This window comes from Tripterygium wilfordii, chromosome 9 (genome assembly GCF_013401445.1).
Source record: "Tripterygium wilfordii isolate XIE 37 chromosome 9, ASM1340144v1, whole genome shotgun sequence".
Taxonomy (NCBI): domain Eukaryota; kingdom Viridiplantae; phylum Streptophyta; class Magnoliopsida; order Celastrales; family Celastraceae; genus Tripterygium; species Tripterygium wilfordii.
Genome location: NC_052240.1, coordinates 9,094,902 through 9,166,990, shown reverse-complemented (window position 1 = coordinate 9,166,990; position 72,089 = coordinate 9,094,902). Strand labels below are relative to the sequence as shown.

The 72,089-nt window shown below is 38.3% G+C and overlaps 1 non-coding gene across 1 annotated transcript; it reads right to left on the bottom strand.

Moving 5' to 3' along the window:
* Positions 1-47,856: 47,856 nt before the first annotated feature.
* Positions 47,857-47,962, bottom strand: LOC120006743. Its single transcript, XR_005470086.1, has one exon. It is a non-coding gene; the product is annotated as a small nucleolar RNA R71 (small nucleolar RNA).
* Positions 47,963-72,089: the final 24,127 nt, after the last annotated feature.

The window sequence follows — 72,089 nt, the reverse complement described above, 5'->3', positions numbered from 1 at the left end:
TCAATAAAACTAGGGCATCGAAGTAACAAACCATAAGCTCCTTTTCTGAAGAGTTCACCCTCGATTATTACATAGCTCTGTGCCATCACTTTGACCTTTCTGGCCGCTAGATCATTGGGATATGTCAGATGGTTAATGATATCTCTCCTCCGATCTTCCATCTGATCATCAAGAGCTAGGCATTCAACTGCCATGCCTCTTTCTCTGATAGATGGATGAGATCGTCTTTCCACCGTTGGCCTTATGATTTTGTTCTCGTGGAATGTACTTCAACTCCACCTCCTAGAAATCATCAAGCAATTGCAAGGCTGTACTGTAGTATGGCGCCAACGTAAAACTAGCACATTTGTATTCTCCAACCAGTCGTTTTAGCACCAATTGAGAATCTCCAACCACCAAAATATTTTTGGCTTTTAGTTCAAGCAAAATCTCCAAGCCAATAATCAGTGCTTCATATTCTGCCTGGTTGTTAGTACAATCAAAATCCAAATTAAAAGCTAAGGTGGTTTTTGTACCTCTTGGTGATTGAGTGACTACCCCAGCTCCAACAACCATCTCTGTGCTAGACCCATTGAATTTTAGCACCTATTCACCTTCATCTTCAAAGATTGGTGTAGTGTGCGCATCTATCAAGCCTTGTAAGGTCTCAGGAATTTCCAGACATGGGTGATCAGCAAGGAAATCAGCAAGTGCTTGCCCTTTGACTGCCTGTTGTGGTCTCCATTTGAGGTTGAATTCTGTCAAGGCCAATGACCATCGACCTATCCTTCCTGTTAGCAATGGCTTGGTCAGCATGTGCTTGATCAAATCCATTTATGAGATCACGTACACCTTAGTTTGATGCAAGTAATTCCTCAACTTGGTACATGTAAAATATAATGTAAGGCAGAGCTTCTCCACCACAGAATATCATCCTTCAGTAGCTGTCAGCAATATACTCAAGTAGTAGACTGCTCTATCTCTTCCAACATCATCATCTTGGGCCAATAAGCACCCAATGGAATCATCAGTAGCTGATATATACAACTTCAATGGTTTATGCCTAGTGGGTGGCATGAGAATTGGAGGTTTGCTTAGGTAGGCCTTGATGGTTTGAAAGGCCTCTTCGTGTTTTGACTCCCATTTGAATGCCTCCTCCTTCTTTAACTTCAACAATTCTGAGAATACCTTGGTCTTACCTGCAAGATTAGAAATAAATCTTCTAAGGTAATTTACCTGACCAAGGAAACTTTGGAGCTGTTGTTTGTTCTTCGGTGGTTGAGCTTGACATATAGCTTTGGCTTTATTTTGGTCAACCTCCATGCCTCTTTGATGGACCAAAAACCCCAGGAAGTTTCCAGCTTTAACTCCAAATGAAAATTTCAAAGGATTGAGCTTTAGTTGGTACTGCCTCATCCTTTCAAATGCAAGTTTGAGATCGGCCACATGGTCATTGGCCTTGACTGCCTTGACAATGATATCATCAATATAAACTTCCAGTTTCCTGCCTATCATGTCATGGAAGATAGCATTCATTGCCCGTTGGTAGATTGCTCTTGCATTTTTTAGGCCAAAGGGCATCATTACCCATTCATAGGTACCCAATGCTCCTGGACATCTAAACGCCATTTTTGAAACATCTTCTTCTGCAATAAATATCTGGTTGTATCCAGAATAACCATCCATCATAGATAGTAGCTCAAGTTGAGACACACTATCTATCAACATATCAGCCATTGATATAACATACACATCTTTAGGTGTAGCAGTGTTTAAATCACGAAAATCGACACAGATATGAATTTTGTCATTTTTTTTAACTACAGGTACAATATTAGATAACCATTCAGCATACCTAGTTGGCCGTATGAAACAGGCCTTAACCAACTTCTGTATTTCTTCTTTGACACGCAACTCCACTTCTGAATACATTCTTCTAGATGGTTGCTGGTATGGTTTGTATCCTAGCTTGATAGGCAGTCTGTGTTCTACCACCTTTCTATTCAATCCTGGCATTTCCTGGTAATCCCAAGCAAAACAATCACTAAACTCGTGAAGTAAAGCTATTAGTTTTACCTTAATAGATGGATCCAAGGTAGAACTTATGTAGGTAACTTTGGACTCTTCTTGCCCCCCCAAGTTCACTTCTTCCAAAGGATCTTGGGTTTCGGCCTTCAAATCATCTAATTTGGCCGGTGCTATTTGCAAATCATTCCAATTCAACTCCTCTTTTTTATTATTCGTGGCTAAACAGCCATCATCTTCTATTATCATCTCTTTTTCACTAATTTCTTCTGTTACAATTCTATCAATAGCAGCTTGTACTACAATCTTATTTATTGCAACCGCCACTATCTTCTCTTCTTCCTTCGACCACATCATAGGACTTCTTCAATGATTGGTTCTGACCTCCTCGGCCTATAAGGAACAATGACCGTTGGTTGCAATAATTGTCTTGCAATTTCCTACATCTCTTCTTTCTTGGTTTCGAATTGGATTGGTCCACATTGAGCATGGTAATAGCGAGCTTCCACTTGGTCTGATGTAGTCTTGAATGGCTGGTTGTCTGCCCAAATGATTTCTACATCATTTCCTCTCCAGCACACCAAGAGCTGATGTAGTGAAGATGGAATGCACCAATTGGAATGAATCCAATCTCTTCCCAATAAAGCTTGGTATTTGGCCTGACTGTCAATGACAAAGATGGTTGTCATGGAAGATTTTTTCCCGACAGTCAGCTCCATTGGTAGTATACCAACTGCCTTAGTAACTTCACCTGTAAAACCTGTCATAGTCACGTCAGTTGGAATTAAATCATCTTCTTTCTTACCCAGCAGCCTGAGAACTGATCATGGAATGGTATTGACTGCAGAACCGTTGTCCACCAAGACCCTGTCAATCGGTTTGCCATTCATCTGTGCTCTGACATACAGTGTCTTGATGTGCTGTGACATTTGGATTGAAGGTTTCTCCAAGATAACCCTTTTGGGGGTCTCTTCATCCACTATCTGCACTGTCACTGAACTGAAAGGTTGATCGCCCTTCCCTAGCCAATCAAGCTTTGGCATTTGATTTTCCTTTATATGCTTCTTAGCCTGCCAAGTAGCTGGCAAAACTAAAGTAGTAGTAGAACATTCATATGGTACCTGAATTGCTCCCACCATGAATTCCTTTGCAGGTGGTTGATCCTTTTTCACTTGGTGGTTGTCCTCTTGCTTCTTTTCTTTGCGAACCCATGTCCAGTTTCTACGTTGAACCACTGGAGGCTTGTAATAACTCCTCATAGATGCAGCATACTACCTCTGCTTTCTCCTCAACTGAGTTCTGGTTAGAGGTGCTGGAAACTTCTTATGTTTCACCAACTACCATCTGTTGGTAATGGTGCTAGCTGGTGGTTGCACATAGCGTGGTTTCCATCCCTTCTTCTCCTTGTGGACCTGAGAATTTTGAGAATTATGAGCTTTTGGTTCCCATACCTGAGATTTTTCCTCCAATTTCCTTTTAAGCTCCAGGTAGTCACGAAGATGTACATCAATTGCATGCATTGTGGTTGCCACCGGAGAAAATGAATCTTCATCTATCAGCATTGACTCCTTGTCAGGGAATCGCAGGACACCCTTGTTTATTTTCTCTTGAATCATGTTCTTCAGAGTCCAACAGTTATTGGTGGTATGAGACCATAGGTCATGGTATTTGCAATACTCCTTCCCTTTCATATCCTCCTGAGATGGTATTTTGTGTCCAGTTGGAAATGTAACAAACTTTTCCTGCCATAAAAAATAAAAAATCTCCTCCGTTTTGGTCACATCAAAAGTATAATTGATGTTACCACCCATGGGCTGCCTCTTTACTGGCTCAGTTGCCTTCGGTTTGGATAATGCAAGGCAAACCCACACTTTCTTTTCTGAAGTCACTTCCGCAGCAACCATCTTCATCTCCTGGTAGTAAGTTCTCATAGAAGATTTCTTTCTCCTACTTTCTTCTTTCAACAATTCTTCATATTTTGCTACCTTTGCTGCCATTTCATAAAAGTCATAAAATTCCATACCCTAGAACTTTTTGCGCAATTAAATGTCTAATCCTCGCTGGGCCATTTTGACAAATTCTGACTCAGGCAGATAGATGCGGCATCTATTTCTCAGCCTTTTAAAACGAGCAATATAAGCATCGGTGGTTTTTCCTGCCTTCTGCACAAATCTGGATAATTCAACCACAGACACCTCTGGTTCAGCTCTAAAGAACTAAGTATGAAATGACCGTTCCATCTCCCACCATGTGTTGATGGAATTTCTTGGTAATGTGGAATACCAAGTAAAAGCAGCTCCTGTCAAAGAGTTTGGAAATAATCTGAGACGAAGGTTGTCAAAGTTGTCATAGTTTGCCAATTCGCCACATTGCATAGTGAAACGACCAATATGCTCCACGGTGGACATCCCTTCTTTTCCAGAGAATAAAGTGAAATCAGGTACTCTAAATCCTCTTGGGTAAGGATTCTCCCTCTCCACAACAGCTGGATAAGGTTTGTGATACTCTGGCCAACCAACTTGTCTATGGCCGTGGCCATATAAATCTTGAACTAACTGTTTGAGAGTCTCCAGATCAACAGGTGGTGTTTGTGATGGAATAATAGGTTGAACCCTACGAGCAGTACCCACCCCTGAAGCAACGTTGCCTCTTGGTCCAGCAGGTTTAGTGGTTGCATAGGCAGTTGGATTATTCATAGGATTAGTATTCCCATATGCAACAGGCCTAAAATTCTGACCATTACAAGATGGAGAGCGCATTGGAGGAGGAGTGTACTTGCTGTAACCACCATCAGCCTGGTAGTTTGCTCATTTCTGTGATGGGAATTGCCCCCCCCCCCCATAGTCATATCTTCAAATTTCTGCTCCAACTTTCGCTTAACCTACTTCATGGCATCTTCAATTGTTTGGTTAGAACGTACCTCCAGATTTTTGATAGTTTTGACCAAATGTTCAAACAAAATGGCAGCTTCATCAGATAGGCCAGCTGGTCGTTCAATGAGCTCTGGCTTTTCTTCAGTGCTACAATCGTTGGCAGCCTCTTCCATCTTAGCCAGTAGGTTTTCCTCCTGCAGATTCTCCCCAGTGATTGGTTCTTTTCCTGACAAACTAGTGCGCGAAGCCATGGTAATTTTCAGATGCTTCTTCTCCAGTCCCACCGGGTGTGCCAAAAAAGGTTGTTGTCACCAAAAAGTGACCCAAGGTGATGATGATTTGCAGCTGTGCCAATGCTCATAGTTTCCTACACTAATTTGAATAAAATGCACCAAATGTAAATAAGACATCTATCTAGACAATTGAACGAACTATCTTGGGACCCCAATAGTTCTAGGTTCCCCAACTCCACTGAAGTGCGCTTTGTTGAGATTGAAACGAAGAAACATAAATAGACACCAAGAACAATTTACACAACGATGGTTGGCATTGAAACTTGACAAGAAATAAATACAAGAGAATTTGGAATGAATGACATAATACTTGCTTGAAATTGACACGAATTTGGAAATGTAATTGAAATGCTAAGATGCTAGGAAGCTTGAAAGTGCCTTTAGGCTTGAGTTTTTGTTGTCTGTTTGACTGGTTGTGTGTGTCTCGATCTCTGTCTGTCTACCATCTTTTATACCTTCTGCTTTGCACGAAATCCTCCTCCATAAACCATGATCCTACTGTAGTTATCCTTGATTTACTCCATGTTCTGTAAGTTGGAAGTTACTGCCATCTTTTCACAACAATTTTCCTCATTTCTCTCATGTGCTGCCACCTGGACCACCTTGTGGTAACTGCCACAACTTCCTACTCTTTTCATGGACCACTCTCAGCACAACTACACCTGGGTAGTTACTCACCAACTGGGCTTCATTTTCTTCCCAATATAATGGGCTCATGGGCTGTGATAAAACATGATGGACTATATGGGCTGCACCTTGGGCCTTATACATGGACTAGGCTTATTAGGCCCAACATATTTTGGTGCCAACAATTGCCCCCCCAGCTTGAATTTCAACTGTTCAAAGTTGGATGTCGAGCTGATTTTTCTGCCTTTCTTCAAATCCTTCTCATATCAATTACTACCAAATAAAATATATTTAAAATTTAAACTCTTCTCTTACTTCATTTAGTTTGAGTTGATGCTTCTTAATCCCTTACTCCTGCACGCCTCTTTACCTCCTGATTCGTTTGAGAAATCCCTAGCTTTCTCCTTTCTTCTTCTCTAAACAATGGCTTCTTTCCTTCCAAATACTGCTCCTATTGGCCCCCACCTTTCCCCCGAAAAACTGACAAGCTTTTTCATCACCTTCTCGTGAAGAACTCCGTGCCAATCATGCAAAAGGGAATTCTGTGTTCTACACAAGTTAAGGGACTTTGTCCTCCATAGTGGCAGAGTTTGGGCCCAAATTTGCACGTTTAAGGGGTTTACGAGACACTTTTATGTTATTTCATATATTTTTGATGTTTCCTTATTTAATTTAGTTTCCTTTGTTTGTTTTTCTAAGGGTTTTAAGACTTCTTTTCTAGTATAAATACTCCTTTAAGTTGTAATTGGAGACACGCTTGAATTTTATTAATAATAGTTCCAAAGAGATTTGTTTTCAAATTCTCTGAATTTGCTTGTTCACCAAGCTTTCAACGAAGATCGTACCTTTTTCAGTTTCCGTTCTGCGTTAGGTGATTGGGTCATATGCTTTGCATGACTCAAATTAAGGACTTGGTTCTGGTGTTATTCTCGTCATTTGAGATGTCCTTTTTTTTTTCTTTTAATGGAAGTAGATGTCCGTGTATCATGTCCAATTATAGAATTCACAGAGTACCAAATTGTTATAATAATTTTCCCATTTAAGTAAAAAAGAAAAACTGGAACATTCTGAAATAAATTAGTTAACAATCTAGGCATTTTCCTGGATTGTTAGATCGAATACTTTCTGGTATGTGCTAGGGACTTTGTGTTTCTTTCATTCAATGTCATTGCCGATGAAGTGGAACTTCTCTAGTACTTTTTTGATTAGATTGGTTACTCTTATCTTAAATTTTTGGTACAGATCTTTAAAGCTTTGGTATAACTTTCATGATAAGGATGGGATAGAGCCTAGAGGTGAGAAAGGCGGGAGACACAAGAATAACCCCAAAGAATATGTACATAATGCATTGTTCAATAATGAAATTGCTGCTTGGCTTTTCGCATGAATGATGAATTCATCACTTATGACGCTAAAGAATATGTGTAAGCCTTTCATATCATTTTGCATCTAATCATTTTCTGTTTTTTGCTGAAATGCTAAAGCTAAAGGCCTATGTTCATACTTTGCTTTATAAAACTTAAATTATCCTTATAGCTTCTATGAGCTATTGTTATGAGAAAGTCATCACTATCAGTGACTGAAATGGAGTTGTACAAGTCTGCATGGTAAATTTGTGTTTAGCTCAGAAAAATTGGACAATGCCATACAATATACATTAAATCTAGTGATGGATTAGTTGAGTCAAATGAATTTTGTGTGTGAATATTTCTAGATCAATAAGAGAAATTTGGGAAGTAATGCATTTATATGTAAGTATTACTTGCTTACCAAAACAAGGAAGGGTTATACAATGATTGTGTGAGAATTTGAGGTGAGCATGAGATGAGGAGGAGATGAGAGCGAGGTGAGTTTGGTATAAAATAAGGAGTGAACATGAGTGTAAGAATATTAATAGTAGAATTTCCATATAATTTTTCTTTATTTTTGGAAAATAAAACAATATTTTATAACAAGTATAAAAGAGTTTTTTACACATCAAAACTCATTCTCTCTCGTGGATAATAGCCACAAGGGAGAATAGAGGGTGTAATGAGTTTGAGATTTCACATTCCAAAACTCAACCAAACAAGAGAATATACAAATCTCACCCTCATTCCCCTTTCAAAAACACCAACCAAATACCTTGTAATTGCTTTCCCACTAAGGGAGAGATTGAATGAGGTGAAAACTGAATATTTGGAGTATATGATATTGGGGGCTTACATCCACTAAGCTTGTGTGATCAATATCATGACGCTAGTATATTCCATGGGTTGTTTGGAGCATTGGAAATTGGATACTAAAGGTAGGATACGTAATGTTATAATAAGTAGTTTCGGCCTTCTACAAGGTACGTGGGGATATGGAACATATATGTTGATTTTATCATTGATCTTGTTGTCCACCTTGAATTTTATGAAAGCCATGTATGTTTCGGTTTGCTTGAAGATATTTGTAGTTGGTGCTAGTTAACAATTAATGAGGAGTGGCCGCCTCAGCCTCGGAAATAATGAGAACAATTAATTGTGGCATTTTGAGTTTGGAACTATGAAGTTCGGGTTTAAATCGTATTGTAAATAAAATGAGGAGTGGTCGCCTCAACCTTTCTACTTCGAGGAGCCTTGATGACGATGTCCTCGAAGGAAGTACTAGAAAAAGAAGAACTAGAACCCGAGGAAGAAGTTTCTTGGGAAGAAGACTAAAAAGACATATCAGAAAATATAAATAATCGTCACCTCAGACAGCAAAGTTCACCGATCCAAAATAGAAAGATTTTTGCTTCTCATAAATCTTGCTCGGAGAGAAGTGAACTTTGCTCGGAAGTTGAGAGAAAGGTAAAAGGTAAGAAATGATTGTTTCCTTGAATTTATAGGAGAGTCGATCGGGTCGTGGATCAATGACCAGTAGAGAAGTGTCTCTTTAGTATCTTTCAACCGAGCCTTGGATTTTGAAATCACCTCGATCAAAACATGTATTAACTCACACCATCACCCAGCCAAAGGTGGTTGTTGGGGTTGTGATGATACCAAACATACACTCTAATGGTATATCGATATGTCGAACAAAGATTCTGAGATCATGTGTTCTGAGTTGCCAAACAAGCTCTCCACCGAGCTACCAACCAAGACATAACAGAGGTGCTGAGCAGTGCACACGACACCCAAGGAGCATCATTAGACAACCATCAATCCATAGAAAATCAAAGACACCGATCGTAGTAAACATAATGGGATCGTTCCAGTAAAAATATTTATGAGGCACTTATTAGGTACACGACCATTAATTCAAAACCTTCATCTTGAAAATTATTAGGAAAAGGAAAACAAAAGTAAAACCAGTAAAAACAAAACCTTAATCTTGAAAATTATGAGGAAAAGGAAAACAAAAGTGAAACCAAAACCAAAGCATGACCAATATTTATTAACGTCACTAATGCAACTACCATCATCATCGATGAGAGCTGCCCATTATGGTCAGGCTTGAGATTCCTCAGATGCCTAATAATTAAGGCTTTTAATTGCCTATTGATGTTGGTGCCATACCCGTGTATGGACCTTCAGGCATCTTATTCTTCACATATATGGCAAGCTTCTGACCAACCTTACAATTGCCCCTCCTCCCGGCCTTCATCAGAAATGTACCACCTTTTTTCTAGTGTTGTGAATGTTATTATGTCATTTCCAGTATACAAACCCCCGCTTTCTGGTAGCACTTTACATTCATCAAACCCAATCTCGTTCACTTTGTACACATTGTCAAAACTATCCCTTCCAATCGGATATTGAAAAACTACACAAAAAAAAGAAAAGAAAAGAAAAGAAAAGGAAAACACAAGATTTCAAGTTAAGTTTTTTAGTGAGTTAGTTTCATTTAAATCACTAAAACAACATCTTCTGTTCTTTTTTTTTTGTCAAATTGGTCATAGAATTTTCCAAAACCATGAAATCATTTAATTCCATCAATTGGAATCAATATAGGGTTTCAACGGAATTTGTGAATGACCAATTTGGCACAAAACGTCTTTTTGTGATTCTATTAAGAATTAATTTTTATTTTTTTGTGATATAATTTACCTAGTTTATCTCCAACCCTAAAGTCCTTGTCCTTCGCCCAAGCAAAGTATTCAACCCCTCGTTTCCACCCAGCTGCATCCCCGACAATGAATTCCTTAGCCAAGACGCTTGTTGAAACAATGGCAGTGACGAACCAAAAGACAACAGCAAAAACAAGAGATGAATCCATGAATCTGTTCTCAAAATAGAAAGCTCTTTAATTAATTGGAGTTATTGTTTGTTGATGATTCACTGCAAGGATATCTCGTATTCATTTGTAGGAATTGGAGTGGCAAATAGTGATAAATATAGAATACAAGGACAGCTTTCGCCGAACTAGGGATTCGACCTCTATATAATTTAAATCTGTCTCTTGGGAGAACATGTTCTCAAAGCTTGGAATACATAGTAATTAAAGGTAAACTTACTATGTAATCCAAGATTTGCGCAGCATACAAAGCTATTATTAAATCGGCATTCTGAAAATGTCACTACATGATTATAAAGTGCTAACAAAACTGAAACGACATTTAAGAAAGTGCTATAAAAATGCCACTAAATAAACGGTTGGTAATTAATAACGGTAATTATCAAAATTGCCAGTACGAGATCCATGGAGCGGCTTTTTTATGTGTCTTTGTATACTAAAATGCTGCTATATATTATTTAAAACCAATATTCATCTATTGCCAAAATTTCACTCCTTTTTTTGGGTGGAAGATCCGTCCGCCATCAACTCCCAATTTCCTACAAGCGGGATTTTCAAGGTACAGACCTCTATCACAACTGGGCCGGTGCTATCGATGAATTTTGCAATGAAGTCTGCCAGCACTTGTGCCTTGATTGCCGTTCTAGGGACAAAATGAATATTATACTGTCCCAATTCTATCTCCCATTTGGCACATTCGTCTAACAAATATGCCTTTGTCAAAACTTCTTTTATGTGGATGTGCGGTGATGACTTGGATGGAATGAGTTTGGAAATAATGGTTCAGTTTCCGTGAAGCAATCACTGGGGCATACAACAACTTCTCCAAGGGAGTGCATCTTGTCTGATCAACATCTAGTAGCGTCTTACTAACATAATATACAAACAATTGGGCCTTTTCTTCTTCTATGATTAAAACTGCACTGACCTCTACCTTGAACACAGACAGATAAATCTTCAAATCTTCTCCCGATCATGATGTAGATAGAATAGGTGCGGTCTGAAGGTACTTCTTAAGATCTAAGTAAGATTAGTCACAGCTTGTTAAAAATTAGTGTATGTTACTTCAGAGTCTTTTTAATTAACTTGTATTTCTTTCTTTGTTTACCAAGTCAAATAATTAGTTCCTATGTTTATGGGTAGACTAAGTCAATAATGGAGATCATGGTAGGATTTTCTGCAAGTAGCTGGAGAGATTCTAGGAGGATAACAGAAAATATCATGTAATCTCAACTGATTCATTCAAGCTTCAATAACAGAAAATATTTTCTCCAGCATTTCTTCTCCTAGTTATATAATATACTGCATATTCCTTTCTATTTTATTTTATGGTATCGGAGCAAGGTTGAGGCACGTTAAGATTTTTCATTCTTCTTATAAATCAAACTGTTGTCTAGATTGTAAGAGGAGATTGAAAGTTGTGGAGAGGAAGTTCTTCTGTAGTATGGAGTCAGTCAATGGGGGAAATAGTTCAAGCACACAGTATGGTGTTGAGAAGCTTGTAGGCACAAACTACAAGTACTGGAGAATGTATATGGAGGCTTTTCTTCAAGGTCAAGACTTGTGGGAACTAGTTGCTGGTGATGATGCAGAAATTCCTGCAGGCACTCTAGAAAATGTTGAACCACGGAGGAAATGGAAGATCAAGTGTGGTAAAGCTCTCTTTGCCTTGAGGACATCAATCAGCAAAGAGTTTATTGATCATGTTCGCTATGTTAGTTCACCAAAAGCAGTCTGGGAGATACTTGAGAGGCTATTCTCCAAAAAGAATATAGCAAGGTTACAGCTGTTGGAGAATGAATTGGCAATGATAACACAAGGAGGTATGTCTATTTCTGAATATTTCTTACGCGTTAAAAGCATTTGTGTTGAAATTTCAAAATTAGATCCGGATGAGAAGATCAGTGAAGCAAAATTACGTCTGTCACTCATTCGAGGATTGAAGGAGTACATGCCTTATGTTACCTCCATTCAGGGATGGGAAAAACAACCTTCAGTTGAAGAATTAGAAAATTTGCTTTCCAACCAAGAGGCTTTGGCAAAGCAAATGGCAAAGAACTATGATCCAGATGCTGTTCTCTTGTCAAAAGGAAAGCATAATAAGGAGTATACATCAGCAGAAAACAAGAATGATGAAAGAGGTTCAGAAAAAGCCACCAATGGTAGCTCACTGAATGACAAACATATCAGGGGCTATAGATTTCAAAAAATCAGACATATCAAGAGATACTGTAGAGTGAAGCTTTCTAAAGCAAATGTCGCAAGTGAAAATGATGGAGGCGAACAACTCAAATGGGAGCAGCGTTTTGCTACTGAAGTAGTGAAAGAAAGTAGCTATACTACTCAAAAGTTACTATCTGCTCAAACTAGTGTCAATGAAGAGGAATGGATCATTGAGTCTGGTTGTTCACACCATGTTACTGGAAATGATGCATTGCTTTCAGAGTTGCGACAACACAATGAGGATCGAGTAATAGTTATTGCGGATAATTCAATTTATCAAGTAGTAAAGGAGGGCATTGTGAAGATTGATGGTGCAAACATCAAAAGTGTCAAGTTGAATGATGTCTATCTTGTCCCAGGTTTGATGAAAAATTTAGTTTCAGTTTCTCAAATTACTAATTCTGGGAAGTTTGTGTTATTTGGTCCAAATGATTTGAAAGTGCTTGATAATGTGGGTAAAATAGTAGCTGATGTTGTGCTTGTTGGTGAAAAGAAGGGATCCTTGTTTGTTATGTCAGCACGGGAGGCATATGTAAAGAAGACAAGTCAAACGGATAGTGCAAGTATTTGGCATGCTCATCTTGGTCATGTAGGCTTCAACTGTTGCAGCAAACTTCTTCAAATAAATTGGTGGAAGGTATGCCAACACTACAAAATGTTCATGAAAATGTGATTTGTCAAGGTTGCCAATTTGGTAAATCACATCATCTTCCCTTTAAGAAATCATCAAATCGCAGGACTACTATATTTGAGTTGGTCCATACAGATCTGATGGGACCAACTAAAACACCAAGCTATAGTGGAAAGTGCTATGTCATGGTATTGGTGGATGATAGCTCAAGGTATGTTTGGGTGAAATTCTTGAAAGAAAAGAGTGAAGCATTATCAAAGTTTGTTGAGTTCAACAATGATGTAGAGAAGGAGTTTGGGAAGAAGATCAAATGTTTGTGAAGTGATAATGGAGGTGAATTTATGTCAGATGACTTCTCTCAATATTGCAACAACAATGGAATTTTGAGGCAAATGACATGTCCAAATACTCCTCAACAGAATGGAGTTGCTGAAAGGAAATTAGCTCATCTCACCTCTACAAGTCTCTCATGGATACATGATAAAAGCCTCCCCCGAGAGCTTTGGGCTGAAGCAGTTCAATGTGCATGCCATGTTATAAACCGGTTACCTCCATGGCCAGGTAAAGAAAAATCTCCATTTGAAATTTTATATAATATAAAGCCAAATGTAAATTACTTTTGGGTATTTGGTTCAATCTGTTATGTTCATATACCAAAATCTAACAGAACCAAACTTGACCCAAAAGCAAAGAAGTGTGTGTTTGTTGGCTATGATTCATGTAGGAAAGGGTGGAAGTGTATGGATCCAGAAACAAGGAAGTTCATTACTTCTAGAGATGTTGTGTTCGATGAAGTATCATCTTATTATTTAGCCCAGAAAATTCCTATTCAAGATGATGTTCCTAGAGGTAATCAAGGAAAGGTGGAGCTGTTTCCTGAAGAAAACATGCATGATTCAAACAATGATGAATGTCCAGATCCTAATGTTTCAAATCCTAATGGTGGTGAGCAACAAGCTATAAGAAAGTCTACAAGGGAGAAAAGACAGCCAATTTACCTAAAAGATTATGAGACACAGCTCAATCATTGCACTATTACTTCATTCTTTTTTACTGGAGCATCTGATGAAGAAGAACCAGCAAGTTATAAGGAAGCAAAAGATTGTCCAGAATGGGAAGCAGCTATGAAAGAAGAAATTGAAGCTTTAAACAAAAACCAAACATGGGATTTGGTGTCAAAACCAGAGAATTGAGAGCCTATTTCTTGCAAGTGGATTTATCGATTAAAGAAAAAACCAGATGGGACTGTTGAAAGATATACGCCCAACTTGTTGCACGTGGTTTTTCTCAAAGCTACGGATTGGATTATGAGGAGACGTTCAGCCCGGTTGCAAAAATGGTAACAGTGAGGTCTATTTTTTCTCTTGCTGCTTTTAGAAATTGGAAATTGTGGCAACTTGATGTAAAGAATGCATTCCTTTATGGAGAGCTGGATCATGAAGTATTTATGGAACAACCTGAAGGTTTTATCTCTAAGCAACACCCTCATCATGTTTGCCGGCTAAAGAAGGCATTATATGGCCTTAAACAAGCACCATGCGCTTGGTATGGTAAAGTTGCTCAATACTTTATCTTTTCTAGTTTTAAAGTTTCTGATGCAAATGCTAGTTTGTTCACAAATTAGAATCAAATATGCATTTGATGGTCTTATTGTACGTGGATGATATGATAATTACTGGAAATAATGAAGCTGAGATTTCTCTATTAAGAAATGATTTATCTGTCTGATTTGAGATAAAGAATTTGGGAGAGGTTGGTTACTTTCTTGGTCTGGAAGTTGAAAAATCAGATCATGGATATTTTATTTCTCAAAGAGGATATGCAAAGGAGCTATTGCAACGTTTTGGCATTTGGGAGTCAAAAGAAAAGGCCACTCCAATGGAGCCATATTTCAAGCTGATGAAAGATGAATGGAAGCTGTTAAAAGATGCTAGAAAATTTCGACAACTTGTTGGTAGTTTAATTTACTTAACTACCACAAGGCCTGAATTTGCTTATTCTGTTGGTGTAGTTTCCCAGTTCATGCAATGTCCAAGAAATCCTTATTTAGATGCAGCAAGAAGAATTCTATGTTACATAAAGGGCTCTCTTGATCATAGACTTATGTACAAATGGTGTGAAAATTTTTGTTGAGTGGTTTTACTGATGTAGATTGGGCTGGAGATGCAAATGATCGACATTCAACTTCAGGTTATTGTTTCAGCTCTAGTTCAGCGGTAATCTCCTGGTGTAGCAAGAAGCAATCTGTGGTTGCTTTATCCAGCACTGAAGCTGAATATGTGGCGGCAACAATGGCTGCACATGCTATAGAAAATTGATTATGCTGTGCAGATTAAATGTGACAATGAAAGTGCTATTAAAATTGCATCAAATCCGATTTTCCATGGACGGACAAAGCATATCGAAGTTCGTCATCATTATATTCGAGAGAAGGTGCTGGATCAAGAAATTGAACTGATGGGAGTTTCTACAAATGATCGAGTTGTAGACATAGTTACAAAAGCTTTGGGAAAGCCTAAGTTCGAATATTTCAGAGCTGTTCTTGGGGTCGTTGATCGTAAGCATACACTAAGGGGGGTGTTAAAAATTTGTGTATGTTACGTCAGAGTCCTTTTAATTAACTTGTATTTCTTTCTTTGTTTACCAAGTCAAATAATTAGTTCCTATGTTTATGGGTAGACTAAGTTAATTAGTTCCTATGCTTATGGGTAGACTAAGTCAATAATGGAGATCATGGTAGGATTTTCTGCAAGTGGTTGGAGAGATTCTAGGAGGATAAGTTAGTAGATCATGTCATTATATATCATATAATCTCAACTGATTCATTCAAGCTTCAATAACAGAAAATATTTTCTCCAGCATTTCTTCTCCTAGTTATATAACATACTACATATTCCTTTCTATTTTATTTTACAGCTCCCTTCCCACTCAAACCTCTTCGTGCCTTCCAGCAATTGAAAGAAGTGATGGCACTTATCCAATGACTTGCTTATGAAATTGTTTAGAGTTGTCACCATCATCGTTAACCTTTGGAACTCCTCATTCGTGCTTAGAGGGTTAAGATCTATGATCTCCTTTATTAGGTTGGGATTGGACTCAATACCTCTCTTTCTCACCTAATGCCCTAGGAATTTTTTGGAACTCACCACAAAGGCACATTTGTTTGCATTCCACTTGAGTTTGTATCCTTTCAATATATCAAACACCTCCTGCAAGTCAGAGAGATGGTATTATTCATTGTGAGTTTTTGCCACCATATCATCAATATACACCTCTACCATTTTTTCAATCAGGTCACTGGCAGGTTACTTAACATTTTTCAATCCAAATGGTATTATCTCGTAGCAATAAGTGCCTCCAGGTTATAAACAATGTCTTCTCTTGATCCGCCTCATGCATTAGGATATGGTAGTAGCCTCTATATGCATCCAGGAAGCAAATTTTTTTGACTCCGCAATGTTAAGTCTACGCTGGTCGATCTTCATGAAAGAGAATAAGCCCTTAGAACATGTCCACTTCTGATTTGTAAAGTCCATGTTCAATTTTTCTTTTTCACAACTACCGTGTTTGACAGCCAATCCAGGTATTGCATCTCTCGAATTGCATTTGCATTTAGCAACTTTTCAACCTCCTTGACGACAACCTCGAAGTAGATCAATCAAAGCTGATCTTCTAGCCTTTTGGATAACTAGTTTGAATCGGGGAGACGTGTTTAGCTTATGACTGACAACTCTTGGGTCTACCCCAGGCATCTCACTAGGCACCCATGCAAAAACCTCGAGATATCTTTTGAGAAGGCCTATCATCGATTCCCTCTCAGCTTTGGTTAGGCTAGACCTGATTATCAAGCATCTTGATAGGTCTACAGGGTGTATCTAAACTCTCTCCAACTCTTCCATTGATTTCTTTTTTGGATTAATGTATGGCTCTAGTGCAACTTCTGATTCCCATACTAGAGTGAAAATAGGTGAAGGATGGCCTCTGTTTCCACCAGATGTCACTTTAGTAGTGGGATAGGTTCTTCCTAACATCATGTATCTTTTCGTCATACAGGTACTTCGAGAATTGGTGGTAAGTTGATAGGATTACGCGCGTAGGATGAAGCCATGATCTTTCTAATATAGCATTGTTCATCGATCTCCCTTATACTACGAGGAATTTTAGTCTCTAATAGAGTGTAATACATGACTTTTAGTGAGCTCTCTTGATCCACGAAGACCCGCTTCACAACACAATTTAATATGCTCATTATAATTTTCAGTGCCTCATTATCTTCGACATCAATGTTGTCCATATTCCGATCCATCAATGTTATGTCTATTCCTTTGAGCCTAGGCCTTTTCAGAGTCAAAATCACTATCGAGGTGCTGAAAAGGCGTAAGGCTGCATTATTCATGAATGTTGCATCCCTTTCTCACTCTAAACTAATTACCTTGATAGTATGAATCAAAGGTTTCTCGCCTTGTCTTTGTGTTTCAACAATAGGTCAGTTGCCCCCTTTTTGCTCTTTCTCGTTGCCTTACTTAGTCTGTTATGATTGTGTGAGTTCCACATTCTTGACTAGGCTTTCGAAGTGCTGTTGTAGCTAGACGCATGCTCCAGTCTAATGTCTTTTCTTATGATGAAAATTATGGTATTTACTTTCGTCTTTGTCCCTCATATTTATTATCATTTTTGGGTTTGACGATGTAGGTCTTGATCATTATATGTGTGAATATTATATTGAAAGGCATATTGAACTCGACTGAGTATGTTGCCTTCTGAGGCATTCTGGTATTCCCTCTACTATCTAACCTTTGTTGACTGGGCTATGACTGGACATTGTTATCCGATCTTTTGGGTGAGATCAACCGACTAACCTCGGGGACATCTTCCATCTTGGCATACCACCTCATCCCGTTCTACAAGATTGCTATACTGCCCAGAGCATAGAGAGTCAGGGATTCCTTTGGTCCACTTTCAGTGGGAAGCCCTAGTCGAAATGAGGTGAATGGGCCCTTCTCTAACTGAGCCACGTTCTGAAGCTGTAGTGCTGCGTGAACATCCTAGGCATGGCGTTAGCCCTCCTTAGTCACTATTGGATCGGTAATTAGGCCTCCGAATAATTGTGATCTCATTAGGGTCATTCTCGTTGGTTTCGTTCTCTTCACACACTTGCTTAATGGGTTTCGCCTCCCAATGTGGTCGCCAAATTATGGCGTACTTTCCTTACATTTCTAGGCTCGATGAATAGATGGGCATGTATCTTCAAACTTTCTCAAAGTGAGTGACCCTAAAAGAAGGATTTTTTAGTAGGTCCAATGTCCACCGTGGATGACCATAGATACTATGATGCTCAATTTAGTTTCTTATCTTCTATAGTATACTTTTCAATAATCAAAGATCATTTCGTACTTTTTTTGCTTCATGTTTGTCACAACCCGACCGTCGAAGCATAAGAGGAAGAAGGAAATGACACACAAACATAAACACATTTGATAATCAAGTAGAAAATCGAACATCTCCCCATAAATTAGAGAATGTCATCCTACACATATAAAGAAAATCCCAACATAATATAATTTTCACACTATTATCAAACATCCAAAGATCAATTTAAACCATAGACCCTCGGGGTCCACATCTAACCTCCATAATATTCGACACAAGAGTCCAAATTACCCTGAGCACTCTCCTAGTCATTCAACAAAAATCTAGGAATAAAAATTCATAATACACAATATCCAAATCAATAAAATGACACATCTAATGTCCAAAATAAGTATGACTCATTCTAGCCCAAGCCACGATGATCATGCCCCCTTCTCTTGATCTGGAGTACTTGTATTAGAAGTAGACTCACCTGAAAAGATGAGGGAGGAGGGCATGAGCCGAATGCTTAGTAGGGATGTAAAGAGTATAAATAAAGGCCGAGATTCAAAGAAAAGTAAATGCAATAACATGTCAATGGAAATATGCATCCGATCCACCCCATCGAACCTCCAAACTCACCTCCAACGATCAATCGCCAGGCCATGAGTACATTTCACGGCAAAAAAGCCAATGAGTCACCTTGTCCCATTCTCTAGCATTTACTAACACCAAATTTTTGGATGCATTTAGTAAATACTAGAGAATGTCTACAATAAGGTCAGAAGCATGCCACTAGAGCCAATATCCGGATCCACTAGCAACATGTTCATGTACGTATGGTCAGAACCATTTTACTAGAGCCAATATCCCGATCCACCAGCAACACGTTCACGTTCATATGGAATCACAATTGTAATATCCTGGTCTAATTTTACACTATTCATAGTATCTTCTCGTGGTGGTTGAGGTGGAGGGAACCTCTGTGTTGGTGAACCGGTATTTGAAGGAGTAAAAATTAAATTGTGATAAAATTATAAAAATATTTTTAATAAATGGGGAATTTTAAAGGAAAATTTTTAAAGTAAGAATTACTTAAATCGGATTTAAATTTGATTTGTTATGAATTTTTGAAGTTAATTATTACAATTTAGTTAGGGGCGTTTTTGACAAGTGGGTGTTTTTGGTAAGTCAAAGTTATTATAAAAGAAAACTTAAAATCAAAAAAAAAAATAAAAAAATTCTTACGCAGTTTCTTCTCTTCTTCCTTTTCTCTCTCCCGTACATCTTTGTTACTATTCATTTTCCGAGTCCGACGACGGTGAGCGACACCACCGGTACCAAAAGAAGCGTATTGACGAGACGAGTATAACCCAACTTGAATCACGTCGATCGGAGTTGTGGTTAGGGAGATATCGGAGTTTGAAGTTCCGATTTCCTCGGATTTCTTTTGGTCGATCCGGCCGATTCCGGCAACGGTTTGACGTGTTTCAGGTACCTATGAGTTTATCTCATCGAGTTCTTCAATTTGATATAAGATTTGACAGGTTTGGGTGGTCGGATCGCCGGCGATGGGGTTAAATGGGTTTCCGGCGAGTTGACCGAGTCAGGCCGAGTTGACTCGGTTGACCGGCGAGTTGACTCGGTTGACCGGTGAGTTGACTCGGCTGGGTACTATTTGACCCTATTTGACCCGGTCGGGTACTATTTGACCCGGTTACTGACCCGGTTACTATTTGACTATTGACTTTGACTCGGTTACTATTTATACGTTGACTTTGACCAGTACTATTTGGCCGTTGACCATAGTTGACCGACCGTATTTTTACCGTATTTTCATATATCGTGTTTTTCGGTGTAGACGGTGGTCACGATTGAGATTCGGAGCGGGTTAACTTTTCGAGGTAGGGGTTGCCTGGGACGCGTGCTTGGTTTTAGCACTCTGATTTCCAGGTAGGGGTTTCCATTCTCTTGCATGTGACTTTAGAGTTCCGGTTTTAGGGACTCTGGTGATATTATGGTTTTGTCGGTTTCCAGGGGTGGAAATACGACCTGTTTGCATGTTGATTTATATTCCCTGTTATATATATCATTGTTGGTATGTTTTCTGAGAGTGGGGTGATTGGAGGTGTTGGATGAGGATATGGATGTGGATGTGGATGTGGATTGTGGGCCCATATAGGCGCCCAAATGATCGGATATGGATGTCTGATGGATGATATATATATACATATACAGACCGGATATATACCGGTGGACCGTCTGAGATGGGGTGCATCACAGGGGACGCCCTCTGGTGTAGGCTATGCTATCGGGATACCCGATCCTCATCCAGTTTCGGTGTAGACCTGGATTGAGACACCCTACGGGGATTAGGGTGGGTCCAGGGGTGATGGATTGTTGGAGATTGATGTGGTGATTACAGTGTTGGATAGCCTTATCGGCTACCATTTCACTTGATTGGATTGGTGTATGGATTTCTGGAGACCAGTGTGGGTGGTTCCAGTGTTGCTTGGCCTTATCGGCTATTGTGCTATTTGGTTAACTTACTGATGGATGTATATTTCCTGTATCGCATACTATGCATTTCATTTCTGGGTTTATCAGTATTATTTATGGATATTGGCGTTTCCTCTCTACGCCCTACTGAGCTTTGTGGCTCACCCCTCTTCTTTATCCCCTTTCAGGTGAGTTGGATGTAGGTGATGGCGGTCAGCGGCGGGATGCGTGAGCTGGTGTGTAGCCTTGGGCTGACTCTTTAGTGGGTGTGGGGACTTTTGATATTGTATTTTGTATATATTACTGGGTTTGATATCGGGTAGATATATTTTATCATTCCGCTGATGTATTCATACTCTGGTATTTCAAGTGATTTAGGTGGTGGTATGTATGATATTTTGGGTTCAGTGCTGGGTATTATACATTGTGGGAGCTAGTATGATTATTATTATTACAATTTATTTTATTGAGTTTAATTGTATGAGTTGGGATCAGGTTCGGGGGACGGGGTGTCCCTTGCCGGTCACGTTCCTGTGGTATAGGTACACTTCGGTATACCTTAGGGGAGAGGGGCGTGACAGTTTGGTATCGGAGCTGTGGTTTAAAAACTTACAGTGGTTAGGTTACCTAGGTTATTTTGTTGGCTACACATCATGCGTTTCCCGGCTGACCTGGTGAGTTTTTATTTTGATGTTTCCTGCTTTAGATTTATGTATACATGTGTTATATTTTCCAGATATGGTTGACACACGTAGTACTCGGGTGCGAGGACATGGATCGGGTAGAGGGGAACACGAGGCGGATGAGCCTCAGGGGGTAGATGAGGTGGGTATGCCTGAGTTGGCTCCATTAGAGCGGGGGCGAGGACAGAGAGGTAGGGGTGCGAGACGTGGTAGGGGCGGAAGACGTGGGAGAGGTGGGGGCAGGCGGCGAGTGAATATAGATCCAGTGGATGATATTGGGGAGGATCAGGAGGGATATCTAGCACCACAGGGGGTAGAGGCTGTTGTTACGACTTTACGACAGGAGGTTCGGGATGTTACTGAGTTGGTACGAGCTCTTGGGCAAACTGTTACAGGACTTGTGACACAGATGACTGCTCCAGTTCCAGCTGCATTACAGGCTCCTGTTGAGGTTCCAGAGCAGGTCCTGACTTTGGGTGAGTTACAGGAGGGTATAGGACAGATTGTGGAGGCACAGGTAGCTCCTTTGGCGATTGATACGTCGATCAAAGAGCTAGCCGAGTTACGAAAGACGAATCCTCCGGTATATAGGGGAGTGATAGATCCAGTGGCAGCAGAGGAGTGGGTTCGTCAGTTACGCAGGAAGATGACTTCCTTACGGATTCCTGAGGAGAGGAGGGCTTTATTAGCTGCTGAGTTTTTAGAGGGAGATGCTTTCACTTGGTGGGAGGTGATGACAGTTAGTCGGGGCAGGGAGGGTATGCCGTGGGCAGAGTTTGAGACTGCTTTTCTGGCACAGTATGTACCACAGACAGTGCGTGTTGCTAAAGCTAAGGAGTTTCTCGAGTTGATTCAGTCTCCGGACATGACAGTGACACAGTATCAGGCTCGTTTTGAGGAGTTAGGGCGATATGGGGAGGAGTATATTTGCACAGAGGAAAAGAAGATACTGAGATTTAGGAGAGGGTTGTCGCCAAAGATTTCACCTCATTTGGCGGCTCAGACTATCACCACCTATCGTGAGTGTATTGATAAGGCACTCGGAGTGGAGAGGACTTTAGTGGAGATTAAGGATTACTGGGAGATCCATAAGAGGAAGCTTGAGAGTTCTACATCTGCTACTGGCGAGAGTAGTCAGCATAGACAGAGGACTGAGACTCGGGGGCAGCAGCAGAGTCAGGGACAGGGTTCTCAGAGTCGGAGGCAAGGTTACCGAGGACCCAGGCAGGGACAGCAGGGTCCTAGACAGGTTCAGCAGGGGCAGAGACAGGGTCAGCAGGGGCAGAGATCAGACCAGCAGAGACAGGCTCCGAGACGGGACCAGCAGCCTCAGCATTGCTATGCTTGTGGTCATGTGGGCCACATGAGTTGGAATTGTCCTGTGGCAAACAACCCGTTATGTTTCCAGTGTGGATTGCCAGGACATACCAGGAGAGATTGTCCACAGGGTGGAGGATTTGCATTGCCAGTATTTGGAGGTCAGAGAGCTCCAGCTCCAGCACCGGTTCCGATACAGAGGGGTCCTGTAGGACGGGGTAGGCCACTAGTTCAGCAGCAGAGGCAGCAACAGCAGGTTCAGAGAGGTGGAGTGTATGCACTTAGGCCTGATGTGGTTCCAGCAGAGCGAGATCACTTGGGAGGTAGGTTTCTCTTATTCAGTTCTTGGGCACGTGTTTTGTTTGACACTGGTGCTACGCATTCATTTATTTCTGCATCATTTGCTGAGACATTGGGTTTGGAGATTACGGGAGTGGCGAGGAGATTTATAGTTGATTCACCACTAGGACCAGGCACTGTGATTAGTGGTATCTGTAGAGACTGTGTATTTAGTTTCTCAGACCATGAGTTTAGAGCGGATCTGTTTGTGATGCCATTTACTGATTTTGATGTTATTCTTGGATTGGATTGGTTGACTGAGTATGAGGCGATTATAGAGTGTGCTGAGAGGAGGATTACACTGACCACACCTACGGGGAGGGTTAGATTTCGTGGAACGAGATTTCTTCCGTGTCCACATTTTCTAGATAATCCTCAGTACACCGATTGTGTTATAGCTGGTTTGATTACTTCGGCGTCTAGGGAAGATTCTTCGAACCCTATACCGGTTGTGGAGCATTATATGGATGTTTTTCCCGATGATTTACCGGGGTTGCCACCACAGAGGGAGATTGAATTTGTGATTGAGTTGTACCCGGGTACAGATCCGATTTCTATACCACCGTATAGGATGGCACCAGCAGAGCTGAAGGAGTTGGACACTCAGTTGACAGATTTACAGAAGTTGGGATTTATCAGACCGAGCACTTCACCTTGGGGAGCACCTGTTTTGTTTGTGAAAAAGAAGGATGGTACGATGCGTATGTGTGTGGACTACCGGCAACTGAACAGGGTGACAGTAAAGAACAAATATCCATTGCCGAGGATTAATGATTTGTTTGATCAGTTGAGAGGTAGTCATTATTACTCCAAGATTGATCTCAGATCGGGGTATCATCAGTTGAGGATCAGAGAGGAGGATATTCCAAAGACAGCATTTCGCACACGGTTTGGCCATTATGAGTACTTGGTTATGCCATTTGGGTTAACCAATGCACCTGCAGCGTTTATGGATTTGATGCACAGAGTGTTTAGACCGTATCTGGATCAGTTTGTGATTGTGTTCATTGATGATATATTGGTTTATTCAGCCACTGAGGAGGATCACATTAGACACTTGGAGATGGTGTTGCAGACGCTCAGAGAGCATAGATTGTATGCCAAGCTGAGTAAATGTGAATTTTGGGTGACTCAGGTGAGATTTTTAGGGCATGTGATTTCTCAGGAGGGTATAGCGGTGGATCCAGCGAAAGTAGAGGCAGTGGTGGCATGGAGGAGACCGAAAAATGTAGGAGAGATTCGTAGTTTCCTGGGATTAGCAGGTTACTATCGGCGTTTTATTGAGGGATTCTCGCGGATTGCAGCACCGATGACACAGTTGACTCGGAAGGATACTCCATTTGTGTGGACAGATGTGTGTGAGCAGGCTTTCCAGGAGTTGAAGACTCGACTCACTTCACCTCCAGTGTTAGTGATACCCGACAGGGGTATTGGTTATCAGGTATATTGTGATGCTTCAGGAGTTGGTTTGGGTTGTGTGTTGATGCAGCAGGAGGGAGTGGTTGAGTATGCTTCACGTTTGTTGAAGCCGCACGAGAGGAATTATCCTGTGCATGATTTGGAGTTGGCTGCAGTAGTGTTCGCACTTAAGCAGTGGAGATATTATCTTTATGGAGAGAGGTTTGAGGTATTCTCGGATCACAGGAGTCTTCGGTACTTGTTTACACAGAGAGATTTAAACCAAAGACAACGTAGATGGATGGAGTATCTTGAGGACTTTGATTTTACCTTACAATATCATCCAGGCAAGGCCAATGTGGTGGCTGACGCCTTGAGTAGGAGATTGATTGCAGCTCGATTGGCTATTCAGGAGTTTGGGTTAGTGGATACACTTAGTCAGTATCGACTAGATGTGGGGGAGCGTAGAGATGTACTGAGTTTACAGAGTTTGATTGCTCGTCCAACCCTGGTACAGAGGGTGTTGGATGCACAGTTGGGGGATGCATTATTTGATGACATTGAGGATATGGAGGGATGGGTTAGAGGCACTGATGGTGGAGTCAGATTCAGAGACAGATTAGTGGTTCCAGAGGACACTGAGTTACGCGAGGAGATACTTCAGGAGGCACATTACTCCCGATTTGCGATGCATCCTGGTGCTACTAAGATGTATCGAGATTTACGGAGGCAGTATTGGTGGAGTGGCATGAAGAGAGATGTGGCACAGACTGTGACTCGATGTCTTACCTGTCAGCAGGTAAAGGCAGAGCATCGACGACCTGCTGGATTATTGCAATCGCTTCCATTACCTGAATGGAAGTGGGAGCATATCACTATGGATTTTGTGATGGGTTTACCTATGACTCCGCGGAGACATGATGCGGTTTGGGTTGTTGTGGATCGGTTGACAAAGACAGCTCATTTTATGCCTATTTGTCAGACAGATTCGATTGAGTCGTTGACGAGATTATATGTACGAGAGATAGTCCGATTGCATGGGGTACCGTTGAGTATTGTATCTGATCGGGATCCCAGATTTACTTCACGGTTTTGGGGCAGTTTTCAGGATACTCTGGGGACGAAACTGAACTTCGGTACAGCTTTTCATCCGCAGACTGATGGACAGAGTGAGCGGACTATTCAGATTCTAGAGGATATGCTTCGGGCTTGTGCGATAGACTTTCGAGGAGATTGGGAGACTCATATTCCTTTAGTGGAGTTTGTGTACAACAATAGCTATCAGAGTAGTATTCAGATGGCACCGTTTGAGGCATTATATGGGAGACCTTGTAGATCACCGTTGTGTTGGTCAGAAGTTGGAGATAGACCATTATTGGGTCCAGAGATGGTGCAGCAGACTACTGAGGTGGTGACAGTGATTCGACAGCGGCTTCTGACAGCTCAGTCACGTCAGAAGAGTTATGCGGATAGGAGACGTAGACCTCTAGAGTTTCAGGTGGGGGATCATGTTTTTCTGAGGGTTAGTCCTCGTAGAGGAGTACAGCGGTTTGGGAGAGCGGGGAAATTAGCCCCTAGATTTATAGGGCCATTTGAGATTCTGGAAAGGGTGGGGACGGTAGCTTATCGATTAGCATTACCCCCACAATTGTCAGGAGTACATGGGGTATTTCATGTGTCTATGTTACGGAGGTACCATAGGGACCCTTCTCATATATTAGATTGGTCTACATTGGAGATTGGTGAGGACGCTACTTTCGAGACACGTCCTATTAGGATTACGGATAGACAGGAGAGGCGACTACGGTCGAAGACCATACCCTTGGTTAAGGTGATATGGCAACATTATGGAGTGGAGGAGACGACTTGGGAGTTGGAGTCGGATATGCAGACTAGATTTCCGGATTTATTTACTACCTACGTATGATTTAATTTCGGGGACGAAATTTTCTTAAGGGGGGAAGGATGTAATATCCTGGTCTAATTTTACACTATTCATAGTATCTTCTCGTGGTGGTTGAGGTGGAGGGAACCTCTGTGTTGGTGAACCGGTATTTGAAGGAGTAAAAATTAAATTGTGATAAAATTATAAAAATATTTTTAATAAATGGGGAATTTTAAAGGAAAATTTTTAAAGTAAGAATTACTTAAATCGGATTTAAATTTGATTTGTTATGAATTTTTGAAGTTAATTATTACAATTTAGTTAGGGGCGTTTTTGACAGGTGGGTGTTTTTGGTAAGTCAAAGTTATTATAAAAGAAAACTTAAAATCAAAAAAAAAAAAAAAAAAATTCTTACGCAGTTTCTTCTCTTCTTCCTTTTCTCTCTCCCGTACATCTTTGTTACTATTCATTTTCCGAGTCCGACGACGGTGAGCGACACCACCGGTACCAAAAGAAGCGTATTGACGAGACGAGTATAACCCAACTTGAATCACGTCGATCGGAGTTGTGGTTAGGGAGATATCGGAGTTTGAAGTTCCGATTTCCTCGGATTTCTTTTGGTCGATCCGGCCGATTCCGGCAACGGTTTGACGTGTTTCAGGTACCTATGAGTTTATCTCATCGAGTTCTTCAATTTGATATAAGATTTGACAGGTTTGGGTGGTCGGATCGCCGGCGATGGGGTTAAATGGGTTTCCGGCGAGTTGACCGAGTCAGGCCGAGTTGACTCGGTTGACCGGCGAGTTGACTCGGTTGACCGGTGAGTTGACTCGGCTGGGTACTATTTGACCCGATTTGACCCGGTCGGGTACTATTTGACCCGGTTACTGACCCGGTTACTATTTGACTATTGACTTTGACTCGGTTACTATTTATACGTTGACTTTGACCAGTACTATTTGGCCGTTGACCATAGTTGACCGACCGTATTTTTACCGTATTTTCATATATCGTGTTTTTCGGTGTAGACGGTGGTCACGATTGAGATTCGGAGCGGGTTAACTTTTCGAGGTAGGGGTTGCCTGGGACGCGTGCTTGGTTTTAGCACTCTGATTTCCAGGTAGGGGTTTCCATTCTCTTGCATGTGACTTTAGAGTTCCGGTTTTAGGGACTCTGGTGATATTATGGTTTTGTCGGTTTCCAGGGGTGGAAATACGACCTGTTTGCATGTTGATTTATATTCCCTGTTATATATATCATTGTTGGTATGTTTTCTGAGAGTGGGGTGATTGGAGGTGTTGGATGAGGATATGGATGTGGATGTGGATGTGGATTGTGGGCCCATATAGGCGCCCAAATGATCGGATATGGATTTCTGATGGATGATATATATATACATATACAGACCGGATATATACCGGTGGACCGTCTGAGATGGGGTGCATCACAGGGGACGCCCTCTGGTGTAGGCTATGCTATCGGGATACCCGATCCTCATCCAGTTTCGGTGTAGACCTGGATTGAGACACCCTACGGGGATTAGGGTGGGTCCAGGGGTGATGGATTGTTGGAGATTGATGTGGTGATTACAGTGTTGGATAGCCTTATCGGCTACCATTTCACTTGATTGGATTGGTGTATGGATTTCTGGAGACCAGTGTGGGTGGTTCCAGTGTTGCTTGGCCTTATCGGCTATTGTGCTATTTGGTTAACTTACTGATGGATGTATATTTCCTGTATCGCATACTATGCATTTCATTTCTGGGTTTATCAGTATTATTTATGGATATTGGCGTTTCCTCTCTACGCCCTACTGAGCTTTGTGGCTCACCCCTCTTCTTTATCCCCTTTCAGGTGAGTTGGATGTAGGTGATGGCGGTCAGCGGCGGGATGCGTGAGCTGGTGTGTAGCCTTGGGCTGACTCTTTAGTGGGTGTGGGGACTTTTGATATTGTATTTTGTATATATTACTGGGTTTGATATCGGGTAGATATATTTTATTATTCCGCTGATGTATTCATACTCTGGTATTTCAAGTGATTTAGGTGGTGGTATGTATGATATTTTGGGTTCAGTGCTGGGTATTATACATTGTGGGAGCTAGTATGATTATTATTATTACAATTTATTTTATTGAGTTTAATTGTATGAGTTGGGATCAGGTTCGGGGGACGGGGTGTCCCTTGCCGGTCACGTTCATGTGGTATAGGTACACTTCGGTATACCTTAGGGGAGAGGGGCGTGACAACAATAATCCATGTCCACTAACGCCCAACATGAATCCTCAAGTCCGTACTGGTAATCTATCATTTTACTAATAATGCACAAAATAGAATGCAATATCCATATACATCAAGATTTCATGAATAGCATTTCAAACATGTCAATCAAGCTTGAAATTTCTAGGATTTAATGCATAGTCAAATAAGAAATCATAAGTTTAATAATAACGAGAGTTTGAAATATGGGCTTCGATCCTCTTTGGAACATGCAAAGAGTGGCCCGAATGAACTTACCAAGTGAAACGAATAATATTCGAGGGAGAGAATATTCAAAGGTTTTTTCTGAAGTTCAAAGATAACAAAAGAAATGGGGAAAATCCTACCTCGATTACTATGCACAAATAATATGTCTACCGCGTCAAGTACAACTTCTCGATCACCTATACCAATATACTAGTATAAATTACTAGTTAATAACCATCCATAATTTTCAACTAGTCTAAGTTACCATTTTTGCCTTTGGGCCAAAATTACTGTTTTGCCCTTTCAATAAAATACCCAAAAACCCTGGTTAAATCTGGTCAACGATCAATCCTGGTCAATGGGTTTACTTTGGTCAACCTATCCAAATAATCAACATGTTTATATATAAACATATGTTAACTAAATGTTATTTGCTACTATTATTATTTAAGTAAAATAATCAATCGATATTCAGTACTCCAATTTATGCTAATTCGATTATAAGTATTTTCCACATTAATGGGTTTATACGCAAGACTATCTAATACCCCTCACACTCGTCCCCCCACTAAAATACGTAGGTCATGAGTCGGAGCCTACCAACATATTCAATTTTTAAACTCCATAACAATATTTAACATAATTTATACTAGGCTTTGTATTAATACGTGTATGTATATCAAACTTATACGTATATTCCGTCGTATTTCCCTAAGTACTCCAAAGTTGCTCGTACGGTTTCGAAAATGTCATCAATGCGTTCAGAGCAGTGAAATGAGTTGGAATCAGACTTCGGGGTCGCTGGAAAAAAGGGGGTCAAAATTGCCCATTTCGGGTCAACACCAGATCTCCACCCTCCGGTGATTAGTTTGGCCGGAACTTGATTGGGGATTGTAGCCCTTGGTACGGTGGGTCGTTTAGTACCAACGATGTGTTGAAGCGTCCCCGAAATTGGCTAGATAGACGACCAAAAAGGCGGCTCCTTAGTGGCTTCACAAGATTTTTCGGCCATTTTACGGTGTGTCCTCGAACAAGAAGGGTCCAGTTCTTCTCCTGGTCAGTTGGGGGATCTTTTGGGTTTGTGCGCGGTGAAGAAGACGAGAAAGATGGGTCTGTATTTTCTTCCATGCTTCTTCTTTTCTTCTTTTTTTCCTCTTTTATTATTATTTGGTTTGTCTTGACCCAATCACCGAAAATGGCATCTTTTCTCTTTTTTTTATTATTAACATCAACTTTTCTAATTCTTATACTAACTCTCTAATTCTTAATAAATAAAAATTTCACCCCCTTAACTATTTGTACTTTCAATTTAGTTCTTATCAAAATTTTCACTTTAATCCATTCTAAAAATCGGGGTATTACAATTTATATAGGGTTCCTTTGGAAATCGTGGTCATATCCCTTGATTTAGGGAATGGCTGGTTTATTAAGGTAAATAGCCGATCCTATGCTATATTTACAGGATCTCCATAACTGTCTCAACTTTCAACCTATAGCAATCCCGACACGTGTCAAGTTGCTCAGGGGTAGTTTTGACGTATTGAATAATGAAAATTTTATTACTCTACAGTTCTTAGTCTTTTTATTTCTAATAATGATATTTTTAATTTTTTGATCCAAGGTGACAAGACTTGTATTGTTTCAAGGATTATTAAACAATATACTTAATTTAATTTATTCATAACTGCTTGCTATCTTCAATGTTGGATAGGAGATTGTGCATTTCTGACAACTGGGGATAGTAGTGTTTGGGTTATTGATGATATGTGTGTTCAAGTGTGTCAGAACTTGATGTCAGTCCAATGATTTTGATATGGGATTGCACCAAATCTGACTTGCCACCAAATGAACTGTGTGCAGTATGAGAATAGAAAATTGCTAGCTCAAGGTTGCCTTTCGAGAAAAGGACTTAGAATTTATCTTGTGCCAAACGAGAAAGACAAGAGATAGAAGATCAACACTGAAATGAAATAACTTCTACTAACAAAATAAAAAATAGCACATCACTAGGATGCATTTGAAATTTCATTACCTAAGAATACACTTGGAATGTATTGGGGGGCGTGCTTTACAAGATAAAACAAAACATAGCCGCGGAGGCTACTGCCATGGAGACTTGAAAGGTAAATAGCTAGGCTAAAGATAATTGATCGGAGTCATTGCTAAGAAAGCAATAAAATTTGTAAATGCGGAGTTTGTGTTTGACGCGGGGTGAGTGTGAATATCTCTTCCTTTTCTTCTTATAGTCTTAACGGTGATCATGATGGTTTTCATCTCTTATTTTCCTGGCATGATCTTGGCATGAGCAGACATGGTAAATAATGAAAAACTATCTTCTTACTTGTTGCTTGAGTTGTTGGGTCAAGCAACATGATCATGCCCTTCACAACTACAACATGCAGCTTGCTCCACTCTCCTTGAAAACAGATCTCATGATGGATGTTGAAGGAAAGATGCTAGTAGTTGTCATTTCATGATTGCTCCTGTTTGTTTGAACATGAGAAGGTTTCTTCTTACTCGAAGTGCAAGACTAATGTGGTTTTGGTCACCGGTTGTCGTGCAGTTGTTGAAAATGTGTTTGAAAAAAATTAGGGATGTGTACACTACAAACTCTGAAATATCATGAGGTTCATCTACGCTTATCCAGTTGAAATATCAATTTTCATTTAACAAACTATTTTTTAAAAAATAGAAAAATAATTTTGGCAATAAATCTCTTGTTTGTATCGTAGTCTTTCGGACATAACTCTTTAGACAACCCTGATTTTTAGCAACTATCTCTTGGATTTCAACTTAAATAACACCACGATATCTACAAAATGAACAATCATTACTATAAAATCTTTTTGCCATTACCACGTGTCCGCTAGTGATTGAATGATCATAACCACTTGTGGGTCCCATAGCGTCATGTGTCCGCTGATGATTAAAAATCACTTTTGGTACAAAGACCAACACTGAATTGCATATGTTTGTATGTATATATAATTACTATAAAAATAAACCAGATTTTCAATTTTAAACTTTTTTTATAAGAGATATCCTAAACGTATGTCGATGAATTAGCAACTCATAAAACATGTATCATTAAGCCGGCTTAAAAGTACATCAACAACCATTGATCAAAGACACCAAAGTAAACATAATGGGATTATTCTGATCGATACTTTTTATCACAAGAAATAATTGCAATTCAAGACCGACGGGTTAAACCCACTCGCAAGTGTATGTGCCGAAAGACAGTAAATAGTGAATGGGGTCGAATCCATGAAAACTGTATTAATTACCAACTATAACTACTGACAATAATGTAAAATATATATTAACTACTTCAAATAGTAACTAACAATAAAATAGGACTAAATATCAATGGATGAAAACTAGCTTGGGTTTGGCTTGCCAACTACCTCCACCCGTGCACACAAATTAATACGCAATCACACAATTTAAAAGTTTAACAATGTCAATTGAAAGGCCTTGGTCCAGCTGCAGTCAATTAGATTTCCCTAAACAACGATCCTGACTTTGGTCCAGTTGCAAGATCTTTTCTTATCAAATGAGTCTTGGTTGGTCTATCCTAAGAGTTTTCTAAGACAAGCATAAGCACTAGGAAATCGATAGTTGCACAATCTAGGATAATGGTCTATTACCTAATCAATTATGTTTTATGTTCCCAAAACTTGGATCTTACGCAAGTTCTTGTTACTTCGTCAAACACCGGGTCATGGTCAGCCGAAGATGTTTAACTAACAATTCCTAGAATTACGATGTTGATCAGGCATGCATAACAGTAGGGAATAAACAATTAATCCGGAGAATAAAGAATTAAACTTAGTCTGATTGTCAATCAAATCTATGCACAAGGTTTATGGTATAATAATTATCAAACCCTAGCTAGAAAAGAGTTTAGCTACACAGTCATAATTAAAACCATATAACTACTAATCAACAATGTTCAAATTAATGGAAGAATTGCAATCTGCCGAAGAAATTGGTCTACCGAACTTGATGTTTCTTCTCCTCCTTCTTGCCGTCACACTCTCTCCAATGTTAGCTCTTTAATCGTGTAGCAAAAAGTTCTCTTTGTCTCAGCATAACACTGCTTATATAGTCCTTAGCAAGCCCTAAACTGGCCCAATTGTCCTTGCCACGTCAACAACTTAATCACACAAGTCTGATTCCATCATTCTGAGGCCGCAACAGGTTGCAAAACAGGTTACAAATTTTGTCCAGTAATGAATTTATTCTCCATCAGTACCTGTGCATAAAAATAACAATATGGGCAGTATTTTGCACTAAACAACATAGAAAAATAATAACTTTAAGCTCAGAAAAATAGGTGTATTTAACACCTAACATATTCCATTAAAAAAATCGGACAATTATCGATAAAGATACAATTGAAAAGACATGTTCCAGTAAGGACAAGTTTTGAAAATTAGTAAGAAGGACAGAACTCATTAATTTACCCTAAAACCCTAAACCCTAAAACCCTTTTTATTTAATAAAATTACAGAGTTTTAATGAAACGACTTCTTTTCATTTTAGTTCTCCCACATTTTCTCCATGCATGACATCATCAGTTTTGACATTTTTTTTTCTTTTATTAAAAAAAACTTTAAACAATTTATCTCTCAAAATACATGACGGATATTGAAAATAATTATATTATAAATCAGCGTAAAAAATCTTTCAAATAAAATTCATCATCGATATATTCTGAGATGAAAACAATTCGCATATAAATTTATCTGCAGTGTATATAAGTTTAGATGCAGTGCAGATAAATTTTACTATATACTAATCATAAAAAACCACGAGATAATATACAAATAACTAATGTAGATAAATTTCAATATATATTAATTATAACAAAACCATCACACAACATATAATGAAGATAAATTTACTATAAAAAAATTTTAATATATACTAGACATAACAAATCACAACCAATACTGCATAATAGATAGTGGAGATAAATTTAATACAGATAAACTTGATGCACTGTAGATAAATTTAGTACATATAAACTTAGTGTAGACAAGTTTAGTGCATAATTGTATTTATACGATTCTCAGCTTCGATGAGCAAATTTTGAGCCTCTATTTGACCTCTAAAAATTTAAATTTCCAAAAATATATTAGACACAATTCTATGGCTCTTAGACTCTTCTTTGGAACATCAAAAAGAATTGTCTCAATTGGAGCTCAACCGAATGAGTTACAGTTGTCCGAACACACTGACACCATAAACAAAGCTCTGATGTACAAACTTTGAGCCTCAATTTTATATCTAAAATGTTCGACTCTCCAAACATGTATTAGACACAATTATGTGGATATTAGAGTCATCTTTCGAATGCCATAAAAATTGACTGAAGTAGAGCTCAAATGAGTGAGTTATGACTGTCGGAACACACTAACGTCTGAAACACAGTTCCAATGTACAAACTTCAAGTCTTCTTTCAAAAACCACAAAAGTTGTATTAATCAGAGCTCAAAAGAGTGATTTATGACTGTCCGATCACATTGAAATCAGAAAAAATTTGATTGTTGAAATTTAGAAGTAAAACAAGGGTTGATGATCCTTTGGTCAATAAAAAAGACATTTAAAATTATTTGTCCTTGATGGAATGTCTTAAATTATTTGTCCTAGATGGAATATGTCTTAAATTATTTGTCCAAAAAGTGTGTGGACTTACCTAAGTGCAAGGTAGTCGGCAAATAGTAATTCCAGAAGTTTGGAGTCAATCCACAGGGAAGCTAATGTAATTTTAGTGAATGCAATGCAGATAACTAGAAAACAAATCTAAAAGAAAGGAATATCAAATACAATGCAAGCAAAGTAGAAAAGGATCGAATGACTCAGTGGCACAACATACCATATATTATGAATTAATGTTCCCCTTGAGACTTAACTTAGTTGTCAAATTAGATTCCCAATCCAAATCTATCAATCACAATATAGCGTTTGTGTTTATATATATCCAAAGTATAACTATCACAAAATCACAAGAGAGAAATCAAAACTACAGATCTATGAACATATCTTGAACAATCGAACAGCGTATCCATACTTTGGGATTAGAGATTAGTGTTGGACCAAGACTTAGTGTCTAGTCAACATTGTGTTTTTGATGATTGTGTATGATTGTATACTAAAATGTGTGTGAGCATGCTTGACTTTAACATATCCTAAAATGCTAGAAAACATGCTTAAATGGTTATTTGGTTAATTGTTTAATATCTTAATTGTGCATATAGAAATGAAGGCTTATGCATATCTCTATGTGAATTTGGTATCTATATATTTTTGAGATAGTGCTGGAAATTAAGTTTTGAAAATAAATATACATGGACTAAGTTAGGGTATTAATCTTCTAATGATCATAATTTATCTTACTTAGGTCCAAATTACTTGAAACTTGAACCACATGCACATGAAGGTTTAATATATGTTCTAGGACTATAATCATGAGAAATTAAGTGCATCACATATATATTTGGTCATATGCTTAAATTCCGCCAAAACTAGGTTTTACCTAATTTTGTGCATATGTGTTCTTTGTGAACGTAGTGAACCAAATGAACTCCGATTTAAATGAAATTTCGTGTGCATCTTAGTTTCATCACTATGAACATATTTGACTTAGTAAAGTTCAAGAGAAAATGTCATTTACACTGAGTTTGCAAAATAACATTGAATTTACACTTAGAATTTATCGGTTTCACTATTAGTGACTTATTTGCTTGGTTGAGTGACCAAACGATTTCCGATTGTTATGAAATTTTATGTGGACATTCTAATATATATAAAATGATTTATCATGCAGTAATACGAATTTTCTGGGTTGTTTTTCTAATGTAATTAACCTATGCGCTCTATATGAAGCTCTTTGAGCTTACATGCAATTGGGGAGTTCTACCTCCTATTTCTTTGTAGGTTAATCATCATGAGGATGTTATATCACTCAGAATTCAGTTTGCTCAAGTGAATTGAAGTCCGGTTTTCAAGTATGAGCTTGGATCTCTAGAAAACCAAGAAAAACCTATGTTCATCAACCTTCCACTAAGGCATTTTGATTGATGATTGCAACTAGCCTTAGGGCTGTATAATATGGATATATTGGTGCTGCCAAATTCAGAGTTTGAAGTCAAGATTGGAGGGACATGTTTGGTCACTTGAAGGATCTCTTGTCTTCATCAAACAAGATCTTGCACATGCTTCCTTTATTGAGGTCAATGATCATATTTTTGTGAGAAGACAATTGATGAAGCTAAAGGACAAATGCAATGGTTGAAATTTGTAAGAGATGAGAAAGTATATTTTGCAACTAGACAAGACTTAGATTATGAAGATATTCTTGAAGACTACAAGCTCCAACGGTACACTAATCTATGGCTGAGATTGAATTGTTTTGAATTATGAATGGATCAGATTACAACAAGACTTGAAGGATTAAGATGACCATTTAAAAGGTGAATCCAATGGTTGTGCATAAGACCATATTCTTGCTTGCAATTTTTGACTTAAAAGAAGATCTTACTTGATTTTTGGAGTCAAAGATTGTTGCAAGTTGCTACACATTTTGTAGGAAATCATTGGAGATACCAAGGCTAAGATTTGGTGTAAGTTTGATCAAATGGTCAAAGATGACAAAATTGTTGGAGATACCAAGGTCAAGATTTGGTGCAAGTTTGATCAAATTGTCAAAGATGGCTGCAAGTGCACATGACAACTCAAATCTTGGAAAGCTAGACTTGGAAAATAATGCAAGTGCAACGGCTACATATTGTAAGGTCAAGATTTAATGATCTATTCATTCAATGGCCAAGATTTGCACATGTCATTGAAGGTCGAGATTTGAAGATAGAAAAAGATCCAATGGTGGAAATCACAAGAGCTTGGTAAATTATAAAGAGGGGTTCTTCCTCATTCCAACTTGGAGAAGCCAAAATTACATTGAAGAAATTCTTGTTCTCAAAGCTTCCAAGCTAGTTTGTGCCATTGAATCCAAGCTTCTACCCAAGCCACTCTAAAGGCTTCCTCACTATTTTGCTTTTGCAAAGAGGGAGTGCTTCTCATTTGGCTTCTTATTTTCAGATTCGAAAATCCTCATTATTCTTCATTTTCTATCCAACCCGTGAGGTGATATTGTGATTCTTGAGTGTTCCTCAACCCTATTTGCTTAGTGCAAACCTTGAGTGAACCATTTATACCGAACACTTGTAAAAGTCCCTTCATTGGGCAAAAACCTTGTTGAGGTTGAGTTTAAGGGAGTGCTTGAAACCCTTGGTTGTAAAGTTTGAAGATTGTCTTGAAATCTTCAGTTTTAAGGGTGACCTAAAAACCCTTGTGAGTTTTGTGGAGCTCTTGAGAAAACCACATCCTTAATGGAGGTTGGAAAATCCTAGGTTGGTGAACCTAGGTAGTAGATGTAGGAGAAGAGTCTCCGAACTACTATAAATTGCTGTGTGGACTTTCTTGATTGCATTGCTTGCTTGTTGATTGATTAAGTGTTTTGATTGCAGAATTTTCTGAACCACTAGTCTGTCCGTGCACTGTTCACATAGCTAAACTTTGAATTTTAATCTGAATTTTTGATATAGTATTCATTAGGGTGTTGTGATACTGCATACCAAATTTCATTGAATTCTGACTCGATTTGCTAGGTGAAATTTGAGTTGTAAAATCTGTGTGCAATGTGTTGTTTGAAAAAATCTGTTTTTGCAATTCCTTGATTATTTGATAATTGATCATTCACCATATTGTATCACATCTTGCATTGAAATGAATGTTGATTAGGATAATCATTAGAGTTCAAATTTGTGTGCTAATTGTTAATTGACATTGATTTCCTTTTAAATTATAAAAAGAGATTCCTATCGGAATTTGGGAACACAATTCACCCCCCCTCTTGTGTTAAGTACGATCCATCAATTAGAAATAGAACTAGCCACTTATGGTTGTTGTGATAAACATCATATTTATTGTCATCTAAATAAGTTTTTATACAAAATCAACAAGAAGAACTACGAAAAATAAAGAAATCTTGAGAGAGAAACTAACCTAAACTATAACTACACTATGGTGGCTAATGGAAATTGAGAGGAAAGCCTTGGATTATGGTTTTAACCTCTTTATTATATGTTAAAATACCTATCTTCCCTTACAAATTTGTGTCCCATTGGTTACAATTGATAAATTCCAAAAAGCCCATCTTAAATATATTTTTGGATGTGCAGGTCACGACATCTATCTGGACACCTAGCAAGGGTGTTCGAACATATTTGCCTCTATCTAAATTGTGAATATTGGTCTACTATCCAAACACCAAAGGAGGGTGTCCAGAAAGCTCCCTCTTTGGGCTTTATCTGGAGTTGAAAATTGTCTTTGGCATTGCTCTACTGTCCGGACAGCAAGGTGGACTTCCCAAACATATACTTCATTGTCTAGCATTATGTAAATGGCTAGACTACCGGATATCCCATGTTGATGTTCAGACAGGCGCTTCTCTGATACATTACAAAAACATCTCCAATGCCATAACTTGCCCGTTTTAGCTCTGGTTGTTACAAAACCAATGAGAAACACTTGTAAGTGATAGATTAAACTAAAATACACATAAACACATTTAGTAAGTACTAGAATACACATAAACACATCAACGTACTCCTTGGTAGAAACATTGAAACCTTAATTTAGAGGTCCAATCAATGAACCTATTAGAATAAAAATTTATTTTGAAGGAACTATTGTTAATTAACCCTAAAGAAGTTATTAGGTACATGACCATCAATTCAAAACCATCATCTTCAAAATTATTAGGAAAGAGAAATAAAAGTAAAACAAAGCCGTGGCCAATATTTATTAAGGTAACTAGACACTAATGCAACTATAATCACCATCAATGAGAGCATGCCCATTACGGTCACGCTTGATACTCCTCAAATGCCTAATAATGAAGGCTTTTCACTGCCTGCTGGTGTTGGTGCCACAGTCATGTATGGACCTTGAGGCATCTTATTCTTCACATATATTGCAAGCTTTTGATCGGCCTTACAATTCTCCCTCCCATCTCCACTAGAAATCTAAAACCTTTTTCGTGATGTTGTAAACTTAATATTGATATGGAATGAAAAGAAAATCCTTCTTCACTCTGTGTTCTCCCAGTGATTGTCTTTAACCTTTAAGTTATTTCTTCTTTATTGCCATTGCTAGGTTAAGCTAGAAAGGTGGTTAACAATTGGTATTGGAGCTTGATCCTTAACTTAATCAACTATTTCCTTGCTGTGAATGCCTCGACATAAGACACGCTTGGCTACCATGGATATTCGCATGACTGCGATTGAAGCGAATTTGGGTCAACAATTTGTTTCTTTTCAGAAACTTAAATCCATGGTTGATGGAGATAATATTGATTCAAATTTCATAGTAGCTAGGATTTGAGAAGTTGAGTTATGACTTACTAAAACAAAAGGATCTAGATCAAAGTCTTTTGGAATATGATGATCATTCTGAATTAGGTCTACTTTGTCCACAAAGGCGATTTGATGGATAAGAAAATCGAGGATCTGCTCAACGTACTCCTTGGTAGAAAATAGATTTTCCAAGATATGTTTATGGTGATGATCCTTTGACTTGGATACGTAAGGCTTAGTAATATTTCTCTTTTTATAGTCAACCTGAATATCAAAAGGTGGTTGTAGCTTCTTTTAACATGGCAGGTGAGGCCTTACAGTGGTTCCGTTGGCTGGATTGCCTACAATCTACTCCAAGATGGGAGGAGTTCACCATTGCTTTGTGTAAGGTGTTTGGACTTTCATAATTTGAGGATAGTACGTGTTGAGTCTCTCTTTAAATTGAAACAAACAAGAAGTCTTGCTGACTATATTAGTGAATTTAGAAAGCTGGCTACTAGGACATTTGGTGTGAGTCCAGGGTTATTGAAGATTTGTTTCCTTAGAGGATTGAAGCCTTAACTATGATACGAAGTCAAATTCTTGAAGGCAGCAAACACAGAGGAGGCCATTGTCATTTATGTACAAATTGATGCTAAATTGAGTCGTTTCAGACCTAATGCACTGAAGCCATGACAAATCAAATCTGCCAATTCTATATCAACAGTTCCACCTGGTAAATTTCCTACCAAAACGATGGAACTGTTGATATAGAATTGGCAGATTTAACAATGCAGTTTGCCATTGATTTAAAGACTCATCTGTTGAAGTGTGAAGTGTCCAATCTTCCATTAATTCAAGCAGCTTCATTACATTATATGGAAAAACAACATTAGGGTACAAGTCTACGATTACTATTGTACTCTCATGATATTATAGTTCCTGAGACTAATGGTACTCTCACCACTCAAGATACTCAGGAGTTAAAGTCTTTCTTTGATGTTTATGCTTTACTTTATCAAATACCTACTGCATTGCCTCCAAAGGGGGAGCATGATCAAAGAATACCCTTAGTTGTTGGGGCTAAACCCCCCAATAAAAAGCCATAGCACTATGGACCTCTTTAGAAAATTGAAATTGAGAAGGCAGTGTAGGAATTACTGCAAGGTTGTTTCATCAAAGCAAGCCATAGTACCTTCTTATCTCCAGTGTTGTCGGTTAAAAAGAAAGAAGGAACTTGGAAGATGTGAATGAACTATAGGGAGCTCAACCAATTGACAATTAAAGAAAAGCACCTGTTGGATGTATTACATGGAGCAAAATATTTTTCTAAATTGAATTTTTAAGGGCTAGGTATCATCAAATAAGAATGGATGAAGAGAACATTGGTAAAATAGCTTTTAGAACTCATGAAGGCTATTATGAGTTTTTAGTAATGCCTTTTGGATTGACAATACTCCTGCAACCTTCCAGGGGCTAATGAATGTCATTTTCAAGGATTTATCAAAAATATATCCTAGTGTTCTTTGATGATATACTTATCTATAGTTCTAGTTGGGAAGGTCATTTAATAGATTTAAGGCAGGCTTTTAATATCGTACAACAACATCAATTATTGGTTAAGAGGCAGAAATGTGCCTTTGAACAGTAAAAAATAGAATACTTTGAGTAACATTTTCTCAAAAAAAGTAGTTTTTGTAGATCCTCTAAGATGCAAGCTATTGTTAGACTTTTAAGGACCGTAAATAGAGTATAACGGTACACTTTGATGCTTTGGAATTGCTCAACTCTCTCCATAGACGAGCTTTTCACGTTCTTGTGTAATTTCAAACTTAACTTAGCCTATTGTCATCTTTTGGTTACAAAACATTGAACAAAAGTTAAACTATCAAGTTAAGCTTCAAACAACACTAAATAGAGTACAACGGTCAACTTTGATGCTTTGGAATTGCTCAACTCTCTCGATAGATGAGTTTTCACATTTTTGTGCAATTTCAAACATAAATTGGTCTATTGACATTTTTGTGCAATTTCAAACATAAATTGGTCTAGTGAGCTAAACTTCAAAGAACACTAAATAGAGCATAACGGTGCACTTTGATGCTTTGGAATTGCTCAACCCTCTCTATAGACGAGCTTTTCACGTTTTTGTGCAATTTGATACATAACTTGGTCCATAGGCATCTTCTGGCTACAAAACGTTGAACGACAGTTAAACTAGCAATTTAGTCTTCAAAGAGCACTAAATAGAGTACAATAGTCGACTTTGATGCTTTGGAATTGCTCAACTCTCTCCACAGACGAGTTTTTCACGTTTTTGTGTAATTTCAAACATAACTTGGTCTATTGACATCTTTTGGTTACAAAACAATGAACGAAAGTTAAACTATATAGTTAGGCTTCAAGGAATACTAAATAAAGTACAGCCGTCCACTTCAATGCTTTGGAATTGCTCACCTTTCCCCACAGACGAGTTTTCACGTTTTGGTGCAATTCCAAACAAAACTTGGTCTATTGACATCTTTTGACTACAAAACGTTGAACTAAAGTTAAACTACCAAATTAGACTTCAAAGAACACTAAATAGAGTAAAACATACCACTTTAATGCTTTGGAATTGCTCAACTCTCTCCACATAAGAGTTTTTCACGTTTTTGTGCAATTTCAAACATAACTTGGTTTATTGGTAGATTTTGGTTACAAAACATTGAACGAAAGTTAAACTATAAAGTTAGGCATCAAAGAACATTAAATAGAGTACAACAATCCACTTTGATGCTTTAGAATTGCCCAACTCTCTCCATAGAAGAGTTTTTCAGGTTTTTGTGCAACTACAAACATAACTTGGTCTATTGGCATCTTTTGGTTACAAAACGTTGAATGAAAGTTAAACTAGCAAGTTAGCCTTCAAAGAATACCGAATAGAGTACAACGATCCACTTTGATGCTTTGGAATTACACAACCCTCTCCATAGACGATCTTTTCATGTTTTTGTGCAATTTCAAATATAACTTGGAATATTGACATCTTTTAGTTACAAAACATTGTACGAAAGCAAAACAAGAAAGTTAGATGTCTAAGAACAATAAATAGAGTAGAGCGGTCCACTTTGATGTTTTGGAATTGCTCCACACTCTCCATAGAAGAGCTTTTCACGTTTTTGTACAATTTGAAATATAACATGGTCTATTGTCATGATTAGGTTACGAAATGTTGTACGAAAATTAAACTAGAAAGTTAGACTTATAAGAACATGAAATAGAGTACAACGGTCCACTTTGATGCTTTGGAATTGTTCAACTCTCTCCACAGATGAGCTTTTTCAGGTTGTTGTGCAATTACAAACATAACTTGGTCTATTGGCATCTTTTGGTTACAAAACGTTGAATGAAAGGTTTAGGGTTTAGGAATTTCACTATGATTTCTTTCTTTCCCAAAAAGCTGTAGGAATTTCACTATACACCTCTTTCTCAAGTTTAACCATGAAAGCTTTAATCTTTTTTCGAGTAGCAGGATGTTCTACTTGCTTTTCAAGAGAAATCATGTTAATTTCTTGTTTCAGAATGGCAATTTGCCTTTCTTTGTGAGAGACAGTAGTGTGAAGATTATTTATAAGGGCTACCTTCTTGGGGAAAACAAATTTAAATGTTACCTCCTTTCCTTTGAGAACAGAATGAATTCCTTTATCATCTACTATATAAGGTTCAAGTAAAGCTAGGAACGGATTTTGTAAAATAAAATATGTGTTTAGGTTTTTAACGAACATAAAGACCAATTTTATGCAAACCTGATCATGACAGACATATGTGTTTGACAATTTATAATTGATCTGTAAATCCGTATCACCAAAGCTGTCCAAATTGTGAAAAGTAAGATACAATATTTATAGTGACTTGCTATCCTTAATCCGAATTTTTATAAAATTGTCAAAACAGATGCCTCTGAATTGGGCTATGGTGGAATCCTCAAACAACAATGCCATTCAGGTAAGGAACAATTGGTAAGATTCACTTCTGGTTTATAGAACCTTCACAACAAAAATACTCCACTATTAAGAAAGAACTTTTATCCATAGTTCTTTGTATAACTACATTTCAGGATGATTTATTAAATCAACAATTTATTTTACGAATTGATTGCAAAGCGGCAAAAGATGTGTCAGAGAAAGATGCCAAAAATCTTACCTGTAAACAAATTTTCGCTCGCTGGCAGGCCTTATTAGCAATTTTCGATTTTAATATTGAGTATATTAAAGGTGATTATAACAATCTCCCTGATTTTCTAATTCGTGAATATCTACAAGTAAATGGGCAGCTCTAGCAACCTTGGGAGAGGAAGATTGTCTTTTCAGAAAGGCAAGAAACCAAAACCAATAAAAAGAGAAAATACTATGAAAACAACGGTCCACACTTTGGAATTACTCAACTCTCTCCATAGACTATCTTTTCATGTTTTTGTGCAATTTCAAATATAACTTGGTATATTGGCATCTTTTAGTTACAAAACATTGTACAAAAGCAAAACAAGAAAGTTAGATGTCTAAGAACAATAAATAGAGTAGAAAGGTCCACTTTGATGCTTTGGAAATGTCCCACTCTCTCCATAGAAGAGCTTTTCACATTTTTGTGCAATTTGAAACATAACTTGGTCTATTGGTATGATTTGCTTACGAAACGTTGTACAAAAATTAAACTAGAAAGTTAGACTTATACGAACACTAAATAGAGTGCATTGGTCTACTTTGATGCTTTGGAATTGCTCAACTCTCTCCATAGACGAGCTTTTCACGTTTTTTTATAATTTCAAACATAACTAGTCTATTGGCATCTTCCGCTTATGAAACAGTGTACGAAAGCTGAACCAGAAAGTTAGCCTTAAAAACACACTAAATAGAATACAATGATCCACATTGATGCTTTGAAATTGCTCAACCCTTTCCATAGACTAGCTTTTCACGTTTTTATGTAATTTTATACATTACTAGGTCTATTAGCATCTTTTCCTAGCAAAACTCTATAAGAAAGCTAGACTAGCTTTTTAGACTTCTAAGAACATTAAATAGAGTAAAACGGTCCACTTTGATGCTCTGAATTGCTTAACTCTCTCCATATACGAGCTTTTCATGTTTTTGTGCAATTTGTAACATTACTTGGTCTATTGGCATGTTTTGGTTACAAAACGTTGTACGAAAGTTAAACTAGCAAGTTAGACATATAAGAACACCAAATAGAGTACAACGGTCTACTTCCATGTCTTGGAATTGTTCAACTCTCTCCACAGACGAGCTTTTCACGTTTTTGTGCAATTTCAAACATAACTTGGTCTATTGGCATGTTTTGGTTACGAAATGTTGTACAAAAGTTAAACTAGCAAGTTAGACATATAAGAACACTAAATAGAGTACAACGTTAGACTTGGATGCTTTTTGAATTGATCAACTATCTCCATAGACGAGCATTTTACGTTTTTTTACAATTTCACACATAACTTGGTCTATTGACGTCTTTTGTTACAAAATGTTGTCCCAAAGCTAAACTAGCAACTTAGACTTCTAAGACCACTAAATAGAGTACAACGGTCCACTTTGATGCTTTGGAATTGCTCGAGTCTCTCCATTGACGAGCTTTTCATGTTTTTGTGCAATTTCAAACATAACTTGGTCTATTGGCATTTTTTGGTCATGAAATGTTGTACGAAGGCTAAATTAACAAGTTAAACTTTAAAGAACACTAAATAGAGTACAATGGTCCACTTTGATGCTTTAGAGTTGCTCAACTCTCTCCATAGACAAGCTTTTCATGTTTTTGTGGAATTTGAAACATAACTTGGTCTATTGGCATGATTTGGTTATGAAACGTTGTACGAAAATTAAACTAGAAAGTTAGACTTATAAGAACACTAAATAGAGTACATTGGTCCACTTTGATGCTTTGGAATTGCTCAACTCTCTCCATAAACGAGCTTTTCATGATTTTCTACAAATTCAAACATAACTAGTCTATTGGCATCTTCTGCTTATGAAACAATGTACAAAAGCTAAACTAGGAAGTTAGACTTAAAAGCACATGAAAATAGAGTACAACGGTCCACATTGATGCTTTGAAATTTCTCAACCCTCTCCATAGACAAGATTTTCACGTTTTTACGTAATTTTATACATTACTTGGTCTATTAGCCTTTCCCTAACAAAACTTTGTACGAAAGCTAAACTAGCTTGTTAGACTTTTAAGAACACTAAATAGAGTCCACTTCGATACTCTGGAATTGCTCAACTCTCTCCATAGACGAGCTTTTCATGTTTTCTTGTAATTTCACACATAACTTGATCTATTGGCGCCTTTTGGTTATGAAACGTTGCCCCAAAGTTAAACTAGCAACTTAGACTTCTAAGAACACTAAATAGAGTACAACAGTGCACTTTGATGCTTTGGAATTGCTCAACTTTCTCCATAGATGAGCTTTTCATGTTTTTGTTCAATTTGATACATAACTTGGTCTAATTGCATCTTTTGCTTACGAAACATTGTACAAAATCTGAACTAGAAAGTTAGACTTAAAAGCACAGTAAATAGAGTTCAATGGTCCACTTTGATGCTTTGGAATTGCTCAACTCTCTCCATAGATGAGTGATGTGCCAAATATATACATACATTTGCACATCCTTTACACATAAGTTCATCCCATTTTGAGTTGATTAAGAGTTGATATTGCCTAAGAAAACTATATTTGCATATTGTAGGTGCCAAGGCAAAAAAGGGAGGAAAAGAGTGCAAAATGAAGATTTGGATTCCAGAACTGATTTCCGATCAATCGGAGCCATTCCCGATCGATCGGACCTGCCAAAACACTAAAAAACTCGTGGAGGCAGATTGTATTTCCGATCGATCAGAACAGTGTCCGATCGATCAGATGTACTATTCACAGTACGCGCAGTTTCGCGAAAAAGTTCCAAATTCACTTGTTTTTAAGCCAAAACGACCCCAACTTGTTTTGAAAACGACATAAGAGTTTGGGGAAGTATAAAAGGGCATAAAATAGGGTTTTGGGGGAGTTCTTGGAGGTTTTTTCATTCTACCACCACTGGAGAACTTGGAGTCACCATTGAAGCTCGGAGAAGAAGAGTGTCTACAAGGGGGTTTTCTCTCTCCTTTTCTATCCTAGTTTCTATGGTTGATTTCCTTTGTTTAATGATGTATTTTGCTTCCATGAGTGGCTAGATTTCGTACTAGGGTCTTAATGTAACCAAACCTTGAAGATTCAATAAACTTGGTTTCCTTATTTCTTGATTTCTCTCTCTCTATTGATTGTCTATGGGTGTGATTAATGCTTTTGAATGTTTGGCCATCATTCAATTGATTTGCTGCCTAGATTGAGACCGGAAGGAGATATCTAGGGTTTGGCTCAAGCCATAGATGACATAGGGTGCATGAACCATAGGAATATAGGTTTGTGGCTTATGCAATCGCTAAATGATTTCCATAGTTCTTAATGAGTTTTTGATATATTAATCCGATTGTTAGGAATAACAGGGATTTATGTTGAAAATACGTTTGATGTATCTAGGAATAGAACATTGAATAGGTTGGAAAATCGATTGTCATTATAGAGAGAGGAATTAGGGATTAAGGGACCAAGGGAATTGAATTGGATAGGTGAGGTGACGTTAAGTACCCTAGTGCTTTCCACCCTTGATTTCACACCTGTGTTTGATTTGTCTTTGTTCTTTTTAATTAGTTTAGTTAAAAATCAAAACAAACCGCAAAACCGTTCCCCAATTTGCATAGTTGTTACTAGTTTGACATTGATTTCTATTGCCAACACATCCCTAGTGGAAACGATAATTTACTCACCTCTTTATTACTTGTGCGATTTGTGCGCTTGCAATTAAATCTATATCAAGTTTTTGGTGCCGTTGCCGGGGATTGAGGCAATTGTTTTTTGTGTCAAATTAGGTTTTCAATTGTGTTAATTGGTTTTTATTTTTTTGCAGAAATTCTTTCTCTTGTATGAGCTTGGGAAGACGTTCTATTAATCCGGAATTAATTGGTATTGATTTGGAGATTGAAAGGACTCTTCACAATCTTAGACGGTAGCTTATTAATAATCAAATGGAAGGCATGGGAGACAATCAAGGAAGGGGGAATGTTCGTGATCTTGGTGGAGCTTTAATTGTGAATGATGGTAATGGTAATGGTGGAGGTGTTAATGGAAGAAATGGTGGTGATGAGGTTGGAGGCCCTCCTAGGCAATTTGATCCTCACTCTCTTGAGGATTGTGCTAGGCCTACTTGGGACACAAATCCTTCAAGCTTCCGCTATCCTCCTATCAATGCTACTAATTTTGAGATCAAGCTGGCTATCATCAACATTATCTCTAACTCGGTGAATTTCTATGGTATTCCTAATGAAGAGCCCAATGTCCATCTTCGCTCTTTCTTGCATGTGGGCACTACTTTTGGGATTAACGGAGCTTCTAAGGATGCTATCTTGTTGAGGTTATTCCCATTTTCTTTGAGGGACAAGGCTAAGGGATGGTTGATGTCCTTGCCTCCCAAATCTATCACCACTTGGGATGAGATGGCGGAGCAATTCTTGACGAAATTCTTTCCTCCGGGCAAGGCAGTGCAAATTAGGACGGATATCATGTCCTTTACCCAAAAGGATATTGAATCATTTTATGAGGCTTGGGAGCGCTTTAAAGGAATTATTCGCAGTTGCCCAAATCATGGTCTTCCGGAATGGGTGGTGTACCAAGCTTTCTATAATGGGTTGTGCATGCATACTAAGGAGACTATTGATGCGGCTGCGGGAGGTTCTTTTATGACAAAAAATCAAGAGGAGGCTCGGGAATTACTTGATAAAGTGGCCAAGACCACTAACTCTTGGTACTCGGTGAGGGGGAATCCAAAGCAAGGGGGAAGTTGTAGAGATGATGAAGTTATGTCTACCTTGGCTATTATGGCAAAGAAGATTGATGCATTGACACTAAATCAAGCTCAATGGGTACATGCTATGCAAAACACAGCTTCCTACATTTCTTGTGATTATTGTTGTGGACGCCATCCTACGGGGGAGTGTCTCATTGCTTCTTCCTCTAATCCTAGTGAGCAAGTGAATGCCATTGGTGGAGGTAATTTCAATCAACCCCGCAATGATCCTTATTCCAACTTCTACAATTCGGGATTTAGGAATCACCCCAACTTCTCTTGGAACAATACTCAAAATGTACAAAATCCTCAACATCTAGTGCAGCCCCAAGAGAAGAAGAGGGATATTGATGACATGTTCTCAAAGATTGCGGGAGGTCTTGATACGCTTACAACACATACCTCCCAATTTATGACAAAGACGGAGCAATTCATGAGCAAAACTGATGCTACTCTTCAAGCCCAAGCAACTTTGATGCAAAACTATGGAACTTCCATCCGGAATCTTGAGGTACAAATGGGGCAAATAGCTAACAATTTGTTATTTAGAGAAAGAGGTACCTTCCCAAGGCAACCGGAATTGAATCAAAAAGGGAAGGACAAAGAGCAATGCATGGCAATCACTCTTCGGACTGGTAAGGTAGTTCAAAATGTTGATGATCTTGATGCCGAAAAGGAGAAAATTTTGCAGGAAAAGGGGGACTGCAGCAAAACAAGGGAAAAGGAAGCTGAAAAGTGTCCAGGGGCATTTCCGATCAATCGGACCCCATCCCGATCGATCGGCCAATCCCAGAAAAAGCTGAAAAAGTCAGAAGATGATCCAAATGTGCAAACACGATATGCAGTTGAGTTGGATTGGCCTGATAGTTCTCTCCCCGCACCTCCAGTCAAACCTTATGTGCGTCCAATTCCATTTCCTCAAAGATTGAAGAGCACTAAAAAGAATGATGATCAATTCTCTAAATTTTTGGAGGTATTCAAGAAGCTTCAAGTGAACATACCCTTTGCCGAAGCTTTAGAGCAAATTCCTTGCTATGCCAAGTTTATGAAGGAGATCTTATCCAAGAAACGGAGATTGAAGGAGCATGAAAAGATACAATTGACCCAAGAGTGTAGTGCCATTGTGCAAAGGAAGCTCCCAATTAAGCAAGATGATCCGGGAAGTTTCACAATCCCGTGCACCATTGGAAACACCTTGATTGAAAAATCTTTATGTGATCTTGGAGCTAGCATCAATTTGATGCCATTGTCGGTTGTGAAGCAAATTGAAGTGAAAGAGATTAGTGCAACCACGGTGTCCTTACAAATGGCGGATAGATCAATCAAATACCCGCTTGGCATAGTAGAGGATGTCTTAGTGAAGGTGGGTGATCTTATGTTCCCAGTGGATTTTCTTATCTTGGATATGGAGGCCAATCCTACTACTCCCATAATCTTGGGAAGGCCATTCTTGAGCACCGGAAGAGCTTTGATTGATGTTGAAAAAGGGAAGCTTACTTTAAGAGGTGCGGGAGGTGACCAAATCACTTTTAAGGTGCTTGGAAATAGAAGGCACGAGGAGGTCTCTCAACAATGCCTCCAAGTGGAGCATATTGACATGGTCATTCCCGACACTATTGAGAAGAAAGCTCATTATATTCCGATTCAAGTTCTACTAGGCCAAGACTCCAAAGTGAAGTATGAAATTCCCAAGGCAACCATCCAAGCTGAAATTGAACTGCAAAAGTCTCAAGTGGAAGATCTCAAAGAGAAGCAAAAGAAGAGGACGAAGAAGAAGAAAAGGAAGACCAAGAAAATGCAGAAAAATGTCTTTCCTAAAGAAACGCTGGTGATGAAGGTTTGTGCTCCTTGCATGGCACCTAAGCAATCAAATGTCAATCTCATGAAGCCATCAAGGGGAGTATACACCACAACCCTCAAGGATCCTGGTTGAATTCACAAAGGGGAGTCGGGCTGAATACTTTAAACCAAGCGCTTTTGGGAGACAACCCAGGTTTTATTGTTCTATCTCTATCTTTTTATTTCTATTTTCACCTATTCCATGCATTGAGGACATTGCATATTTTAAGTGTGGGGGTGGGAATTTAGGTTTCTAGTTTTTGTAAAAAAATAAAAAAAATAAAATTTTTGACTTCAAATGCCTTGTGCCATGTCACTCTTGAGTGTATTTGGATGAATTTTGTGATCTTTGAAGCATTGATGGATCTTGCTATGGACATTCTTTCCAATTGAGTTGTTCCTATCTTGAAAATTGTTTTGTCCATTGTGCCTTTGTGAATATGGAACACTTGATTGTGGGGTATGAAATATGACTTGACTTTGGCATTTGTGGTTGTTTGAGATCAATTTGATTCTAAGTAGCACTACTTGAGCAATGAAAAAGAGAAAAAAAATATATAGAAAAGAAAAAAAATAGAAAAAGGAAGAAATTGTGTTTATAAATAAATGGTTTCTTTCATAAGTTTTCTGCTGAGTAACCGGGCCTCTTGCCTAGCAAGCAATGAGTTTCGCGTAAAAAGGTAGGAAATGAATGTTAGAGTACCTTGGTGACTAGTTTAACCTCGTAGCCTTTTTGACTTGGGTAATTAGATCCGTTGGGGTGTCTTAACACCTAGTGCCCTAAGCCAACTGGATTGAGAGTCATTGGTCGAAAGCTCGTTACATGAGTCATTTAGAAAGCTTAAGGAGGTTGAACATTGCGCAAGTCACCTTTGAGAAGAAAAGGAAAGAAAAAAAATGTGAATAAGAATGAAGTTTGAATAAATGCTCATTGTATTTGTTTTTTGATTCTTACTGTTCTTGGAAGACTTCATGACCATTGTTTATGTCACTTTGAAGCCGAATATCAAGTGAAATCCATTATGTGCATCATTTCTTGAATTTATATGCAAAGTGGATGAGATAAGATTCTTGAAGGAATGCTTTTATTGTTTTGAATGCCCTAATGTTTGGTTTGTTAGTGTGGATAGGGTTGCAATTGTGAGTTCATTTTATACTCTTGTTGATGGCATGATTTTGGCATTGAATTTTTTTAATGTTTGTGGGTATCATTCTGGTAAACCCTCAGGAGACACAACTCCTCCTACTAGGGGCACCTAGGGGTTTAAAGGCTTGTGGCACATGCTAAGTGTCATCATGAGCCCTACGAAAGTGGCATAGATTAGTTATTTATTTAGAGTAGATCTTAGTTGTTTTATTTTTCATTTGAGCTTAACGGAAAATACTCTTTCACTCCTTTATTCATTCTCAATTTGCTCGAGGACGAGCAAAGGTTAAGTGTGGGGGTGTTTGATGTGCCAAATATATACATACATTTGCACATCCTTTATACATAAGTTCATCCCATTTTGAGTTGATTAAGAGTTGATATTGCCTAAGAAAACTATATTTGCATATTGTAGGTGTCAAGACAAAAAAGGGAGGAAAAGAGTGCAAAATGAAGATTTGGACTCCAGAACTGATTTCCGCTCGATCGGAGCCATTCCCGATCGATCAGACCTGCCAAAACACTAAAAAACTCGTGGAGGCAGATTGTATTTCCGATCGATCGGAGGTACTATTCACAGTACGCGCAGTTTCGCGAAAAAGTTCCGAATTCACTTGTTTTTAAGCCAAAACGACCCCAACTTGTTTTGAAAACGACATAAGAGTTTGGGGAAGTATAAAAGGGCATAAAATAGGGTTTTGGGGGAGTTCTTGAAGGTTTTTTCATTCTACCACCATTGGAGAACTTGGAGCCACCATTGAAGCTTGGAGAAGAAGAGGGTCTACAAGGGGGTTTTCTCTCTCCTTTTCTATCCTAGTTTCTATGGTTGATTTCCTTTGTTTAATGATGTATTTTGCTTCCATGAGTGGCTAGATTTCTTACTAGGGTCTTAATGTAACCAAACCTTGAAGATTCAATAAACTTGGTTTCCTTATTTCTTGATTTCTCTCTCTCTATTGATTGTCTATGGGTGTGATTAATGCTTTTGAATGTTTGGCCATCATTCAATTGATTTGCTGCCCAGATTGAGACCGGAAGGAGATATCTAGGGTTTGGCTCAAGCCATAGATGACATAGGGTGTATGAACCATAGGAATATAGGTTTGTGGCTTATGCAATCGCGAAATGATTTCCATAGTTCTTAATGGGTTTTTGATATATTAATCCGATTGTTAGGAATAACAGAGATTTATGTTGAAAATACGTTTGATGTATCTAGGAATAGAATATTGAATAGGTTGGGAAATCGATTGTCATTATAGAGAGAGGAATTAGGGATTAAGGGACCAAGAGAATTGAATTGAATAGGTGACGTAAAGTACCCTAGTGCTTTCCATCCTTGATTTCACACTTGTGTTTGATTTGTCTTTGTTCTTTTAAATTAGTTTAGTTAAAAATCAAAACAAACCGCAAAACCATTCCCCAATTTGCATAGTTGTTACTAGTTTGACATTGATTTCTATTGCCAACACATCCCTAGTGGAAACGATAATTTACTCACCTCTTTATTACTTGTGCGATTTGTGCGCTTGCAATTAAATCCATATCAATGAGGTTTTATATTTTTGTGCAATTTCAAACACAACTTGGTCTATTGTCCTCTTTTGGTTACAAAACATTGAATGAAAGGTTTAGGGTTTAGGAATTTCACTATGATTTCTTTCTTTCCCAAAAAGTTGTAGGAATTTTAGTACACACCTCTTTCTCAAGTGTAACCATGAAAGCTTTAACCTTTTCTTGAGTAGCAAGATGTTCTATTTGCTTTTCATGAGAAATCATGTTAATTTCTTGTTTCTAAAAGGCAATTTGCCTTTCTTTGTGAGAGACAGTAGTAGTGTGAAGGTTATTTGTAAAGGCTACGTTCTTGGGGAAAACAAATTTAAATGTTACCTCCTTTCCTTTGAGAACAGAATGAATGCTTTATCATCTACTGTATAAGGTTCAAGTAAACTTAGGAACGGATTTCCTAAAATAATATTTGTGTTTAAGTTTTTAACCAACACAAAAACCAATTTTATGCAAACCTGATCATGACAGACATGTTTTGGACAATATATAATTTATTTGTAAATCCATATTGCCAAAGCTGTTCAAATTCTGAAAAGTACGATATGATATTTATTGTGTCTTGCTATCCCTAATCTGAAATTTTATAAAATTGTTGAAACAAATGCCTCTGAACTGGGTTATGGGTGGAATCCTCAAACAACAAAGCCCTTCAGGTAAGGAACAATTGGTAAGATTCACTTCTGGCTTATGGAAGCCTGCATATTAAGAAAGAATTTTTATCCATAGTTCTTTGTATAACTAAATTTCAGGATGATTTATTAATCAATAATTTCTTTTATGAATTGATTGCAGAGCAGCAAAAAAAGTAATAGAGAAAGATGTCAAAAATCTTGCCTCTAAACAAATTTTCGCTCGTTGACAGGCCTTATTAGCAATTTTCGATTTTAATATTGAGTTTATTAAAGATGATTCTAACAATCTCCCTGATTTTCTAACTCGTGAATATCTACAGGGAAATGAGTTGCTTTAGTAGCCGGGGGAGAGAAAGATTGTCTTTTCAGAAAGGCAAGAAACCAGAACCAATAAAAAGAGAAAATACTATGAAAACCGAATGGAGTACAACGGTTCACTTTGATTTTTTGGAATTACTCAACTCTCTCCATAGACAATCTTTTTAAGTGTTTGTGTAATTTCAAATATAACTTGGTATATTGGCATATTTTAGTTACAAAACTGTCGCAACCTGGGTCACAACGCAGACCGGCGATGAAAGGATGAAAAATGATTTAGAGTCGCCACCAATTGATATGAGTGCAACTAAAAATGGGTAAGGGGGTCTATTGAGTGTGGGGAAGGTGTTAGGCACCCCACAACTCCCTAAAAGATTACCTAGATTGATCTATGTGCTTTTTCTTGAAAAGTTGTTTGTCCAATATAGATGGTGTTTTGATTTGAAAAGATAACATTAATTAAACCATAGGCAGGAGCTGAATGTCATCAAGTACTCCTCCTAATTAACTTTAATTTAGGTATCTATTATTTTTACGAGTACAAATGATACCTTAATTTGAATAGATAACATAATTAAAGCCTAGGCAGGAGCTGAATGTCATCAATTCCTCCTCCTAATGAACTTTAATTTAGGTATCTAGTAAATTAATTTATCATTGTGTTTAGAAATACAAATGACGTTTTAATTTGAAGAGATAACATAATTAAAGCCTAGGCAGGAGCTGAATGTCAACAACTCCTCCTAATGAACTTTAATTTAGGTATCTAGTAAATTAATTTATCATTATGTTTAAAAATACAAATGACACTTTAATTTGAAAAGATAACATAATTAAAGCCTGGGCAGGAGCTAAATATCATCAAGTCCTCCTCCTAATGAACTTTAATTTAGTATCCATTAAGTTATTTTTATGAAGAGTTGGTAAAAACGCGACTATTGAATTGATGAATTGGCAAAACTAACCCCTAAGCATGCATACTAATCACGTTAAACATGAGTAAAACTAAACTACACTACTTTACATTACTTTTCATTATTTTCACTACCCTATTACAAGGATTACACTTTACAATCATGTACAAAAGACAAATATAAAATGTGAAATGCAAATATTCTACAACAATTGGAATATTGCCCAAGGGACCATTGCTCAAACCCGGTCCAAATCTTCTAAGTATGTCCTCCGGCCCAAGTCAAGTTACCCCTCGGCCCAAGTAGTGCACTCGGTCCAAACCCAACATCAAACATAAAAAAAATGGGGGGGGGGGGGGTGGGAGTTAAAATGGTGTTCAAATATCATAGAAACTCAAATCAAATTAGACCCATATATATTATAGATATATAACCACCTATACAAATATGCAAAATGGTATATATTCATATACAAACACATATACAATATATACACACACTGCATATAGATACACGCACACCACATATATGTACATATACCCACCATACATATATATCTGCACGCACACTGCACATATCATATATATATACACATCCCATATATATATATATACACGCATAGTGCACATATAAACATAAATATTCTGAACCAAAAAAAAAAAAAACTATACAGCAGATTCCTAATGTTGCCAGGGATTGAGCAAAACAAAACATATATACAAAACATCAAATATCAAATATACTCAAACCGAACATAAAAAAAACAACATAAACACTAAGTATATTAGCATACCATATTGATTGATTATGAACAAGTCAAATCCAGATCCAGTATTGCAAAACCAAGTCCAAATCCAGTACTAGTACTACCGATTATCATTCTATATAGAACTTGATAATTACAAGACCAAATCCGGCACAAGACCAGCAAATTAACTACAACTAGCAGGGTAAAAACAGGGAATAACCTCAATCAATCATTAGCAACATCGAACAAAACAAAAACCCACATCATGAACAAGATTTATGAACAAAGGGTTTGAGCAATTACAATGACATATTAGCAACGAGTCCAGACAAACACATAAGAATGAAACCATATTTGAATTAAGGTATTTGAGTCATTACCTTCTCAAAGAAATGGAAATGGAGAAGATGAAACCCCTTTTCCCTTTTTCCTCTTTTCTTTGTATTGTTTTGTCACCCTCCTTCCTTTCCACCTCTCAATCACTCAAAACCCTTCTTCTTATCTCTTGACTTTTTCTTCTCTCTTTCTCTCCTCTGTTTTTCTTTTTCTTCCTTTCTTCACTTCGGCTACCCCCCTCCTTTTCTTTCTCTCACGCCACCTTTCTTTCTCTCCTTTTTTTTTCTCCCTTTTCTGCGGCTCCCACTCCCCTTTTTTCTTGTTGTGCGGCTGCCTTAGTCTCTCTCTCTTTCAAAGAATGTTGCATTTCTTTTATACTAAGAGAGAGTGAGACCTCATCTCCTAAAACCCTAGTTCTTTCAATTTGTCTTTTTACCCTTACTTTTCTTTTCTTTTAACCAAGGTGGCTATTCTTTTTGGTCTTTTCCACTTTTTAGTTTTCCATTTAATTTATTTATTTTTATTCTCTAGATATTTTCTAGGGTTTTGTTGTATTGGGCTTGAATTTTTATGAGCTTATGGTCCAAGAAATAGGCTTTAGAAATTTTTGCATGCTTATGGGTCCAAGAAACAGGTTTTGAATTTTTGTGAGTTTACGGGCTCCAGAACGGGCTTTTGAATTATTATTATTATTATATTTTTTAATTTTTTTCTATTTTTCTATTTTTTTTGGGCCGGACGAAAACCGGCCCCCCTTTGTATGTCTTTTATGAAATAAAAGGCAAACAAAGGTGTAGTCAACCGAGTTTCGTACGGGAACTGAAATGCGCGGGATCACTTTGGCCATTCCTGGCTTGGCCAAATGTTTGTGTAAGAAAATAAAGGGCATGGGATCACAAGGCCATTCCCGGCTTGGCCAAATGTTCGTGTAGAAAAATAAAGGGCACGGGATCACAAGGCCATTCCCGGCTTGGCCAAATGTTTGTGCAACAAAAATAAAGGGCACGAGATCACAAGGCCATTCCCGGCTTGGCCAAATGTTTGTGCAAGAAAAATAAAGGGCACGGGATCACAAGGCCATTCCCGGCTTGGCCAAATGTTGGTGTAGAAAAATAAAGGGCACGGGACCACAAGGCTATTCCCGGCTTGGCTGACAAGAAAAGAAAGTGCATGGGATCACTACGGCCATTCCCAGCATGGCCATAAATGTTTGTTTGAATTTATGCAAGAAAATATCCATGAGTGTATGAATACATGAAGAAAATTGTATTTTCTTTTATTTTTCTTATTTTGAAAATTTGATTTTGGTTAATTTTCGTAAGCACCATCACCCCTATCATCCTGCAATCATCCATCATGAGGAGACTGCATCTTTTGCCTCCATCCCATCTTGAATCTGCCATGTTACACTTATTCTTGTATCTTTCATTCTTGTTTTGTCTTGTCTGGTCTTTCCATCGATTTACTGTTCACATCTTATTTCCATCAAATCCGACATACCTTTAACGCCAAACAAAAGCTTTTCGGCTCCAAAATCTCTTGGGCCCCACTATGTCTTTTAACGTCATTTAATTTATTTTAGCTCTCTTAGAATTAAGAACACCACAATCTCTTCGGCTCCACCATGCCTTTTAGCGTCATTTAATTTCTTTTAGCTCCTTTACAATCAAGAACACCAAAATCTCACAGTTTCCTGCTAAGAACAATGTCCTAATGCACTTGTCATGATTCTTTTATTACTTTACTCAACTTCCAAATAAATTCAATAGTATGGCAATGCTTGTACTACATGAGATTTATGAAGGCAAAAAATCACGAAAAACACAAGCAATGAATAAGGAATTCAGAAATGAATTGAATGACCTCAGAGAGTTTTATTTAGAATAGATAGATAACAGGAGAAATTGATCAAGTAAATATATGATCAAGAGGGTTAAAAATAAAGGAAATAGCAGAAATCTTTACAGGATATAAAATGAGATAACTTTGATTCTGCACAAAACTGCCCCAGTTTTGTGTGCCCCCATTTTGGAATTATTGAATCTGACTACTTTCATATCAATCTTTTCCTTCACAGACTCATCATGCATACCCCTGAACATAACCAATTCACCCGTGTACAGCCTTGCTATTTGTCATTCACTGTATTGTCCCATATTCTTCTCAAATCCTCTTAATGGCCTCTGTCAGTTCCCTGTAATTGCTTTCTCCACGCCTTTTCTGATCTCAATGTTACTTGAAGCTCCCAAGAAGGGTTTTCACTTTAGTAGAGACTTTTCTATTTTCCCTAATTTTTGCTTGAAGCGCCCACGAGGGGTTTTCACTTCAGTAGGATTTTTTATTGCTCTAATTTTTGCCTAGACCGCCCTTTCGGGTTTTCAATCTAGCGAGCCTTTAACTCTAATTTTTGCCTAGATCGCCCTTTCGGGTTTTCAATCTAGCGAGTATTTTTATTTTTATTTTATTTTTTTTAACTCTAATTTTTGCCTAGACCGCCCTTTCGGGTTTTCAATCTAGCGAGTTTTTTTTTTTTTTTGCTATGGGTAATACTTTTTGATGGCGTCTGCATTCACCGGATTAGGCAATTCACCAGATTAGGCAATTCTTCTCCATCCATTCTTGTCAAAATTAACGCCACTCCTTCAAAGGCTTTCTTCACCACATATGGTCCCTCATAATTCGGTGTCCACTTCCCTCGGTGATCCTTTTGAGGCGGCAAGATCATCTTCAACACTAAATCTTCTTCCCTGAAACTGTGAGGTCGAACTTTCTTATTATGTGCTTTCATCAATCTTCTTTGATACAATTGCCCTTGCTCTTAGTCTTCGTTCTTCAACCAAATTCAACTGCTCATAACGCATTCGAGTCCATTCTTATTCTTCCAATCCTGCCTCCAGAACTACTCGAAGGGATGGAATCTCCACTTCGATAGGCAAAACCGCTTCCATGCCATACACCAAGGAGAAAGGCGTCTCCCCGGTAGATGTCCGTATTGAGGTCCGATAACCATATAGAGCAAAAGAGATCTTCTCATTCCAATCTTTGTAATTCTCTTTCATCTTCCCAATGATCTTCTTGATATTCTTATTCGCCGCTTCGACGGCCCCATTCATCTTCGGACGGTAAGGAGTCGAATTATGGTGATAAATTTTGAATTGGTCACAAAAATCCTTCACCATTTTACTGTTGAAATTCGTGTCATTATCAGTGATAATTCTTTTTGGGACTCCATATCGACAAACAATCTCTTTCCTCAAAAACCGAACAACCACACTACTTGTCACATTAGAATACGAAGAAGCCTCCACCCATTTGGTAAAATAATCGATAGCAACCAGAATAAACCGATGCCCATTAGAAGCCTTCGGCTCAATTGGACCGATGACATCTAATCCCCACATCGAGAAAGGCCATGGTGACGTCAACACATGTAATGGATTAACGGAAACATGTGTCCTGTCTGCATAAATCTGGCACTTGTGGCATCGGTTTGCATAACTTATGCAATCCCTCTCCATGGTTAACCAATAATACCCTGCACGTATAATCTTCCGTGCCATTGCATATCCACTGGAATGAGTCCCACATATTCCTTCATGAATTTCCTCCATAATTTGTTTAGCCTCCGCTATATCAACGCAACGCAAGAAAACTATCCCATCATTCCTTTTATAAAGAACATTTCCATTCAAGAAGAAGGATCCCGCCAATCTCCTGATGGTGCGCTTATCATTCTCTGATGCCACTGATGGATATTCTTTCTTTTCAATGTACTGTTGGATATCATGATACCACGGTTTACCATCAGGCTCTCCCTCTAAATTTGAACAGTAATCTCAAACTTCTCATTTCTCAATTTTAATTAGCTGCACTTCCCCTTTTGGGTCTACATCAAACATTGCCGCCAAAGTTGCCAAAGTATCTGCTATTTGATTTTCTTCCCTGGGGATATGATCAAACTCAACCCAATCAAAAAAACTTGACTAACTTTTTGATATGTTGGTAATATGGAATGAGCTTGTCATCTTTAGAGTCCCACTCATCATTCAATTGCCTAATCACTAACTGTGAGTCACCACAGACCTGTAGCCTCCTAATCCCCATATCTATAGCAGCTTGAATTCCCATCGTACATGCTTCATACTTAGCCACATTGTTAGTACATTCGAAATACAACTTAGCTGTAAATGGGATAATATTCTCATAAGGTGATATTAACACTGCACCAATTCCACATCCCATGATATTAGAAGCCCCATCGAACAACATAGTCCATTTTGCCAAATCCTTCTGATTCCCCTCTTCTATCGACATAGTCATGACATCAATATCTGGAAACTTCAAATCCATAGACTGAGTATCATCAATTGCTTCATCTGCCAAATAATCTGCTATCGTACTCCCTTTGATTGCCTTCTGTGTGACATACAAAATATCAAATTCTGATAACAACATCTGCCATTTAGCTATCCTTTCTGAAAGAGAAGGTTTCTCAAAAATGTATTTGATAGGATCCATCCTGGAAATCAACCACGTCGTATGATAAAGCATATATTGTCTAAGCCGATGTGCAGCCCAAACCAAAGAGCAATAAGTTTTCTCTAACATCGAATAATTTGCTTCACAACTAGTAAACTTCTTGCTTAAGTAATAAATGGCATGCTCCATCCTTCCTGATGAATCATGCTGTCCAAGCACACATCCCATCGAACTATCTGAGACAGTCAAATAGAGGATAAACGGTCTGCCAGCCATAGGAGGCATCAACACTGGAGGACTTTTCAAGTATTGCTTGATCTTTTCGAATGCTATCTGACAATCTTCGTTCCACTCAGTAGAGTTACTCTTACGCAATAATTTAAAGATAGGTTCACAAGTAGCTGTCAACTATGAAATGAATCTGGCAATGTAATTTAACCTTCCCAAGAAACCCCTAACTTCCTTTTCTATCCGAGGGGGTGGCATCTCCAAGATCGCCTTTACTTTATCAGGATCTACCTCAATTCCTTTTCTGCTTACAATAAAACCTAACAACTTCCCCGAGGTTGCCCCAAATGTGCACTTAGCTGGATTGAACTTCAATTGATGCCTCTTTAATCGATCAAACAACTTCTGGAGATTCACAATATGATCTTCACCTTCTTTGGATTTTGCTATCATATCATCGACATATACTTCAACTTCTCTATGCATCATGTCATGAAACAAAGTGACCATGCCTCGTTGATAAGTAGCACCGGCATTCTTCAGACCAAACGACATGACTTTATAGCAAAAGGTTCCCCAGAGGGTAATAAAAGTCGTTTTCTCACGATCCTCTAGTGCCATCTTGATCTGATTGTAACCCGAAAATCCATCCATGAAAGAGAAAGTTGAATGTCTAGCTGTATTATCCACTAAAACATCAATATGGGGAAGTGGAAAATTATCCTTCGGGCTTGCACGATTGAGATCTCTATAATCGACACACATCCGCACTTTTCCATCCTTCTTGGGAACAGGTACAATATTTGCCACCCATTCAGGGTATCTAGCCACTGCTAAAAAACCAGCATCGAACTGCTTCTTCACTTCATCTCTTATCTTCAAAAGCATATATGCTTTCAATCTCCTTAGCTTTTGTTTCACTGGGGTACATTCAGTAATCAATGGCAACTTGTGAACAACAATACTTGTATCAAGACCGGGCATGTCCTGATAAGACCATGCAAAGACATCCTGGTAACTATGCAACAAATCTATTAATTTCTTCTTATTCTCTCCTTCGAAGGCAGCTCCTACCTCAACCTCCTTTTTCTCCGTTTCAGTTCCCAAATTAACAACTTCAGTTATCTTTTGGTGCGACTTTATTAGTTTCTCTTCCTGATTGACCTGTCTTAACATTTCAGGTAAAATCTCAATTTCTTCCTCGATTTCATAGTCAGATTCAACATTGCTAATGGGTGCATCAAAATCTGGTTCATTAAGTTCGTCATCTTCGTCATCATCATTTTCAATCCTGTGAAAGAAATAAATAAAAATGGTTTTGAGAATGGAGAACAAAACTTAAATGGAAATGGAGAAACATGAATATGGATGACTGTCAAAAGACTTTCATTTCATGGAAAAAGGAATATGTACAAAGATTGAACATGCAATCGCCATACTATAAGATTTATTGAAAGCAAAGTAAAGCAAGCTCATTACAAAAGACCCAAACGAAGGCCGTGAGCTGGGCCCACGATGGTAGTGCACTCGGGATTACTCTTGCAGGTTCTTGAGAGATACTGGGAGCTTCAGACTAGTCCAGTTGCCTAATTTGCAATTTGAAGGACGCGAGATGACAAAGCAAGGTCTAGCAGTCGCACTCTGTTCCTCTTCACCACAACTACTTGGAACTCTTCAAATTGAACACATATATTTGCCAAAATTGCCCCAGTTACATCAGTCGAGTTTTCAACTGGCAGTTTTCCAAAAACTACCCTAGTATCAGCCAAACTTATCTTGTTCTGCATCCGTCCATACACAAAACTGTCATAAAGCCAATGAATCGGTTTCTTTTCAACTTCCAGCTCCTTTCCTTCCAGACGAGCAAACCTCTTCGCCTGTTTTTCTGCCTGCACACGGTTCCTGTCAATCCTAGTTGGCTTATAACCCAAACCCCAACGTTCTGGATGTTTCACCATTTCTAGTGGCTTCTTAATTCCTTGTCGATTCTTACCAAGTCCTTCTCCCGGGCGAAACCCCTTTTTCAACATAAATTTTGCTACATTCTTCGTAACCTTGGATACTTGTGGCTTTAAGGGAGAAAGTCCTTCCTTCATATAGCTAGCACTAGCAATTTCAAAAGATTGGAATGAACTCTCAATCCCTTCTGTTGGAGCATCAATAGGAGAATTATTAGACAAACTAGCAACCATCCATTCTGACTGGCCCTTTACTATATAAACCCTTCCATCATGAACAAACTTGAGCATCTGATACAATGATGAGGGAACGGCTCCTGCAGTGTGAATCCAAGGTCGTCCCAACAGGCAACTGTAGGTTGGTGAGATATCCATTACCACAAATGGTACATTGAAAGTTACGCTTGCAACCAGTAAAGGTATTTCAATTTCTCCCATAATCTCTCTACGTGTTCCGTCGAATGCCCTCACCACCATCGGCACTTGCTTTAAATAAGATCTGTCAATCGGCAGCTTTTCAAAAGTCTCCTTTGGTAAAATATTGAGGGATGACCCATTATCCACCAAGATACTTGCTAATTCCTTTCCACGACACATGGCTGAAATATACAAAGCTTTGTTGTGCCCCATCCCTTCAGGTGGAATATCATCCTCAGTAAAGGACAACAAATGGGACGCCAACACATTTCCCACAATGCCATTAAAAGAGTTTGTAGAAATCTTGTCTGATACATATGCCTCATTTAACATTCTCATCAAGACTTGTCGATGCAGTTCAGAACTCATTATCAACTCCAAGATTGAAATCTTTGCAGGGGTTTTCTTCAATTGATCCACTATCATGTACTCACTCTGCCGAATAATTTTCAAGAACTCCTGGACTTACACATCAGTTACAACTTTCTTTTTCTCCTCTGGGCGTACAAAAAGACCTTCTTTTGGAATAGAACTTGATCCTTCAACTTCAGGTATTGCTTTCCCTTTTCCTTTACATTCAGCTTCAAGATCCACTACCGGATTCCCTTCTGGCTCATCTCTTGTGTAACATCTCCCACTTCGGGTAACTCCATTGACACCAGAAATATTATCTACCATTTCTCCTTGCTTTCCTCTAACTTCAACCTCATAATTCCATGGCACAGCCTTGTCATTCTTGTACAAAGGATCTATCTTTGGTTTGAGTGGCCCAACTGGTGGCGCATCTTCTACATAATACTGTAAGACAAATTACGGAGCGTGATTCGGCCTAGACCCTTGATAATATCCTCCTATGACACTGACTTCATTTGATTGGCCTTTCACCTCAAACTTTATTATCTTCAAATCCATCAACTCTTGTACCTTCTCCTGAAAGCCACAACAATTCTCAATAGCATGTCCCCTTTGTCCTCTATGGAACTCACAAGTCTTCATGTCATCAAAAAGTCCACGTTGAATGGGCATATCCACTGCCACTTCCTCAACTAATCCTTCTTTCCTCAACACCATAAACAACTGGCCCAACGGCATTGCAATCTCTGATACCCATCTTTTTGTAGCACAAAATTCTTCAATGGCATTCACCCCCACTTCTCATGATTAGGCAATGGATTGTTGTTGACATTTGGTTTATTGATTGCACTGAGATCCAGCCATTTCGCTTCAATCATCCCCTGGACTATCCTTTTCAATTGTAAACAACCTTCAGTTGAGTGCCCGGGTGTACCTCCATGATATAAGCATGTGGCATTAGGATCATACCAATGGGGATATGGAGGTTGGTGGACCCGTCCAGGAATAGGAGCCACTGCTCCTTGCGCTTGAAGTTTCGTGAAACATTCAGCATAGGTTATGGGCAAAGGATCGAAATGCTCCACAGGCCTTCTGGGTCTTTGGTTTTGGAAATTTGGACGAGGGTTTTGGTAAGTGTTTGGGTTTTGAAAATTTTGGTAAGTGTTTGGGTTTTGGAAGTTTTGGTAAGTGTTTGGGTTTTGCGAGTATTGATTGGGTGATGGTGCATTGAATCGGGGTGGATAAGGATTTTAGGTGTGGGTATGATTATTGTAGGCTCCTGGGCTTGACATCCTTGGGGCATTGCTTCTAGGGCGATAATCTGAAGTAGGCACACCATAAACAGCTGGATTTGAATCAAAATTCATAGAATGCACTTCAGCCTTCTTGCCTTTACTTGCTTTAGTTGGGTCTGATTTATCAAGGGTGGGATAATGCAGAGTACCTCTCTTCATGCATCGTTCAACTCGTTCTCCTGCCTGTATCATATCAGCTAAGTTATTATGGCCACCTCCCGCCAGATTGGAAGTATAAGGCTCCTGGAGAGCATCAATGAAAGAGTTCAACAAATCCTTTTCTGAAAGGGGTGCAATTATCTGGGCTGCCAAATCCCTCCATCGATGGACAAATTCCCTAAAGCTTTCCCCACTCTTCATTGCTGTGTTCTGCAGATCGTAAATGGTAGGGATATTCTCTTCATTATGCTTATACTGCTTCATAAACATTTCAGCCAAATCCTCCCACGAAGCTACTGATGAAGGATTAAGGGTATTGAACCACCTTTGAGCTGCCCCAGTCAGACTATCTTGGAAATAATGCATCAACACTTTCTCATCGCTTGCATATGGCTACATACGCCTACAATACATCGTTAAATGATCCAAAGGGACTCCAGTGCCATCAAACAAACTGAATTTTGGTAGTACAAAGTCATGCGGAACATTCAAATTCTTCACAAGACACAAATTAGCTGGGTTTAACATTCCCGAAGCATTGAAACCCTCCATAGCTCTTAGTCGCTTTTCTAACTTCTTAATCGCATCCATCAAGTTACTATCTTCATTCCGAACTCCCTCAGTTACTACCCCGCTAATGAAAGTTCCCGCGGTATCAGCACCGACTGGGAAGGGATTCTTATGCCCATGAGGATCAACTCGATGAATGTAAGTTGGGTTCTGAGTCGTTGCCTGTTGAGAAACATACTGATGCTGGTGCAAACCAAGCAAAGATTGGTTACGCGCAGGAGTGAACCCGGGTGGGTAAACTGGTACTTCTTGGTGCAAATGATTCTCAGGAACCTCTGGTGTTTCAGAATTTTCAACTACTCCCTTTCCTTTCATTAGCAACGCCATATTCTTCATCAATAAGGCCATCTGCTCTTTCAATTCAGCTATATCCTGATTCTGACTATGCTCACCCATTTCCTGCTCCATATTCTCAATAATTCTTGATTGTAGGCGAGTCTAATAGGGGTGTCGATGGTGCTTCTTGGACGCTATGATTATTTATGATTTTATATGCATTTTGAAAACAATGGCATTAGTCCTCATTTATTTTATTTTAAGAACATGCATGCATGTGGTTATTATTTGTGCAAATCCTAAGAAATCTTTGCAATCCAAAAAAGATAATAATGGCAAAATATCATTCCATTCAAAATATTGTAGCTCGAATTGTTTACATCTTTACTCATCATCAATCTCAATAACATCAGAATTAGCTGACTGCGTTTGAAATATCTTCTCCCTAAGTACATACAAGTCTTTGTGTAAATCTGTCGAAAACAAGGAAACCCCAATCAACTCTGGCGCCTTAAATGCCCGATTTACTTTCAGATCTTGTACTCGTTTTTCATAGTTGTGAGCCCATTCTGATAATTGCAATGCTCGACTCATAATTAACTTAATCTTGTCTTCTGTGCCTTGTTGCTTCTGTTGAAATTCATTCAATTCATCATGTAAGAAATCATTCTGTTGATTCAATTCTTCTACCTCGGCCTCTTTTTACTGAATGAAATCTTTGTCTGTCTCATACAGCTTCTGGAATTTTTGACTTTCTGAAAAGGCATACTCCATTTGTTCTTTCAGAGAGTTGATCTCCACCTTATTCCTCTTTAACTTATCAACTTTGTCAACTATTTCCTTCTTAGCATTGTAGCTTAACTCCTCCAATGTCACAATTGTTCCCTTCATTTGAGTAATTTCCTTTCGTGCCTCTTGAAGTTCTCCTTTCATACTTCTCACTTGCTCCTTCATATTGGTATACTCTTCCTGAAGATTGTCCCTTTCTTTTTCCATTTGCAAATCTTCTTGCAGCTTCATTTTCTTGCTCTTGACAAACTCAGCTTTCATCCTTCTAAACTTTCCTTTATACTTTTTATATTTCTCAGTCATAGTTTGTAGCATTTTCCATATTATCTTCGCCTCTTTGTCAGGATATCCCGATGGTCCTCTAACCATTTCATCATCACTTGATGTGTCTTCCATCTGTAAATCTCCATCCATTTCCTGAATTTCTTCTTCCACCATTACTTCTACACCTCTGTCTGGGACAAAATCTGGATAAGAAACCCTTCCATCTTCATCTTCTTCCTCAATGACCTCCTTGAGTATGGCTTCATTTTCCTGAGAATGCTTTTCTTCCCCATTATCTCCTCCACCTAACTTTCCTTCTCCTTTCCTTCTTCCCTCATCAGACATATCATAATCTGTATAAGATTTTTCTTTTTGCGTGCCATGCCTTGTACTGAACAGTTCCATAAATATTTCACGGACCTTTTCTTACTCCTTGAGGGGTACTCCAGGTCTCCACTATCTTTCGTACTAGCGCCTTTGCTTTTTCCTCTTCAAGGGAGAATTCAAACTCCTTCAACTGAAAAGTGACTGGTCTACATGGATTCCCACCTATTTGTTGGAGAAACATGGCCGGTGCCTGACTTGTAATTCCCCAAGGGCCTATAAGTGGAACCCAATCGAAATCACCACACCTATAAATCAATCCGTCTGTTTTATGCCATGGGGCTCTCATGTATACATTCTTTTCATCCAAACTAGACAAAAAACAACTCCACTTCTCCATTGAAGGCTTTAAAGGCTGCAATCTTGCCTTTTCGAAATCACTAATAAGATCTCTCAACTGACAATCATCCTTTTGGAACTGCACAAAAGGAGCCCTAACTGTCTTGTCATACTTTAGGTGACTAATAAGTCAGATCCCAAGCAACTGAGCACACCCAATAAACCTCCCTTCCTTAGAAACACGACAGTGATTAAGGGACCAGAAAGTATCACATAATATGGCAGGCACTGGAGTCACTTGATGTTTAACATGATTAACCATCTTAATCACACCTCTATCTATATTTCCACCAACACATGGAAAAATCACGGTACCATATGTGACAATTGCAAAAGCAAATTGTCCTTCTTCCTTGTGAAAATTCTCTTTAGCAAAATTCATCAATATTTCTTCTGGAAAAGTCCACCTTGCACCCTTTGTACTTCCCATTTCTTTAATCTTCTTCACTGGTAAACCCAAAAGCTTAGAGATAACTGCTTCTGCAAAAGTTTTTTCTCCTGGGTTGTAGATTTTATTAGCGTACAAGGTGTACCCCAATAATTCGGCATACTCTTCCATCAATGGTGATAAATCTATTGACCCAAAAGTGAAGCAACGGTATGCTGGATCCCAATGCTGCATAGCCGCCTTCAGGAGAGTTACTGGCGTCTGGATAGTCAACAAATGATCAATTCTCCCGAACATACTCCTAAACGCTTTCTTTGTATTCATATCCTGCTTCTGCCAAAACTCTGACAAAGCTTCCGGCGCTCGAGTCTGGAGTGAAACCTTCTTCACTGGTCTCAACGATTGATCTTCTTTCAAACTATCTCCCAACTCTTCTTGTAGCTTATCTAACTTGTCTCTGATTTCTACTGGATCACCCAACTCCACCGTGCTTGTTCCTATGGGCTTGATCATTCTGCCAATATTATCTAGTTAGATTGCAAAGATGTGCTCTAACGTGTATGCATGATCAATGATAAAGAAAGAAAAAGAAAAACAATCATGGATATTAACCTGCACAGGTTAGGTTAGGATACAAGCAAAACAATATATACAAGAGGGAATAAGTTAGACCAAAAATAATGAGCATGATTAAGGCATATAACAAGGAATATAACATAGTATGGACATACAATATAAATAGTTAGGGATAGAGACGCCCCCTTTGTTCCTAAGATGGGTAATACCACCTAAAAAATGTCTGGAGGTTTAGAACCATGACTACGGTTTATCTATAGTGCATACGGGTGGTTTAACTAACTCATTATGAGGTCTCTGGATCAGGTGGCTTTTGCTCCATTGGATCACAAAAGCCCATCACTTAATGTCATAAGAGGACGTCAATCCAGGAAGGTGTCTTCTCCCACCCATACAGGGAAGTGAATCCCATGAAAGTGGTAGGTCAACCTTCACTAATCACTAAGTAACCCGGGTATAGGGTTATGTGTGTGAAGTGATAAGTGAATGTGTGTGCGGGAGCATACAAACCAATATCCCTAACATTTAAATCTCACAAGGCCCATATCTGATGAAGAAATCTACAACATTGAACAAATCCATCAAATTCTTCAAATTTAATATACAAATTGGAACTAACAAAAAACTATACAAGAAAAGCACAAAAATCAATCATACAGGCTCAACCCCTTTGGTATAAAAACCAATGTCCCCAGCAGAGTCGCCAGTTGTCGCAACCGGGGTCATAACGAGAACCGGCGATGAAAGGATGAAAAATGATTTAGAGTCGCCACCAATTGATATGAGTACAATTGGACACTAAAAATGTGGTCTACGAACCAGAAAATGGGTAAGGGGGTCTATTGAGTGTGGGGAAGGTGTTAGACACCCCACAACTCCCTAAAAGATTACCTAGATTGATCTATGTGTTTTTTCTTGAAAAGTTGTTTGTCCAATCTAGATGGTGTTTTGATTTGAAAAGATAACATTAATTAAAGCATAGGCAGGAGTTGAATGTCATCAAGTCCTCCTCCTAATTAACTTTAATTTAGGTATCTATTATTTTTACGAGTACAAATGATACCTTAACTTGAAGAGATAACATAATTAAAGCCTAGGCATGAGCTGAATGTCATCAAGTCCTCCTACTAATGAACTTTAATTTAGGTATCTAGTAAATTAATTTATCATTGTGTTTAGAAATACAAATGACGTTTTAATTTGAAGAGATAACATAAATAAAGCCTAGTCAATAGCTGAATGTCATCAACTTCTCCTCCTAATGAACTTTAATTTAGGTATCTAGTAAATTAATTTATCATTATGTTTAGAAATACAAATGACACTTTAATTTGAAAAGATAACATAATTAAAGCTTAGGCAGGAGCTGAATGTCATCAGCTCCTCCTCCTAATGAACTTTAATTTAGGTATCTAGTAAATTAATTTATCATTATGTTTAGAAATACAAATGACACTTTAATTTGAAAAGATAACATAATTAAAGCCTAGGCAGGAGCTGAATGTCATCAAGTCTTCCTCCTAATCAACTTTAATTTAGTATCCATTAAGTTATTTTTATGAAGAGTTGGTAAAAACGCGACTATTGAATTGACGAATTGGCAAAACTAACCCCTAAGCATGCATACTAATCACGTTAAACATGAGTAAAACTAAACTACACTACTCTACACTACTTTTCATTATTTTCACTACCCTATTACAAGGCTTACACTTTACAATCATGTACAAAAGAAAAATATAAAATGTGAAATGCAAATATTCTACAACAATTGGAATATTGCCCATGGGACCCATTGCTCAAACCCGGTCCAAATCCTCTAAGTATGTCCTCCGGCCCAAGTCAAGTTACCCCTCGGCCCAAGTAGTCCACTCGGTCCAAACCCAACATCAAACATAAAAAAAATGGGGGGGGGGGTTAAAATGGTGCTCAAATATCATAGAAACTCAAATCAAATTAGGCCCATATATATTATAGATATATAACCACCTATACAAATATGCAAAATGGTATATATTCATATACAAACACATATACAATATATACACACACTGTATATAGATACACGCACACCACATATATGTACATATACCCACCATACATATATATCTGCACGCACACTGCACATATCATATATATATACACATCCCATACATATATACACGCATACTACACATATAAACATAAATATTCTGAACCAAAAAAAAAAAAAAAAAAACTATACAGCATATTCCTAATGTTGTCACGGATTGAGCAAAACAAAACATATATACAAAACATCAAATATACTCAAACCGAACATAAAAAAAAACAACATATACACTAAGTATATTAGCATACCATATTAACTGATTATGAACAAGTCAAATCCAGATCCAGTATTGCAAAACATAGTCCAAATCCAGTACTAGTACTACCGATTATCATTCTATATAGAACTTGATAATTACAAGACCAAATCCGGCACAAAACCAGCAAATTAACTACAACTAGCAGGGTAAAAACAGGGAATAACCTCAATCAATCATTAGCAACATCGAACAAAACAAAAACCCACATCATGAACAAGATTTATGAACAAAGGGTTTGAGCAATAACAATGACATATTAGCAACGAGTCCAGACAACACGTAAGAATGAAATCATATTTGAATTAAGGTATTTGAGTCATTACCTTCTCAAAGAAATGGAAATGGCGAAGATGAAATCCCTTTTCTCTTTTTCCTCTTTTCTTTGTATTGTTTTGTCACCCTCCTTCCTTTCCACCTCTCAATCACTCAAAACCCTTCTTCTTATCTCTTGACTTTTTCTTCTCTCTTTCTCCCCTCTGTTTTTCTTTTTCTTCCTTTCTTCACTTCGGCTACCCCCCTCCTTTTCTTTCTCTCACGCCACCTTTCTTTCTCTCCTTTTTTTTTCTCCCTTTTCTGCGGCTCCCACTCCCCTTTTTTCTTGTTGTGCGGCTGCCTTAGTCTCTCTCTCTTTCAAAGAATGTTGCATTTCTTTTATACTAAGAGAGAGTGAGACCTCATCTCCTAAAACCCTAGTTCTTTCAATTTTTCTTTTTACCCTTACTTTTCTTTTCTTTTAACCAAGGTGGCTATTCTTTTTGGTCTTTTCCACTTTTTAGTTTTCCATGTAATTTATTTATTTTTATTCTCTAGATATTTTATAGGGTTTTGTTTTATTGGGCTTGAATTTTTATGAGCTTATGGTCCAAGAAATAGGCTTTAGGATTTTTTGCATGCTTATGGGTCCAAGAAACAGGCTTTGAATTTTTGTGAGCTTACGGGCTCCAGAACGGGCTTTTGAATTATTATTATTATTATATTTTTTAATTTTTTCCATTTTTCTATTTTTTTTGGTCCGGTCGAAAACCGGGTACTACAGCTGCCCCCCTTTGTATGTCTTTTATGAAATAAAAGGCAAACAAAGGTGTAGTCAACCGAGTTTCGTACGGGAACTGAAATGCGCGGGATCACTGTGGCCATTTCTGGCTTGGCCAAATGTTTGTGCAAGAAAATAAAGGGCACTGGATCACAAGGCCATTCCCGGCTTGGTCAAATGTTGGTGTAGAAAAATAAAGAGCACGGGATCACAAGGCCATTCCCGGCTTGGCCAAATGTTGGTGCAGAAAAATAAAGGGCACGGGATCACAAGGCCATTCCCGGCTTGGCCAAATGTTTGTGCAAGAAAAATAAAGGGCACGGGATCACAAGGCCATTCCCGGCTTGGCAAAATGTTGGTGCAGAAAAATAAAGGGCACGGGACCACAAGGCCATTCCCGGCTTGGCTGACAAGAAAAGAAAGTGCATGTGATCACTACGGCCATTCCCAGCTTGGCCAGAAATGTTTGTTTGAATTTATGCAAGAAAATACCCATGAGTGTATGAATACATGAAGAAAATTGTATTTTCTTTTATTTTTCTCATTTTGAAAATTTGATTTTGGTTAAT